This window comes from Zingiber officinale, chromosome 8B, assembly GCF_018446385.1.
Source record: "Zingiber officinale cultivar Zhangliang chromosome 8B, Zo_v1.1, whole genome shotgun sequence".
Taxonomy (NCBI): domain Eukaryota; kingdom Viridiplantae; phylum Streptophyta; class Magnoliopsida; order Zingiberales; family Zingiberaceae; genus Zingiber; species Zingiber officinale.
The window spans coordinates 56,415,645-56,487,733 of NC_056001.1; the positions used below are offsets into that span (position 1 = coordinate 56,415,645).

The window sequence follows — 72,089 nt, forward strand, 5'->3', positions numbered from 1 at the left end:
AGAATTCGCTTAAACATTTCAGTTTCTTTTTAAAGAAGTATTCTTTTAGAAGTATTGACAAGTATAAGAAAGATAAAGAAAAGAAAGAAAAGGCCAAGGCTTTAAGTAGATCCCGAAGTCAAGACTTTAGGGATTTTGGCACACAAGGTGCTAAAGAAAATGCTGAGGCAATATATATTAGAAGTATTAAAAGATAACAAGTATTTTACTTTTATCAGTGGCACTGGACTAGACTCTCAGATGTCCTTGGGATGGGCTCCCATAGTCGGTCCCTAGGTTTAGATAACCTAGTATGCAGGACTCTTAGTAGTCCTTGGGCTAGGCTCCCATAGTCGGTCCCTAGGTTTAGATAACCTAGTAAACCCTACTAGATTCGGGACCAGCTATCTCGGGTCTAATTAGGGATGCGCGCATAGCAAGTACAGTTGTCGGGCCCAAGAAGAAGTTGATTATTATTTTGAAGTATTATAAGTATAAGTTTTTGAACAAAAGAAATAAGTTTCACATAAGTATAAAATTATAAAAGAATAAGCTTAGAACAAATGAATTAAGTTTCACTTTGTTTCAGAATCAGCAAGTTTAGTTCCCTTTTATGCTAGCATGTTATTTAGATTAGCTTACTGTTACTTGCTATTAGAAGAGCATGATTAGCTTTACATGTTTAGCACTTTAGTATGTTTGTTTATTCACTAGTAGATGAGCATGAGTAGATTTCCTTTTGAGCATTCAGTTTTAGATTTTTGTATACATGCATATTCGTGTTTTTGTGAGTTAGATAGCGCTTACTAAACAAATTTTGCTTATATTCTGCACTTTCTCTTACTGCAGATACAGGAAAGGAAAAAAAAATATAGAAAGGAAGGCGACAAGGAGGTGGTCGAAGGATGTGTGATGCTAGGACTATGGAAGCCTTGGGACTAGGAAAGAAGTTTTAATTTTAGTTTCTGTATTTTAGTTATTGTAAACATTTGAATTATATTTTAAGTTCATGTCATTTGAGATTATTCTGTTTTGATTGCATGTAGGATGAGTTCAGTTTAGTAAGTAGATATTTGTGTGTTTGATAAATGTTCCAGCCGCCTGTGGCTGATGTATACTATGCTTGTATCTTGATTTATGGTCACCGGTACAAGGGAGACTCTGCCGAAATTTTTCGGTAGGGTTTCCATGTGGTTTTTAATCATACCGGTTAAGTAGAGTTAGTAGTTAAGTAAAGGTCACTCTTAGGTAGTAGTAGTAGTAAGAAGGGTGGTCGTTACAAGTAATATGGGATTGGTGCGGTAGTTCAATAATAACTCTTTAGTGGAATGAGTTATTATTGGTGAACTCGAGTTGGGTGTTCGGGGCGAACACAGGAAGCTCAAGTTCATCGGGAGACCAAAACCAATTCCTCCTCTAGATCCCTGTCGTAGCCTCTTATTTATAAAGTATTATACATATCTATACCCACCTTCTTACCCACCTTAAGGTGGCCGGCCAAGCCTAGCTTGGAGCCCAAGCTAGGGTCGGCCAAACCAACATGAGTTGGCTTCATTGGGTGACCGACCCTAGCTTGAATCCAAGCTTAGGTCGCCGGCCAAAATAAAATAAAAGGGATTTATTTTTAAAATCTTTTCTTATGTGGAAGCCATGGTTTTAAAAAAGAGTTTAAAAATATAAACCTTTCCTTTTATTTCTTTCTACAAAAGATTAAAAGAAAGATTTGATGTCTTTCCTTATTTGTAGATTGAAAGGAAGATTTTAATTTTGAGAAAAATTTCCTTTTTTGTAACCATATTCATGATTTAAAAGAGAGTTTTAAAATTATAAATCTTTACTTTTATAGTTTCTACAAAAGATTAAGAAAAGATTTGATATCTTTCTTTATTTGTAGATTGAAAGGAAGATTTTAATTTTGAGAAAACTTTCCTTTTTTGTAACCATATTCATGATTTAAAAGAGAGTTTTAAAATTATAATTCTTTCCTTTTATAGTTTCTACAAAAGATTAAGAAAAGATTTGATATCTTTCATTATTTGTAGATTGAGAGGAAGATTTTAATTTTAGAGAAAACTTTCCTTTTTGTAAATCATCCACATGTTTTAATAGAGAGATATTAATTTATAAAAGTTTCCTTTTATAACCAACCATGAAGGGAATTTTTAAAGAAAAATTTATATTTTAAAAATTTCCGGAAACAAATTAGGAAGTTTTAATTTTGTGTTTAAAACTTTCTTTGTTTGGAGGATTAAAGGTGGTTGGCCATTAGAGGTTTAATAAGGAGATTTTAATTAAATTTTCCTTCTTAAACAATGGCAAGATATATAAGGAAGTTTTTATTTATAAAACTTTCCTTATTTGCCAAGACCAAGGAATATAAAAGAGAGGGTAGAGGTGTCTCACCTTATAACATATCTTCTATTATTCTTCTCTCTTTTATTCCTTGGTGTGGCCGGCCCTATTCCTCTTCTCCTTTCTTCTTCTTGTGGCCGAACCTCATCATCTCTTGGAGTTCTTGTGGTGGCCGGATTTTGCTTGAAGATGAAGAGAAATGAGGCTTTGTTTCTAGCATCCCTTGGAGCTTGGTGGTGGTGGCCGAACCTCATCCTTTCTTGGAGTTATTGTGGTGGCCGAATCTTGCTTGGAGAAGAAGGTAGTTTGGGTGGATTCTCGTCTCGGTAGATTGTCGCTCACACGACGTCCGAGATAAGAAGAGGAATACGACAGAAGATTGTGAGGCCTATAAGCTATGAAAGGTATAAACTAGTTATTAGTTTCCGCATCATAACTACTTCATCTTTATTTAGATCTTGAAATACCAAACACAAGAAGCTAATGAATCTAGGTAATCGAATTTATGTTTTTGATTTTGTGTTTCTTTTTGTTTTTCGAATTTATGATTCGATTGTTCTTTTTGGTTAAACCTAGGGTTACTATAAGGAAATTAAATATTAAATTTCTTTAAAAGGATTTGTCTAGGCGGTGGTGGATGATCTCATACCCAAAAAGGCCTAGTACCTCACCATGCAGTCCTGGAAGTCAATTTTAGAAATTAATATTTAATTAAATTTGTAATATGGGTGGATTTGGATCAATAATGTTAAGCATCATTTGCGATCCAAGTCTAAACCACTAAGAACAGATAAGTTAAATTTGTAATCAATAATGTTAAGTTCCATTTACGATTCCTAATTTAATTTCTAAAGAACACAATAGGTTGTTAGTAAAGGTTCAAGACTTGTACAAAGTTTTTGTACAGGGGAACCGGTATGATATTCCGCATAGCAACCAACAGGATCAAGTCTGAATACTCTCCCAAAAACATGAATCTTTCAGGTTGTCTCACAACCCTCCCACTATGATGAGGCACTGTCTGTAGTTGTGTATCATTTGTGATACGTGTTGTAGTTTCTTGTGATATTTCATCTTGCACTGTTAGTACTAAAGTAGGCGTGCCCTCTCTCATTTCTTCTAGAAGAATTTCACTCATGGGTTTGTGGTTCATTACATAGTCCTCTTCTAAAAATTGAGTATTAGTGCTAATGATGACCTTCTGATCTTTAGGACTATAAAACAAGCCACCTTTCGTTCCTTTATGATAACTTATAAATAGGCGAACTTTTGTACGAGATTCTAACTTATCAGCATCTCCCTTCAGCACATGTGTTGGACTACTCCAAATCCGGACATGACTCAGACTAGCTTACGCCCATTCCACAATTCCGTGGGAGTATAGGGTACTATTTTAGAAGGTATACCAAGTTTAAAATGTACACTGCTATTTCTAAAGCATATCCCCAGAACGAATTTGGTAATACTAAATAACTCATCATCGATCTAACCATTTCCATAAGAGTCCTATTCCTTCATTCTGCCACACAATTCTGTTGGGGTGTACCAGGTGCAGACAATTGGGATTGAATCTCAATCTCTGATAAGTAATTCCTAAACTCTCCTAAGAGGTACTCACCACCACGATCAGACCGTAGTGTCTTGATACTTTTACCATGACGTTTCTTCACATCAACCTTGTACTCTTTGAACTTATCAAAGCACTCACACTTACGGTGCATCAAATAAATGTACCCATATCTCGAATAATCATCTATAAAAGTGATAAAATATTCGAAACTACCTCTCGCCTGGATAGTCATAGGTCCACACAAATCAGAATGAACCAATTCCAACACATCTTTTGCTCTATACCCCTTAGCATTAAAAGGTCTCTTGGTCATTTTCCCTTCCAAGCAAGATTCACAGGTTGGAAAGTTTTCCAACACTAATGAACCCAAGAGTCCATCGGCTATTAGCCTTTGAATCCTACTCAAGTTAATATGACCAAGTCTTAGATGCCAAAGATATGTTTGGTTCATTTTTTAAGGTTCCTTTTTCTTATTAGAATTAGAGGATGTGTTATTAATTTCCATTTGTTGCTTTGTGGGAGTTATCAGATTTAGAGTATATAAATTGCCAACTAATGTACCAGAACAGATAACTACCCTATTTTTCTTGATAACCACTTTGTCATCAAAAGAAACAGTATATCCATCCAAAAATAGTTTAGAAACTGAAATTAAATTCTTTCTAAAACTTGGTACATAAAGACAGTTTCTTAAAATCAAAGTTCTATTCCTATCAAATGATAAGTAGACATCTCCCACTGCAACAGCATCTACTTTCGTAGCATTGCCCATGTAGACGGTTATCTCTCCCTCATATAGTCATCGGGTTTCCTGGAACCCCTGTAATGTATTGCAGACATGATTAGTGGCTCCTGTATCTACACACTATGTACTGGTAGATAACACCGCTAAACATGTTTCAACTACTAGAGAATAAGATATACTTTTATTGTTCTCTTTCCTACAAGGACAGTCCGCCTTCCAATGTCCAGACTGCTTGCAAATTAAGCACTTGCCCTTCGGCTTCTTCACTCCTACTTTTAGTGCAGTACCTAGAGATTGATTCACTTTCTTTGTTGAGTCAGCTTATTTCTTCTTCTTCTTCTTGACTTTTGACTTAGAAGTAGAAACATTTTCAGTAAAGTGTTGAGAACTATGACAAAATAGTCCTTCTTCTGCTTGAAGTTCTGTCAGTAGTTCCGCCAATGAATAAATCCTTTTATTCATATTATAGTTCAAGCGGAACTGCTCAAAACTTTTGGGTAGCGTTTGGAGAATAATATTGACCTGGGTTTCCCCATCGATTTCTGCTCTAAGGATTTGTATCTCGTTCAAGTAAGCCATCATTTTGAGGATATGATCCCTTACCGGTGTCCCCTCTGACATGGTGGTTGTCATTAAGTTTCTCATAGCCTCTTGTCTAGTAGCCCGATTCTGGTGTCCGAAGAGTTCCTTGAGATTGTGCATCATGTCATAGGCAGTGGGCATGTCCTGATGCTGATGTTGCAGCACATTTGACATTGAAGCCAAAATGTAACACCGCTCATCTCATCTGCCTTGACCCATTTCCTATGATACTCAATCTCCTCTTCACTAGAATCGCTATTAGGTACATTAGGGCAGACCTCTAACAGTACAAACTTATAGCCTTCAGCGGTTAGGACAATGTCCAGGTTTCTTTTCCAATCTACGTAATTGGGACTGATAAGTTTGTTCTCTTTCAGAATAACAGCAAGTGGGTTGAAGGTCATTTGAAATCCTAAGAATCACAAAATAAGTTTTGGTCAAAACTTAAGAATTTAGAATAATATTGATTCCTCAAACAATATCATTTAAATTCACCAACACCTCAAAACATCGTGAATTTTGTATGCCACGATAGTGTGGATGTATACAAATTCAAACATTTGTAAAAGGAGATTTTACCCATTAATTTTATTCTTGTCAACCTAACTTTATGACAAATAAAATTAATAGTTGGTATTCCTTCGGTCACACAAATAATAGCAGTGACTCCGATGGAGAGGATATTATTAAATACGCCTAAGTGTATACCATTACTTAATACTTAGTCCATTAAATAGGATTGTGCCCCTTCAGATGGAGAAGATCACACGCTCCTAAATAATTTTCTATAATCATCCATAAAGGAAGTTTGATCTAGTGATCCGCAAACAAACTCATCCGATGTGGAGGAAGGCACTCAAAGCCAATGTGCAAGTTTGTTTGCATTACTTATAAACCAGTAATGGAGACCATGGAATTTATTTAAAAATCCCTCTCCCACTTAGTTATTTAAGATGAGGATTTTAACATGCACACACACACACATTACAGCAAATAAAAGCAATAAATATGGAAAAATAATTTTCCAACTATTATGACCTCTTCCATCACTTTCCTCCGTGTGCCGTCAGCCCTAGAAGTCGTCAAACCTAGCCACTAGCCCTAGGGCTCATGTTGTCGCATCCATCGAGTTTCCTTTTCTGCTGCGCCTCTGGTCCTCAAATAGCATCACGCCTCACAAGGATACGATCCGCGACAAAAATAAAATTTTACATATATCGATCCTATATTCCACAAAGGAATGTACATAAAGTCTAGATCAAACAAAATGTAAAATCTTAAAACTAGTACAGCTCCTGCTATATTTAATAAATGCAATCATGCACACACATAAAATGCCCTCGACATGTCCGAGGGTCCAATCACACATAATCATAATAGGTCATAATAGTTGGAGCCTGCAACCACAGAGTTAATCTATTTGCACATCCTACTATTTTCATGCCTAAAATATGTATGACATGTGCATAATTAAACTAAAAACCAAACACAGAGGTAAAACCTAGCTCTGATATCAATTGTTGGTTGCTACTCAGAATACCATTCTAGTTCCCCTGTATAAAAATTTGTACAAGCATAGAACTATCCTAGCTACCCATGTGCTCTACTGAAGTTAAATTTTGATTGCAAACGATGCTTAACATTATTAATCCAAATTGTCCTTCAGAAGTTAAACTTGGATTGGAAACGATACTTAACATTTTTACTCCAAGTTTGACCGATGTGTTCTTCATAAGTTAAACCATATTATAGAAATTAATTAAATATCTATTTCAAAGATCGACTTCCAGGTTAAACATAGTGAGGCACTAGGCCTTCTTTGATATGGGATCATCCATCACTTACTAGATAAAGCCTTTCAAAGAAATCAGATATTTAACTTCTTACAGTAAAATAGGTTTAACTACAGAGAACTCAATAGAAGCACAATATCGAAACATGAAATCGAAAAATAAAATCGATAACAAAATGATAACCTAAAATCGATAGCCTCTTGTGTTTGGTTTTTCAAGATCTATACAAAAGGATAAACTAGTTATGATGCAGAAATAAATAACTAGTTATACCATTTTTGTAGCTTATAGACCTCTTGATCTTCTGTTGTATTCCTCTCCTTCTCTTGGGCGTCGTGTGGTCAACAATCTACCAAGATGAAATCCACCGAAACCTTCCTTTGCTTCCTTAACTTTCGGCCACCAACAACCTCCAAGGGATGCTTCCTTTCTCTTCTTCTTCTTCTTCTCCAAACAACCGACCACCAAGATGAAAACCCTTCTTCAACTGTCGCCGGCCTCAAGGTAAGAAAACAAGAGGTGAAGAGAAAAGGATGAGGGTCGGCCACCAATGGATTGGAAGAGAGGAATAGAAGATGTTATCTCATGAGGCACCCCCTCCCTCTCTTTTATAATCCTTGGTCTTGGCAAAAAAAGGAAAGTTTTAAACATAATTAAAACTTCCTTATTTTCCTTGCCAATGACTAAAAAGGAAAGTTTTAAAACAAAAAATTAAAACTTCCTTTTAATGGTTGTCATGGTCGGCCCTACCCAAGTGCTCCAAACAAGGAAAGTTTTAAACATAAAATAACTTCCTTATTTGTTTCCGGTAAGAAATAAAAAATTTCTCTTTTAAATCCCTTGTTGGTTATAAAAGGAAAATTTTATAAATTAAAATCTCTCTTTTAAAAAACATGTGGATGGTTACAAAAAAGGAAAGTTTTATCAAAAATTAAAAACTTCTTTTAAGTATTATAGATAACTACAAATAAGGAAAGATTTCAAACCTCTCTCTTAATCCTTTGTAGAAAGCTATAAAAGAAAAGATTTTAAAATTTAAAAAATCTCTTATAAAACCATGGCTTCCACAAAAGGAAAGATTTTAAAATTTAAAATACCCTTTTAATTTTATGTGGCCGACCACCTAGCTTGAGCTCCAAGCTTGGCCGGCCACAACTTCGCTCCACTCTTTGGCTTGGCCGGCCCTAGCTTGGGCTCCAAGCTTGGCTTGGCCGGCCACATCAAGATGGGTAAGAAGCTGGGCTTTAGGTGGATATGAGGCTTTATAAATAAGAGGCTACAATAGGGACCAAGAGGAGGAATTGGTTTTAGTCTCCCAATGAGCTTGAGTTTCCCGTGTTCGCCTCGAACACCCAACTCAATTTCATCAATAATAACTCATACCACTAAAGAATTATTATTGTACTACCGCACCAATCTCATATTATAATATGAGCTCCTTCTTATCATGAGTACGTTAGTCTCCCTGTGTTTAAGATATCGAATGCCCACTAATTAAATGAGTTACTGACAACTCACTGAATTAATATTTAGCTCCAAGAGTAGTATCACTCAACCTTATTGTCATGTCGGACTAAGTCCACCTGCAGGGTTTACATGGCAATCCTTATGAGCTCCTCAAGGGGACATCACCAACCTATATTACTAGGACACAGTTTCATTCTATAATCAACAACACACCATATAAATAATATCATTTCCCAACTTATCGGGCCTATTGATTTAATGAACTAAATCTCACCCTTTGATAAATTAAAGAAATAAATATTAAGTGTACGTGCTTGTTATTATATCATGAGTAAGAGTATGCACTACCATAATAACAGAGGTCCTGTTCTTTTTTACAATTAGTATAAAACAACCTCAAATGGTCCTGCTCAATATACTCAGAGTGTACCAGTATAATTTTATAGTCAAGATAAATTAATACCAAATTACATTACAACCATTCCAATGGTTTGTCCCATTCCATCTTGGTTGTGAGCAACTATTTATAGTTTAAAAGAACTGATAACATGATCTTCTGTATGATACCACATACCATGTTATTTTCAATATAAATTAAATGAACAACTACATTTAGCATATAAATATAGGCATTTGACCAATGTGATTCTTATTTCAAAATAAATGTTTATACCAAAAGCTAGACTTTTAGTATACATTCTAACACTGGGGATAAAACCATTTTGATTTTTGAATTTTATTAGGTAACTGATCTTTATATGATATTTTATAATCATCTTCATGACAGTTGTCATTAAGTCTTTTATAGTTGAAAACCATCCTAGACTGCCCTCTTTTCTGTTCAGCTCCTTTGTTAACTATAAAGGCAGGACTTCTGTGTCTAGAATCAGATCTTTGTATAGCTTTTAATGCCAAGAGTTGAGTAATATGCATCTTACATTCCTCTCTATCCCAATTGGAGTATTTTAAGTCTTGTGCTTTAATTGTTAAGTCAGGATTGATAATATTGAGTTTGCAGTAGACTTTGTCTTTTTCCTAATATTTAAGGAGATTTTCACCAAGAATTTCTAGTTTTTCTAATCTAGAAATGAAAGCATCTAAAGTATCTTTCTTACTAAGTAGTGTATTTAAGAAGGAGGGCTTAAAACCATCTTGATAGTAAGTTTCTGGTTCTAAGTCAGGTTTTAAATCAGGTATATCTTCGGGGCTCCAAGAGCCAAGTCTATCTAGTTTTCCTATAGGGACAGTGAGACTTTAGGTTTCTTGGTTTTGTCATTAAATTGGCTTGGTTTACAGGGACAGGGTAAGGTAGAGGAAGTAGGATTGAAACTTTCAATAGGTGGAGGGGTATCACCACGCTTCTCAGCGCTAACCTCAGAGGGGTAGGCCGATAAAATGGGAGAAATAATAGGGGTAGAAATAAAGAAAGCATAATCCTTAGTAAGTAAAAGAGCACGATCAGGGGAAATAAGAAAATTAAGACCAAGGATTAAGGGAATAGATTTATGCGGCATAGGCCTAACCCAAAGTTGTGGTAAATTTAGGGGAGAACTAAAAACTCCATAATTAGTAAAGAAATGTACATGGGCATTACGAACATATTTGGTGCAGCTTAATTGTTGACCGTCAAATTATGTGCTAAGTAGAGGAGTATTAGTAATTTTGATAAGGGAAGAAGGAAGAAAAGAGAGGAGCAAAACCTCGTCAATGGTGGAGGTTGTAGCTCCACTGTCTAAAAAAGTATGTAAGGTGAGTTATTGTCCTTGAATATTTAAAGTACATTGGACCCTAATATCGAGGGTAAGTCCAGTATTACAAATACTAGGAGTTTGGATAAAAACAAATTCAAGATTAGGAAGGGAGTCTTCAAGAAGAGGACTCTTTCCTTTGTCTAAATAAGGGTCCTACAGATAAGATGAAGGACTAGGTTCTTCAAGTGGATAAGTTCCTTCCTTGAGAACAGCAAGTTCTATTTCTAAGAGATTAAGGCGGGTTTCTAAAATAGAGACCCGAGATTCTAATAAAGTATTTCTAGTGCTTTTATGAACCACTTGTGTTGGTGGAATGGTGATTTGAAAAAGAGTATTAAGGCATAAATTACAATATTATTTCTTACAGAGTTTACAAGTACCTCGTTGAATTAGTGAAGGATAATAACCACAAGATAAATAGGGAATATGATCAGAACCTTCTTTAAGTTGCCAATCATGACTAAAAGTTCGTTGATTAGATCGTAAATCAGTAAAAATTTATGGAATAAAATGATGATGCATAAGAGAGAAAAATTAAAGAATAATCTTTTTGGACTGGAGAAGGACTATCTTTTAGATCTAAGACTGAAAAGATTGAATAGATGGACAAATTACTAGAGACATCGTCTTCAATATCTATTAAGTCAAAATTAGTATTGTCGACCACTTCAGCTTCTCTAGTATAAAGTAATATCTTCTGGAAGGGCTCTGAGAGAGAAAAGATTATCCTTCTTCTTTTGGCCCTGAAGTATTTCTAAAGATTGATAATGTAATGGTTTAAGTGGTACAGAAAAAAGATCTGTATCTTGTCTTGTTGGGCGGGTTGAAGAAGTGGCTGCCATTAAGTATGTTTTGTCTTCTTGTATTTTGTTATCCAAGTGAAGTGATCGGCTTATTATAAAATTAGGGCCCAATTTTTCTCTTAGTAAGTCATAAGCTTCATTAAGTGAGTAAAACCCCTTATAAGGAGGTTTATCTTCTTCAGGAAGTAAAACTTTAACTTCATCCCAAGTTGCATAAAGTCCGGCATAAGGTCCAGAGAAAATAGCATAGCAAGAAAATTTCTTCCCAAGTGGTTTTTGAATAGTTGTAATGAAGTAATTGGAGATAACATTGATGATAGCTATCTTTTGACTTGCTATTCCTGGTGAAGTAGGAATGTTCCAAATATTATCAATTAAGCATTGTTGTATAGTATCAAGTTGGACTCTGAGAGGAAAGTCAAAAGTATCTCCTTTCCTGGAGAATTGAGGAAGTTCTTGATTGCCAAATTTCATAGTCTTTTGATAACCATAATGAAGAACTCTTTTCTGTATATCCATAGCTGCAAAATTGGATAAGTTAATAAGCGGGATAAAGTATCAGCAAGGGAATTAGAGCTTCCTTTAATATATTCCCATTGAATTTGAAGTCCTTTTTTAAGAATAGTATCAGTGAATTTTATCCAACATTTAGATCCTAAGCCTTTTCTTACTTCTTTTGTTTGTTGACTATATTTTACTATAGCCTCACAATCTGTAAAGCCCGCCCTCCCCTCCTGCTAAGTGGAGGCGGGGTTACCTTCTATTATACATAACGTACGTACAAAATAGTTTTTATGATTTTTCTTTTTAAAACAGCGGAAGTAATTGTTCATTTAAATCACAACTAATCATACCAATATGCCCAGCATAGTTATAAACTTAAAGAAACATAATTATCCATTCCTAACATAAGCGTAAGTAAAAGTGGTCATGCAAGTCATCAACATAAAATAAACATATTTCATATCATTCCTAAGTTCACATATGCAGGTCATTTATTTTCTTTAGCCAAGCCACCACCACACACATCTCTTGCCCCTCCTGCTGCTCCTTCAGTTTATCCATCATTTACCTTTATCTGTGGTACAAGGAAAGTAAGCTATGAGCACACAAGACTCAGTAAGATCCTTTCCTACTCACAAAAACCGTACATATCATATAAGAGTAATCATATCACATATCTTAACATAAATGAAACTCATATCATATCATAAATGAAAATCATATCATGGTATAAAATAACAATCATATCATAGCATAAAGTGAGCATCATATCGTGGCATAAACTTATCATATCATAGCATAAAGTAAGCATCATATCATGGCATAAATGACAATCATATCATAACGTAAAGTAAGCATCATAACATATCATGTCATATCGTAAAAGTAAACATCATGACATATCATATCATAGCATAAAGAACATCCTATCATAGCACGTGAGTAAGAATCATATCATGTCATTCCATATCATAAACATATATGCAAGATGTCCTTTAAATCATGGGTGATGTCATGTGCAAGATGCTTTTCAAAACATGCTTCATGTCATGTGCAAACTGTCTTAAAAATAATATCATATAGTACTTAAAAATAATCTCAACATGAGGGGGCCCGGCTTAATACCACATACATACATAAATGCGCGCATCCTAAGTAGACTCAAGGTAGCTAGTCTTGAACCTACTAGGAAACTAGGCCCGTAGCTCGACCTAGGGGCACGTAAGGAGCCCACCCTTTATTAGGCCCGTTTCTTAGTCCATCGACCTAGGGGCGCATAAGGAGCCCACCCTTTTGGTACAAGCCATACAAAGTAAAATATTATGTCATATACATATCATATCCTAGCATATCATGTTCATGTCATTCATAGCATATCATATACATGTCATTCATAGCATATCATGTACATGTCATTCATAGCATATCATATTCATGTCATTCATAGCATATCATGTACATGTCATTCATAGCATATCATATTCATGTCATTCATAGCATATCATGTACATGTCATTTATAACTTTTCATAACATAGAGAGTGCTCTTAGTCCCACTTGATAGGGAAGCAACTCTTAGGCCTTTCACTTAGCTTGTCTTAAAGAGTGCTCTTAGTCCCAACAATAGGGAAGCATCTCTTAGGCCTTTTCTTTTCATTTCATAAAGCATACATATTTGAGCATTTAGCACATCATAGAAGACATTTTCATGCATAATTCATAAGCATACATAAATGAGCATTTAACCTATCATGGAAAACATAAGAATGCATGGAACATAAGTTAGCATCTCCTAATTCATATCATGGCAAAGTGAAGCACATAAAGAGTCATAATTGGGTCTCAAACATCAACCTACTAAGGGTGGCCGAAACATGCAAGGGTTCTTCTAGATTGCAAGAAATCATAAAAGCATATGAACCTTAAATCAATTTCATCACATTTATCATAAGGAACATCATAAGCATGTTAAATTTAGGTTCTAAGCTTCCTAGGTCTAAACTTCATAATGTGGCCGAAACATGCAAGGCCTAGATCTAGGTTACAATTAGCATATCAACATGTGAACCCTAAACAATTTTCATAATATTTATTATAAGCAACAACATGAGCATATTGAGTTTAGGTTTCAAGCTTCCTAGGTCTACAAACTATAAGTAGCCGAATGTCATAAGGTGTGGATCTAGGTTCTCAACCAAATACAAGCATGAGAATATCATGTTAATTTCATATCATATCATAGGGAAAAACATGAGCATGTTAGAGTTGAGTTTAAGCTTGCCTAAGCCCTAAATTCTATCTTGGCCGAAAGTTTTAAATGTGGAAACCTAGTTCTAAACAACATGAAATCTTAAGTACATCAAGTTATCTTCATATCATATCATGAGGAAGATCATAAGCAAGTTAGATTTGAGTTTGAGCCTCACTAGGGTTTTTAATCCTTTCATGGCCGAAACCCTAAGGTAAGGTTCACCTAGTTCCAAACAACATACAAGCATGAAACATCAAGGAAACATTCATAACATATCATGGGAAAGATCATAAGCATGTTAGTTTGAGTTTTAAGCTTCTCTAGGGTTCTTATTCCTTTCATGGCTGAAACTCTAAGGTAAGGTTTACCTAGTTCCAAATAACATACAAGATGAAACATCAAAGAAACATTCATAACATATCATGAGAAAGATCATAAGCATGTTAGTTTGAGTTTAAGGTTCTCTAGGGTTTTTTAATCTCTTCATGGCCGAAACCCTAAGGTGGGGTTCACCTAGTTCCAAGCAACATACAAGCATGAAACAACAAGGAAATATTCGTATCATGTCATAAGAAAGATCATAAGTATGTTAGTTTTGAGTTTGAGCTTTCCTAGGGTTTTTAATCTCTTCATGGCCGAACCCTAAGGTGAGGATTCACCTAGTTCCAAGCAACATACAAGCATGAAATATCAAGGAAATATTCATATCATATCATGAGAAAAAAACCTAAGCATGTTGGTTTTGGGTTTAAGCTTTCATAGGTCTTACAACTCATCATGGCCGAAAGTTTCAAGGGAAACCCTAGGTTTTTAAGCCATCTAAACTTGAAGAAAAACTACATAACTACTTGTACCACAGGTGAGGGAATGCTTACCTCCTCTTGCTTGGTCTTTTTCTTAGGAAATATACCCTTGTGAAGAAGAAGAAGAGAGCTCCTCCTTCTAGTATTTCCTTCGCTTCTCTTGCTTGTAAGAAGTAGGTCTTGAGGCTTTCTTCTTGAGGTTTAGTTTTCTTAGGGAGAAAACTTAGTTGAATCTCGAAAACTTGGGAGAGGGATGGCTCAAGGTCTCGGCAATGGTGAGGAAAGGGAGGAGGAAAATGAAACTCTTTTTTTTCTATTTTCTTTCTTATGCCAAGTGGGAGGAAGAAGCAAAGATGAATTTTGCCTTCCCTTTCTCATTAACTCCTTCCTAATTATCCTTAATGAGTCAAAGTGTCCCCATTCATCCCCTTAATTCCTCTCATCTCATTCCCTCATGCATCTCCACGAAAATGGAAGAGAAGGAAGAAGGAAAAGACAACTTGTCTTTTGCTAGCTTTCTTCTTAATCATGAGGAGGAAGAAAGCTACTTGAGATTTTCTTACTTCCTTACTCTTACTTTTTATCTAAAATTTCCATTCTCTATTCAACAATAATTTATGATGGCCTAGTGGTCAATCCATAATCCTTAAAGCTTACTATTAGATTAAAAAGGTTCAAGGTTCAATCCTTGACCAATTCCTTTTCTTTTATATATTTTTGGTTCTATCTTATCTTTTTATTCTAAAAGAGAATCTTCACATACTTAGCTTAAGAAATTCGTGGGTGTTGCACAATTGTTATTTCAGGCTTATTATAGATAAATAAAAAGAAAGTTTCTAAACAATAAATGACTACAAGTAACTCATAATCTAAAGAAGTGAGTATGCCTTCTTCTTTATATTTTCCTAATGTATATCTGCATAATTGTTCTGAAGATTTGGAGACATACTTAGATTTTATTTACTAAATAAGGCTCCTCCCCAGCCTGTTTCACAACCGTCTGTTTCTATTACCAAATAATCGAAATCTAAGGGTAAAGTTAAATGAGGTAATTGTTGCACCACTACTTTGATTTGTTTGGTCAAGTCTATATCTTGTTGATTAAAATATCGTTGTCCTGTTTCTGAAGTTTTGTTATACAAAGGTTCACTTATTTTGCCAATATATTTTAAATAAGGCCTTGCATAATTAAGTAAGGCTAAAAAGGATCTAAGTGTTTTGATATCTTCCATTTTATCAGGAAAGTCTAAAATTTTGCTCGTGATATGAGCTTGAAGTGTTATCTTTCCTTGACCTATAAGACTGCCTAAGAAATCAATGTATGGTACTGCCAATTTCATTTTTCTTCTGTATACAATTAATCCATGTTGTTCAAATAAGTTAAAAATCATATGTAAATGTGCATAATGTTCGTCCTTTATTTTAGAAAAAACTAGAACATCATCAATATATACACATAAAAAGTCTATAACTGATTTAAATATGTCATCCATTTTTCTTTGAAAGACCTGAGGGGCTACTTTTAGCCCAAAAGGTATAACTAGCCATTCAAAATGGCCTTTAGGGCAAGAAAAAGTTGTCCAAGGAATAGAGTCCGGATGCATTTTAACTTGCCAAAACCCTGATTTCATATCAAATTTAGAATATCATTTTAATTTTTGAATTTTATTAAGTAATTGATCTTTATCTGGTATTTTATAATCATCTTCATGACAGTTGTCATTAAGTCTTTTATAGTTGAAAACCATCCTAGACTGTCCTCTTTTCTGTTCAACTCCTTTGTTAACTATAAAGGCAGGACTTCTGTGTCTAGAATCAAATCTTTGTATAGCTTTTAATGCCAAGTGTTGAGTAATATGCATCTTGCATTCCTCTCTATCCCAATTGGAGTATTTTAATTCTTGTGCTTTAATTGTTAAGTCGGGATTGATAATATTGAGTTTGCAGTAGACTTTGTCTTTTTCCCAATATTTAAGAGGATTTTCACCAAGAGTTTCTAGTTTTTCTAATCTAGAAATGACAGCATCTAAAATATCTTTCTTACTAAGTAGTGTATTTAAGAAGGAGGGCTTAAAACCATCTTGATAGTAAGTTTCTGGTTCTTAAGTCAGGTTTTAAATCAGGTATTTCTTCGGGGCTCCAATAGCAAAGTCTATCTAGTTTTCCTGTAGGGACAGTGTGACTTTAGGTTTCTTAGTTTTGTCATTAAATTAGCTAGGTTTATAGGGACAGGGTAAGGTAGAGGAAGTAGGATTGCAACTTTCAACGGGAGGAGGGGTTAACTAGAGCCAAATTAGGAGGAAAAGTCTTATTAGTTGTACATGATACTCGCTTTTCAGATATTGAAAAAGCCATCATAGGTTTGATAGAAGTTGATATGAATGCTAATGTAGGCATTACATATTTATGTCCAAACTTTACTATGATAATTAGAGATTTTGTTAAACATATACAAATACATATCCAAGCCAAAGGCTATGGTCAATTTCAAGGAGATAATTTTCAACTTGACATAATTTTCTTAGGAAAAGCAATGAATTATTTTATTTTATAATTTAAGTAATGGTTTAGGTTGAGAACTTAATTTCTTAGATATATTTCATGTATTTTTATGATTACATATACTTTTTATATTTCAGTTTGCAATATTAACCAAGAATCAATATTATAATCAATCTTACTATGATAAAATAAAAGTGAATGAAATAAATTCATCTACTATTATATGAGTATTTAAGGGTAATATACATTGTAATATAAATTTGTAGATCATATTTAGACGTATGTGGGTCCCACTATCGACCGATCGGGGGTCGTTTGGCCTGGACATCATCAACTTGGTTGTATTGAATGCAGCAATCGGCTTGTTCTTCACTCGACCTTAGTGTTATCGGAGGTGCGCATTATGCCTGATCGGACCTAAGGTCCAATCGGCAATGGCAGTGGTCGGAGAACTTAGTATTTGGATCTTAACCTCGGCTGCAAGTGCTAAGGATGTCCGCTTGGATGGTCCCGTTGGCCTTTTATGTCTAACCGGTTCTCAAGGCCCTCTCTACCATCCACAGTCCCTGGTCTTATGGTCTACCCGACCCTGTGACTTTGACTTCAATGTTAGCCGATCTTTACTGCTTTGACCCACTTTTAGGGGGTCTATCTTCATCACCGTATCACTAACTAATTGGATCAATGATTCTTAAATAATCGATTGAATAAATAAATATCTTATCATAACTTTTAAAATGTGTTTGGTTCAAGTTATCATATATAATCTTAATTGGCTAAGTGATCATTATGTAATCACATAATCAAAATTATGGGGAATAAAATATAACCTAATTTATTTGGTTCAACCTAAATAATATAATAAAAATTTATATATTTAAAATTTTTAATATATAATTTAGTTTAATATTTTATTATTTTACCCTCCATTATAGAATCGTAACTTTAGGTGTTTTGTTTTTTAAACTTAATATTTTTTTAACATTTGTTTTTTTAACTTTACATTAATTTTTTGAACTATACATTTTTTAAAATTTTTGTAAGTATATTTTTTACTTACATAATAAAAAATACAACTTTATTTTTTAAATAAAATATCATATATTTTTAATTTTATTTCATTTTTATAATTTGAAATAAATTACTTATGCAATTGGTTAATCAGCATTGATGTTATCACCCAGATATTCACAGTTAGTATCGATTACTTCGAGAGATAGTTAATAAAGCTAAAAAGGATTATCATTTTTTTAATTGACTAAGTTGAAATGTTTATAGTATTAATTTCTGATAATAAATTTAGTTTCATTTATTTGGTTTTCTTAGATTATATTAATTTTTTATAAATGTAAGAATGCGTGTAAAATGATTAAATAAAACCAACCACGTAATATCAAAAAAAATTATTATTATTATTAATAAAATTAGGATTAAAATAAACAAACTAATTTATTTTAATAATTAGGCAGGGGTCGCGCGAACGCGTACCCCCACTACAACAAATTATAACGTCCACTCTCCCAAATTGGGGATATGGTAGACCAATACCCCTCCAAAGTGCAATGGAGGTCATTGGGCTAGGTCATAGGCCATCTTGATCACCCATAGACCCGTCCAGGTAAGTATAGAGCAAAGGCTCATGTCCATATGTTTTAATAGTAGTTTTCACATTTTGCTTCTTGTTATTTTAACAATATGAGACTAATTATAATCTAAAACTTCATTATGTTAGGATTAGAGAAGCAACTTAGTTGTTTCAAAAAGATCTCCAATGCAAATATGAAAGTTAAAATATTTCTACTTTGTTAAGATTAAGAATAAGTCGCAAAATAAAAAAACATCAAGAATAAACATAAAATATTTTATCATTTATCAAAATCCTAATTTTAATCTAAGAAAAATCATTATACCTAAGGGGGTCTATCTTCATCACCGTATCACTAACTAATTGGATCAATGATTCTTAAATAATTGATTGAATAAATGAATATCTTATCATAACTTTTAAAGTGTGTTTGGTTCAAGTTATCATGTATAATCTTAATTGGTTAAGTAATCATTATGTAATCACATAATCTTTAGGTGTTTTATTTTTTAAACTTAATTTTTTTTTAACATTTGTTTTTTAACTTTATGTTAATTTTTTTAACTATACGTTTTTTTAAAATTTTTAAGCATATTTTTTACTTAACTAATTAAAAATACAACTTTATTTGTTAAATAAAATATCACATATTTTTATTTTTATTTCATTTTTATAATTTGAAATAAATTACTTATGCAATTGGTTAATCAGCATTGATGTTATAATAAAATATCACATATTTTTAATTTTATTTAATTTTTATTTTTTATTCAAACCCTACTATAATGTATTTGTAACTCAATTTACTGGTGGTGAGATTGTTAATAAAGCTAAATAGGATTATCATTTTTTTAATTGACCAATTTGAAATGTTTATACTATTAATTTTTGACAATAAATTTAGTTTCATTTATTTAGTTTTCTTAGATTATAATAATTTTTTTAAAATATAAGAATGTGTGTAAAATGATTAAATAAAACCAATCATGTGATATATAAAAAATAATAATAATAATTATTATTATTATTAAAATAAGGATTAAAATAAACAAAATAATTTATTTTAAGAATCAGGCAGGGGTCGCGCGAACACGTACCCCCACTACAACAAATTATGGCGTCCACTCTCCCAACTTGGGGAGATGGTAGACCAATACCCCTCCAAAGTGCAATGGAGGTTATTGGGCTAGGTCATAGGCCATCTTGATCACCCAAAGACCCCGTCCAGGTAAGTATGGAGCAAAGGCTCATGTCCATATGCTTTAATAGCAATTTTCACATTTTGCTTCTTGTTATTTTAACAATATGGGACTAATTATAATTTAAAACTTCATTATGTTAGGATTAGAGAAGAACTTACTTGTTTCAAACAGATTTCCGATACAAATATGAAAGTTACAATATTTCTACTTTGTTAAGATTAAGAATAAGTAGCATAATAAAAAAAACATAAATAATAAACATAAAATATTTTATCATTTATCAAAATCTTAATGTTAATCTTAGAAAAATCATTATACCTAAGGGGGTCTATCTTCATCACCGTATCACTAACTGGATCAATGATTCTTAAATAATTGAATGAATAAATGAATATCTTATCATAACTTTTAAAATGTATTTGCTTCAAGTTATCATATATAATCTTAATTGGTTAAATGAACATTATGTAATCACATAATCAAAATTATGGGGAATAAAATTTAACCTAATTTATTTAGTTCAACCTAAATAATGTAATAAAAATTTATTTATTTGAAAATTTTAATATATAATTTAATATAAAATCAACAGTAACTTTAGGTGTTTTGCCTAATAAAAAATACAACTTTATTTTTTAGATAAAATATCACATATTTTTAATTTTAGATGTTATCACCCAGATTACCGGTTACTTCTGACAATAAATTTAGTTTCATTTATTTGGTTTTCTTAGATTATATTAATTTTTTAAAAATCTTAGATTATATTAATTTTTTAAAAATATAAGAATATGTGTAAAATGATTAAATAAAACCAATCATGTGATATATAAAAAATAATTATTATTATTATTAATAAAATTAGAATTAAAATAAACAAAATAATTTATTTTAAGAATTAGGCAAGGGTCGCGCGTACACGTACCCCCACTACAACAAATTATGACGTCCACTCTCCCAACTTGGGGAGATGGTAGACCAATACCCCTCCAAAGTGAAATGGAGGTCATTGGGCTAGGTCATAGGCCATCTTGATCACCCATAGACCCCGTCCAGGTAAGTATGGAGCAAAGGCTCATGTCCATATGCTTTAATAGCAGTTTTCACATTTTGCTTCTTGTTATTTTAACAATATGGGACTAATTATAATCTAAAACTTCATTATGTTAGGATTAGAGAAGAAACTTAGTTGTTTCAAAAAGATTTCCAATGCAAATATGAAAATTAAAATATTTCTACTTTGTTAAGATTAAGAATAAGTGGAAAATAAAAAAACATAAATAATAAACATAAAATATTTTATCATGTACCAAAATCCTAATTTTAATCTTAGGAAAATGGTTATACCTAAGGGGGTCTATCTTCATCACCGTGTTACTACCTAATTGGATCAATGATTCTTAAATAATAATAAATGAATATCTTATCATAACTTTTAAAGTGTGTTTCGTTCAAGTTATCATACATAATCTTAATTGGTTAAGTGATCATTATGTAATCACATAATCAAAATTATGGGGAATAAAATATAACCTAATTTATTTGGTTCAACCTAAATAATGTAATAAAAATTTATTTATTTGAAAATTATAATATATAATTTAGTTTAATATTTTATTATATTACCCTCCATTATAAAATCAACAGTAACTTTAGGTGTTTTGTTTTTTAAACTTAAATTTTTTTTAACATTTGTTTTTATACTTTATGTTAGTTTTTTTAACTATACGTTTTTTTAATTTTTTTTAAGAATATTTTTTACTTACCTAATAAAAAATGCAATTTTTTTTTAAATAAAATATCACATATTTTTAATTTTATTTCATTTTTATAATTTGAAATAAATTATTTATGCAATTGGTTAATCTGCATTGATGTTATTTATATCTCAATTTACTCTGGTGGTCGGTGGAAATTTTCTATGAGATATATCGAGATAGTTAATAAAACTAAATAGGAATATCATTCTTTGACAATAAATTTAGTTTCATTTATTTGGTTTTCTTAGATTATATTTATTTTTTAAAAATATTAGAATGTGTGTAAAATGATTAAATAAAACCAATCATGTGATATATAAAAAATAATTATTATTATTAATAAAATTAGGATTAAAATAGACAAAATAATTTATTTTAAGAATCGCACGAACGCGTACCCCCACTACAACAAATTATGATGTCCACTCTCCCAACTTTATTTTTTAAATAAAATATCACATATGTTTAATTTTATTTCATTTTTATAATTTGAAATAAATTACTTATGCAATTGGTTAATCAGCATTGATGTTATTTTATCTCAATTTAGTGGTCGATGGAAAATTTCTATGAGATATATCGAGATAGTTAATAAAACTAAATAGGATTATCATTTTTTGACAATAAATTTAGTTTCATTTATTTGGTTTTCTTAGATTATATTAATTTTTTAAAAATATTAGAATGTGTGTAAAATGATTAAATAAAATCAATCATGTGATATATAAAAAATAATTATTATTATTAATAAAATTAGGATTAAAATAGACAAAATAATTTATTTTAAGAATTAGGCAGGGGTCGCGCGAACGCGTACCCCCATTACAACAAATTATGATGTCCACTCTCCCAACTTGGGGATATGGTAGACCAATACCCCTCCAAAGTGCAATGGAGGTCATTGGGCTAAGTCATAGACCATCTTGATCACCCATAGATCCCGTCCAGGTAAGTATGGACCAAAGGATTATGTCCATATGCTTTAATAACATTTTTCACATTTTACTTCTTGTTATTTTAACAAAATGGGACTAATTATAATCTAAAACATTATTTCAAAAAGATTTCCAATACAAACATGAATGTTAAAATATTTCTACTTTGTTAAGATTAAGAATAAGTGAAAAATAAAAAAACATAAATAATAAACATAAAATATTTTATCATGTATCAAAATCCTAATGTTAATCTTAGAAAAATCATTATAAGCGGTTATTCTGTCGAAGACGAAGAAAATCCTGCCGAAAAGCCATCTGATATACTCGGGGAAAATACTGACTCTCGAATGCCTCCCTAAATCTCGTCCAGGTAATATGCTGCTCGCCAATAATCGAGCGATGTGTGTCCCACGAGATCTCTGTCTCATCTCGTAAGTGGTAAGCAGTCAGCTCAGCCTTCTCCCACTCGGAGCAGACATGTAAAAGAATATCCGCTCCATAGACTCTATCCAAGATTGAGTCACGCTCGGATCAGTCTCCCCGCAAAATAGCGTAAATCGATCTTTTCACCGACTTCGCTAAGGCTGGGATCCGTGCCAATGCCGCAACCATATCCGTAGATATCGCTACGGAACTGGACAGAACCCCTGGAGCTAATCCTATGGGTGGTACTACTGGATAAGTCGGAGGAGGTACTACTGGTGCTGCCGCATAAACCAGAGTGGGTACTGCTGGTGGAACCACAGGGTAGACATAAGTACTAAAAGTACGATGGGCAGTACCGGGTAAGAAGTAACCGGTACTATCGGTGTGGGTGCCTAGTATATAGTAACCGACACAGGTATCTGTAGTAATACCGAGTACACAGTAACAGGCATGGCTAGATAGGGTGCCGAGTATACCGCGAGTACTACTGATGGGGGAGGTGCCTGATATGCCGACGGTGGTACCACTGGTGGTACAGTCGAGGTAGGTACCTCTGAAGTCGAAACTATCGGGATCTTATAATCCGACGTGCCTATAATATCCTGACGAGTCTATCCCTAACGGACAGGTTCGACCCTAGCAGATCTCTCTGAAGACTCTGTCTCCGGAGCATCTATCGGCCTCTTACGTGGATGACCACGTCTCGGTACCGGAACACGTGTATGTGCCATATCTGTAAACAAAATGTTATCCAGATATCACTACAGGTATAAAAACTATGAAATTACCTGTTTTACCTATTTGCCGTCCGGAGATGTCCTGTCACTGCTTAGCCCCAAATAGAACTAATAAAATCTCGTCAAAATACCTCGGAATTCCGAAACGATAAAATCGACGGAAATCCGTACAATCCGAAAATATCCAGATAAGCTCGTAAACTCCAGAACACGAGAAACAAGTATCAGAAATCCGCTCTGATACCAAATAAATTGTCACGCCCCAGGTAGTCCCTGTCCGAAGAAATTTCGGCAGCATCTCCCCTGTACGGGTGACAATATGAATCCAGAATACATATATCTATACCTCGGCCACACACGACCGGAACAATACAATACAAATAAGAAACAAACCACGCAGTTTATATCAACATTCCACACAGTTCAACATATAATCAATCCACGCAGTTTAATAAGGAAAGACGATATAGAATCTCGAAGATATATGTAAACATCCTACTCCACTACAACGAGGAAAGACAAAATCCACGAAGTAATGAAAATATATCCGCAGCGGAAAACCAAAAGTAGTAAACCCAAGTGTTCGATATAAAGTCCACAACACAAACCCACAATACAAGTATATAAGATGCAAAAGCAAAATGTAATCCGGCAAAGAAAATCCTCGCGATAATGGGGCTAGCGACTGGAATATCTCCCGACGGCCTCAACCTGAAAAATAGTAACAACGGGGTGAGTCCAAAGAACTCAGCAAGTAATCCAATAGATATGTACAGCAACATATAACCACCAGTAACATCCTATGGTACAGTACACTAAACCATAGAGCCTACAGTACAATCTCCTAACAGTACAACCTACGGTATGGTCTTCTAACAGTATAACAGATATGCATAGCTGAAATAAACTGTAATAACCAGCAATAGGCATAAAGTACAGTCTATAGCAAGAATAATAAGAAAATGCATAACTGAAATAAAGTGTACTCACCTGCGAGGCTTGTGCAACTGACTGTGAACATACACAGATAAAAATAGTCAGAGCAAAAGCATATAATGTCACGCCCCGAGAGTAAGGTTGTCAGATGAAAATCGGACAGCACCTCCCCTGTAGCAGTGACAAATAGAACCGGTATACAACACCATAGATAATACATATACAAATATATATCACAACCACGCAGATAATATACAGCCCACACGGCTGGACAATCAAACACAGCGGAAAACAAGAATAACAAAGATAAAATAACAAAAACTCACCGCGGGCCGGCCCGGCTTGACTCATCGGCAAAACAACCAAATACAAATAACAAGTCCACAGCTCAATTATTACAATGCTAAATTCAAAGGTTTAACTCACAATAAAATGAAAACCAAAACCGTAAAACCATCCTCAGAAGTGACATGGGACCGGCAGTCGGGATCCTCCTCCAAGCGTACTAGCATCGCTATCAGCTACCTGGTTAAATTACCAATGCGGGTGGTGAGTATAAAACTCAGCGGGTAATAGGATAGACAGTGCATGAGTATCATAAAGAACAGGAATACAAAAGGATACAGTCTCGGAAAGATAAATAGCAGATACTACAGGGTAAACAAAGTATATATATATATCCATACCTGAAACCATATCCTAGGCTAACAGTGTAAGGTCTGAGATAAAGTAAACTGCTACAGTACTGCTGATAACTACTAGAATCACATATAAAGTATACTGCAATAGTAATCAGTGTCCAAGCATATATAACAGGTATGTGATAACAGAACTGCATAAGTAAGCATAAACAGCATAAGCAGGTATATCAAAAAGTAGCGTATGCACGGATGGTCACTCCCGCCCACCCCTCAAGTCCATGACCCCAGTATGGACGAGAGGCCGGGACAATGACAAACTGTACACACTCCAGCTACCACTACTCTCGAGTGGCCGAGGGGACAGTTGCATAGTAGCTGAATAGCTACGTCTGCGACGGGGGTCCCTGCTGCCCGCGACTCCAGCAGACACTACCCATGAGTGAGCGAGTGGGGGGCACGACAGGACATGCGGCACGCTCCAAGCTACCACTACCCATGAGTGGCCGAGCGTGCGGCCCAGGCCAACGACCGTCTCAACCACAAGGGAGCCAAAGTCGTCAGCTATGCATGCAATGACATGATGCGAATAATGCAACAGTCATCATATATATATAACAGGAAATCAGGTATGCTACATGAATCCGCATGCTCAATACTAAGCATAAATAAACAGTAATCAAACAGGTAAGCATAAACAGGTAAGCATAGCATCTAGTATCTGCTAGGTATCAGGAATAACAACGGGAGACTGTATAGATAAGAAAGTGATCATCTCGAAGATTGAGTGGATAAAGTATCAAGCACAAGAAATAAAATGAGTGGAATCAAGATAAATACTACATATATGAAACTAACTCATGCACTTAAACCGATATCTAAAGGAGCAAGTTAAGAAGTACCCGCCTCAAATGTAGGCTGAATCCAACGTCAACCTCGTCACAATACCCACCTCGATCAAAGTCCTGTGTCAACGTACAAAATTTAACTAAATACATAGGAAACAGAATAACTAAACTAGTGTACAAAGCATGCGAATTTAATCCGAGTTCACGTCCTTATCCAAACGAAACTGCACTAATTTGCACAACCTACACCAAAACCCTAGTTTATGTCTTCAGATCAAACAATTCCCAACCGAAACTATGTCAACTAGAATTCCCAAATCATGCATTACGTCTCTTACACACCAATGCACCCACACTTATTCAATTAAACTAAGTATCCAAAATCTAACACTTACCTTACAGTAATCTCCCCCACTGATAGCCACTGCCGGGAGGTGCTACTGCCGGAAGGTGCTACTGCCGGAGATGGAAATTGCTGGCACAAGCGCACCAGTACTGCCGGCTGCCAATATACCACAGACCAAGGCTCCTATAGTGCTACATACACCACAAGCAACTCAAATCAATACATAATCACCATTGGAGCACAACCCCTGTACCACAGATCCATGTTCGAGGCTGACCATGCCTTACCTAACAATTCACGGAGACAAACCAGCTGCTGGAATTGTGATCAAGCCCTTCCCAGCAAGCCACTGCCCAAAACCAACCCACAAAATCCGTTCACCCTCTCATCTGGCAACAAATCGCAGCTTCTATAGCTAATAGAAAAACCCTAATCAAACAAACCTCACCTCAAATACCTTGATGCCGGGAACCTCTGCCGTTGACAAAGAGAACTCCGACGAACTCAGCTCAGTTCTAGAGCTCTGGAAAGCGAGACCTCCGTCTGGAGTGTACCCTCTCCACCAAAAACGACCCGGAACTCGTCGATCCAATCTCCAGCGACACCGAAGCCCAAACCTCCTCACCCAACCGAGAATCCCTTGTGTGAAACCGCGATCTGGAGAGGGGAGGAGGAGTTGTAGACAAAGGGGAAAGAGGCTCCGGCGATCGACCGGGGACGTGCGTCGGCGCTGATCCTGTCGACGGATAGGGTGAGCTCGAGGGGAAATCGGCAGTCTTCGGGCAGAGTGGACACGAAGGAGAATGAGGCGGCGTTTCTTTTTAGGGCACTGTAGCTTCTCACTTATATAGGTAGGGTTTAATTACTCTACCTAATTAACTCCCTAATAAGCCTCTCAAATGGTGATTTCCATTATCCCTTTAAACACTGTCATAAATCCTCCAAATAAATCCAAAAAAATGTCCAAAAATTCTCAGTAATCATTATAGGTTATTTTATTTTGTCGTATCTCACATATAACCTGTATGCATGTCAATCATATGCAATCACCAAAATGCATCAATCACAAATAATGCAATCTGTGCATATGATGCAAATGACATGGTCACCCCTACTGCCATGCACAGCCGTCTCACACGCGATGGCGAGACCGAGTGGGTAGGGCTATGACAACCGTGCACTCTGCCGTCACTACCCCTGATGAGTGACCGAGTAGACGGGATGCTGTCGGAGTACACCTATCCTCCTGCCTCAAACATAGTGAGGGAGCGCAATGCTCTCATCTCCAAGTACACAATGACGGGGAGGGATCCCGGCTGCAACCCCGCTGTATCGTGCTACCCATGAGCACCCCGGCGGTGCACCACCGAGCAACCTGCCATACACACCCTGAGTGCTGTGCCACTACCCATGCAGTGGTCACGCTGTGTGCAGACCCTCATGTAGCCGGCCGACGAGCTCAACAATAATGGAGTCGTCAATCGTCCAGCATGCAATCATGCAATATGGTGCGTGCGGCTACAGTATGTCATACCTGAACATATCCTCCTCCATATGCGTAGGTGCCAAAAAGGTAAACGCATATATAACAGAAATATAAGCAACATAAATCCAACAACATATAACAAGTACCTACAGCAACTAATCCAGTGGAAAGTAACACTAAATGTACCTATCCATCTCCATAAACATATATACACATGGCAAAAGATAAAAGCATCCAATTCTAAAGTAAAGCAACTAACAGAAGAAGTATATGATAGGTATCAACTAAGCTAAGATCAGGGAAGAGATAATCTACCATCTACCACTAGTAATTATATATAAACTACACATATCATAAGACATTATCAAAAAGATAAGTCAAAGGGTACCCGCCTCAAATAGAAGGTACAATCCCAAATCCGAAGTCAACGTCGAGACGCCTGTCTCGAATCAGAATCCTGCGTCAATCAACATATATATATTTTATTTAGCTAAATCCAAATGAAATAGCTAAATAAAATTCCCAAAACTAAATTAGGGCACTTACCAATTTAAATCTAATGGTCGATTAGGGTTAGTTACATAATCCCTAATCACCAATTAGATTAGAAATCCAACGGTTGATTAGGGTTAATTACCCTAACCCTAACCATTTCATTAGATTTCTTCTACACAATTAAATCTATACACAATTAAATCTACACACAATCAAAAGCCCTAATTCAAATCTACACATCATGTATTAACTAATCATGGATTAATCCAATGCATTCCTAATCCAATACATGAATCAAATTCATCTAGAACAAGATCATCAAACTAATATCCAATTTCAATACCTCATGTACTCAAAATCCCTAATTCAACATGATCTACAACCAAAAATCAATCACCCTACTCCTTACCTCAAATCCAAGGTGATCACCAATAGATCACAACCAAAGATGTTGCTGTCGGTTAGGGAAAGTTGCTGGATACCACCTCAATGATCATAATTCCAACATCACAACATCAGAACTTCACCCTTCTTCTCCAATCTCGTGTCCTAAATATGCAACAAGAAGAGAAGGTATAAAATCGGATCAAGAGGAAAAGGAATTGAGTGATCCGACACTTCTCTTAATCTAAGCAAGAAAGATTACCTAGAACAGAGCCCTAATCTAGCGAAATCCATGAATCAACAACGATCCGGCAATGAATCAAGAGGGAAGAAGGGTTTCGGTTGCTTACCCTCGAACCCTAATTGCTCTTCGACACCGGCGATCGGATGGCCCGGCTCAATCCAATGGCGTCGATCGGGGAGTCGCAGACCGTGCTAGGGCACAGATCGGAGAAAATCCAGAGAAGAGGAATCGAAGCTAGCTTACCCTCGGAGCCCTAATTGCCTCTTCATGCCGGCGATCATCTCCCTTGGTGTCGGCGTCGGGGAAGAGGAGTCGGAAACTACGGAAGAGGAGATCAAGATGATCCGTGCCTCCTGGTTCGGTCTCCGGCAAGCTCCGGCGATGTACTCCTCAGGCGACGACAACGATTGCTGAAGGTTCGCCAGCTTCGGTTCATCCGAGAGAGCAGCGAGAGGAGAAGAGGGAAAGGAACTCGGGATCGGCGATTTGGGGGAAGAAAAGAAATAAAGGAAATGAATTTATAAATAAAACATTTCCTCACCTAAACGGGTATCCCAAACAGGCTTAATCCATACCCGCCGATTGATCCCCTCAAAACCCTCCGTACGAACTCCGAAAAATTCCTAGAAAATTTCTAAAATTCCGAAAAAATTCTGTAAGGTTATTTCTCAATTAACCCTATTAATTAAATTTTCCGAGATCTCACATAGTTAATAAAGGTAAATAGAATTATCATTTTTTTTAATTGACTAATTTGAAATGTTTATACTATTAATTTATGACAATAAATTTAGTTTCATTTATATGGTTTTCTTAGATTATATTAATTTTTTTAAAATATAAGAATGTGTGTAAAATGATTAAATAAAACCAATCATGTGATATATAAAAAATAATTATTATTATTATTAATAAAATTAGGATTAAAATAAACAAAATAATTTATTTTAAGAATCAGGCAGGGGTCGCGCGAACGCGTACCCCCACTACAACAAATTATGACGTCCACTCTCCCAACTTGGGGAGATGGTAGACCAATACCCCTCCAAAGTGCAATGGAGGTCATTGGGCTAGGTCATAGGCCATCTTGATCACCCAAAGACCCCGTCCAGGTAAGTATGGAGCAAAGGCTCATGTCCATATGCTTTAATAGCAGTTTTCACATTTTGCTTCTTGTTATTTTAACAATATGGGACTAATTATAATCTAAAACTTTGTTAGGATTAGAGAAGCAACTTACATGTTTCAAACAGATTTCCGATGCAAATATGAAAGTTACAATATTTCTACTTTGTTAAGATTAAAAATAATTAGCATAATAAAAAACATAAATAATAAACATAAAATATTTTATCATTTATCAAAATCTTAATGTTAATCTTAGAAAAATCATTATACCTAAGGGTGTCTATCTTCATCACCGTATGACTAACTAATTGGATCAATGATTCTTAAATAATTGAATGAATAAATGAATATCTTATCATAACTTTTAAAATGTGTTTGGTTCAAGTTATCATATATAATCTTAATTGGTTAAATGAACAATATGTAATCACATAATCAAAATTATGGGGAATAAAATTTAACCTAATTTATTTAGTTCAACCTAAATAATGTAATAAAAATTTATTTATTTGAAAATTTTAATATATAATTTAGTTTAATATTTTATTATATTACCCTCCATTATAAAATGTAACTTTAGGTGTTTTGTTTTTTAAACTTAATTTTTTTTAACATTTGTTTTTAACTTTATGATAATTTTTTTAACTACATTTTTTTTTAAAAAAAATATGTATATTTTTTAATTACCTAATCAAAAAATACAACTTTATTTTTTAGATAAAATATCACATATTTTTAATTTTACTTCATTTTACTTATTTGGTTAATCAACATTGATGTTATCATCCAGATTACCGATTACTTCTGACAATAAATTTAGTTTCATTTTTTTGGTTTTCTTAGATTATATTAATTTTTTAAAAATATAAGAATATGTGTAAAATGATTAAATAAAACCAATCATGTGATATATAAAAAATAATTATTATTATTATTAATAAAATTAGAATTAAAATAAACAAAATAATTTATTTTAAGAATTAGGCAGGGGTCGCGCGAACGCGTACCCCCACTACAACAAATTATGACGTCCACTCTCCCAACTTGGGGAGATGGTAGACCAATACCCCTCCAAAGTGCAATGGAGGTCATTAGGCTAGGTCATAGGCCATCTTGATCACCCATAGACCCCGTCCAGGTAAGTATGGAGCAAAGGCTCATGTCCATATGCTTTAATAGCAGTTTTCACATTTTGCTTCTTGTTATTTTAACAATATGGGACTAATTATAATCTAAAACTTCATTATGTTAGGATTAGAGAAGCAACTTAGTAGTTTCAAAAAGATTTCCAATGCAAATATGAAAATTAAAATATTTCTACTTTGTTAAGATTAAGAATAAGTGGAAAAATAAAAAAACATAAATAATAAACATAAAATATTTTATCATGTACCAAAATCCTAATTTTAATCTTAGGAAAATCGTTATATCTAAGGGGGTCTATCTTCATCACCATGTCACTACCTAATTGGATCAATGATTCTTAAATAATAATAAATGAATATCTTATCATAACTTTTAAAGTGTGCATGTTTCGTTCAAGTTATCATACATAATCTTAATTGGTTAAGTGATCATTATGTAATCACATAATCAAAATTATGGGGAATAAAATATAACCTAATTTATTTGGTTCAACCTAAATAATGTAATAAAAATTTATTTATTTGAAAATTATAATATATAATTTAGTTTAATATTTTATTATATTTCCCTCCATTATAAAATCAACAGTAACTTTAGGTGTTTTGTTTTTTAAACTTAAATTTTTTTAACATTTGTTTTTATACTTTATGTTAGTTTTTTTAACTATACGTTTTTTTAATTTTTTTTAAGAATATTTTTTACTTACCTAATAAAAAATGCACTTTATTTTTTAAATAAAATATCACATATTTTTAATTTTATTTCATTTTTATAATTTGAAATAAATTATTTATGCAATTGGTTAATCAGCATTGATGTTATTTGTATCTCAATTTACTCTGGTGGTTGGTGGAAAATTTCTATGAGATATATCGAGATAGTTAATAAAACTAAATAGGATTATCATTCTTTGACAATAAATTTAGTTTCATTTATTTGGTTTTCTTAGATTATATTAATTTTTTAAAAATATTAGAATGTGTGTAAAATGATTAAATAAAACCAATCATGTGATATATAAAAAATAATTATTATTATTAATAAAATTAGGATTAAAATAGACAAAATAATTTATTTTAAGAATCGCGCGAACGCGTACCCCACTACAACAAATTATGATGTCCACTCTCCCAACTTTATTTTTTAAATAAAATATCACATATTTTTAATTTTATTTCATTTTTATAATTTGAAATAAATTACTTATGCAATTGGTTAATCAGCATTGATGTTATTTGTATCTCAATTTAGTGGTCGGTGGAAAATTTCTATGAGATATATCGAGATAGTTAATAAAACTAAATAGGATTATAATTTTTTGACAATAAATTTAGTTTCATTTATTTGGTTTTCTTAGATTATATTAATTTTTTAAAAATATTAGAATGTGTGTAAAATGATTAAATAAAATCAATCATGTGATATATAAAAAATAATTATTATTATTAATAAAATTATGATTAAAATAGACAAAATAATTTATTTTAAGAATTAGGCAGGGTCGCGCGAACGCGTACCCCCACTACAACAAATTATGATGTCCACTCTCCCAACTTGTGGATATGGTAGACCAATACCCCTCCAAAGTGCAATGGAGGTCATTGGGCTAAGTCATAGACCATCTTGATCACCCATAGATCCCGTCCAGGTAAGTATGGACCAAAGGATTATGTCCATATGCTTTAATAACAGTTTTCACATTTTACTTCTTATTATTTTAACAAAATGGGACTAATTATAATCTAAAACCTTGTTTCAAAAAGATTTCCAATGCAAACATGAAAGTTAAAATATTTCTACTTTGTTAAGATTAAGAATAAGTGAAAAATAAAAAAACATAAATAATAAACATAAAATATTTTATCATGTATCAAAATCCTAATGTTAATCTTAGAAAAATCATTAAACCTAAGGGGGTCTATCTTCATCACCGCGTTACTAACTACTTGGATCAATGATTATTAAATAATTGATTGAATAAATGAATATCTTATCATAACTTTTAAAGTGTGTTTCGTTCAAGTTATCATATATAATCTTAATTGGTTAAGTGATCATTATGTAATCACATAATTAAAATTATGGGGAATAAAATATAATCTAATTTATTTGGTTCAACCTAAATAATGTAATAAAAATTTATTTATTTGAAAATTTTAATATATAATTTAGTTTAATATTTTATTATATTACCCTCCATTATAAAATCAACAAGAACTTTAGGTGTTTTGTTTTTAAAACTTTTTTTTTTAACATTTGTTTTTTAACTTTATATTAATTTTTTTAACTATACATTTTTTTTAAAAAAATTTAAGTATATTTTTTACTTATCTAATAAAAAATACAACTTTATTTGTTAAATAAAATATCACATATTTTTAATTTTATTTCATTTTTATAATTTGAAATAAATTACTTATGCAATAACTATAATGTATTTGTATCTCAATATACTCTGGTGGTATAGTGGTCGGTGGAAAATTTCTATGAGATTGTACCGATTATTTCGAGAGATAGTTAATAAAGCTAAATAGGATTATCATTTTTTTAATTGACTAATTTGAAATGTTTATACTATTAATTTCTAACAATAAATTTAGTTTCATTTATTTGGTTTTCTTAGATTATATTAATTTTTTAAAAATATAAGAATGTGTGTAAAATGATTAAATAAAATCAATCATGTGATATATAAAAATAATAATAATAATAATAATTATTAAAATTAGGATTAAAATAAACAAACTAATTTATTTTAAGAATCAGACAGGGGTCGCGCGAACGCGTACCCCCACTATAACAAATTATGACGTCCACTCTCCCAACTTGGGGAGATGGTAGACCAATACCCCTCCAAAGTACAATGGAGGTCATTGGGCTAGGTCATAGGTCATCTTGATCACCCATAGACCTCGTCCAGGTAAGTATGGAGTAAAGCCTCATGTCCATATGCTTTAATAGCAGTTTTCACATTTTGCTTCTTGTTATTTTAACAATATGGGACTAATTATAATCTAAAACTTCATTATGTTAGGATTAGAGAAGTAACTTAGTTGTTTCAAAAAGATTTCAAATGCAAATATGAAAGTGAAAATATTTCTACTTTGTTAAGATTAAGAATAAGTGAAAAATAAAAAAACATAAATAATAAACATTAAATATTTTATCATGTATCAAAATCCTAATGTTAAACTTAGAAAAATCATTATACCTAAGGGGGTCTATCTTCATCACCGCGTCACTAACTAATTGAATCAATGATTATTAAATAATCGATTGAATAATTGAATATCTTATCATAACTTTTAAAGTGTGTTTCGTTCAAGTTATCATATATAATCTTAATTTGTTAAGTGATCATTATATAATCACATAATCAAAATTATGGGGAATACAATATAACCTAATTTATTTGGTTCAACCTAAATAATGTAATAAAAATTTATTTATTTGAAAATTTTAGGGGTGTCAAAAATGATCCGACCTGACGACCCAACCCGAGTCGACCCGAAAAAAATCAGGTTCGGGTTGGGCATTTTTGAGTTCAGGTCGGGTTCGGGTTGGAGGGTTGGAAAGTAAAAAAATTTCGGGTTGGGTCGGGTCGGGTCGGGTTCTGGTTGACCCGGGTTCACTTAAATATAGGGTTTTGTGAGTTTTTTTTTGGGTTAAATCAAATTTTATTTTAAAAATTTAGATGTTTTTATGTATATTAATATCATGTTTGTATGATAATGATGGAGTATTGAGATAAAAGTAAAGAATTATAGGAAAAATAGCCCCAAAAAATCGTTTTGAATCGGATTTTCGGGTTATATGGGTCGGGTTCGGGTTCGGGTTGAAGTGTTTTGGGTTGAACTCGGGTTCAGGTTGGGTTTAAAAAAAAAAAACTCAACCGAACCCGACCCGACCCGACCCACCCGAATTAACACCCCTAGAAAATTTTAATATATAATTTAGTTTAATATTTTATTATATTACCCTCCATTATAAAATCGACAGTAACTTTAGGTGTTTTGTTTTTTAATTTTTTTTTTAACTTTATGTTAATTTTTTTAACTATACGTTTTTTAAAATTTTTTTAAGTATATTTTTTACTTATCTAATAAAAAATACAACTTTATTTGTTAAATAAAATATCACATATTTTTAATTTTATTTCATTTTTATAATTTGAAATAAATTACTTATGCAATTGGTTAATCATCATTGATGTTATCACCCAAATATTCAGGTTCGAACCCTAACTATTGTATTTGTATCTCAATTTACTCTGGTGGTCATTGGAAAATTTCTATGAGACTGTACCGATTACTTCGAGAGATAGTTAATAAAGTTAAATAGGATTATCATTTTTTTAATTGACTAATTTGAAATGTTTATACTATTAATTTCTGATAATAAATTTAGTTTCATTTATTTGGTTTTCTTAGATTATATTAATTTTTTAAAAATATAAGAATGTGTGTAAAATAATTAAATAAAATCAATCACGTGATATATAAAAAATAATTATTATTATTAATAAAATTAGGATTAAAATAAACAAAATAATTTATTTTAAGAATTAGGAAGGGGTCGCGCGAACGCATACCCCACTATAACAAATTATGACGTCCACTCTCCCAACTTGAGGAGATGGTAGACCAATACCCCTCCAAAGTGCAATGGAGATCATTGGGCTAGGTCATAGGCCTTCTTGATCACCCATAGACCCCGTCCAGGTAAGTATGGAGCAAAGGCTCATGTCCATATGCTTTAATAGCAGTTTTCACATTTTTCTTCTTGTTATTTTAACAATATGAGACTAATTATAATCTAAAACTTCATTATGTTAGGATTAGAGAAGCAACTGTTTCAAAAAGATTTCCAATACAAATATGAAAGTTAAAATATTTCTACTTTGTTAAGATTAAGAATAAATCGTAAAATAAAAAAAACATAAATAATAAACATTAAATATTTTATCTGTATCAAAATCCTAATGTTAATCTTAGAAAAATCATTATACCTTTTTTCATTATAGAACTTTTTTGAGAGAGAAAAAGCTTTCGTAACAAATATTCATGGAGCTTGAAGTTAAGCACCTCAAGCTCAAAAATGAAAAAAATAAAAATAATAAATTAAATATAAATTTTGTGACGGAATGAGGAACCTAAACACTTTTTTAGGAGAATTATTATTGTTTTAAGCTTTCCTTACTCTCTGTTTTATTTTTAATAGTCCTCTAAATGGATTTCATCAAGGTCTTCGAGGACCTCTCTTTTGCTAACGTGTTTAACTTCTTAACTTTGATCTACCTACTTAACTTGACAAACCTCATCAAATCAAACTCCAACAATTGAAGTATTATTTCACCACCATATATAGTCATGGGATAGGCTAGTGGGACAGGCCGTTAGATAGTAGATTCCACTTTTTACTATAATTATTTCACTAATATTATTAACCTAATTAATTGATTGGATAAAGATTATAAAGTCAAGTCTCTCAATCATGCAGATGGCCTTCAAAAGTTCAATGAAGATCATTGAGTTAAATTGTAGGCCTTCTTAATCACCCTTAGACCTGTCCAAATATGGAGCAAAGTTTATTAGTAACTTTCACACTTTCCTTCTTATTATGTCAATGTGGGACTAACTGAAATCTAGAACTTTATCATTGACGAAAAAGTTTATGATTTTATGAACCTAACTAATTGGATCAATGATTATTAAATAATCTATTGAATAAACAAACATCTTAAAATGACTTTTAGAGAGATGTAAAAGTACAGACATATGTATGAGATTACTTGTGCAATTAGTTAATCAACACTTAAAATCATCTTTACATTGGTCATTATTGATTAATTTGAGATATTGATATTATTCATGAACCCATGGTATAATTGCACCAACCCATCACCCATGAGCGAGTGTATAGGTTTTATTAAGCAAATTAACTAATTAATTTTTGACAATAAATATAGTTTCATTTATTTGGTTCTCTTAGATTGTATTATTTTTTTTTAAAAAAAGAATGTATATAAAATGAATAAATAAAACCAATCAAGTAATATTTAAAAATAATAATAATAATAATAATTATTATTATTATTAAAATTTGGATTAGGATTAAAATAAATAAAACAATTTATTTTAAGAATTAGGCGGGAACCGCATGAACGCGTACTCCCACTACCAAAAATTATGACGTCCACTCTCCCAACTTGAGGAGATGGTAGACCAACACCCCTCCAAAGTGCAATGAAGGTCATTGACCTAGGTCATAGGCCTTCTTGATCGCCCATAATGTAACGCTCACCCTTACTCATACCCTTAAGCTATAGGACAAACGTTACTCTTTCCTCGTACATCTTAAATTTCTAGCCTTCTTACCTGTTACATGCTGCTTAGTCCATAGATCTATTCTAACCTGTTACAACTGGTAGGACATGGCTTGCAGCCACGTAGGGCCGAAGGGAGTCTAAAGCTTCTAGTGAGCCTGGGTCGTGTGGCCCTGACAGGCATTGTACTCCCAACTGACACAGGGCACGGCCGTGTGAGGGTCACACGGTCGTGACCCTTGGTAGAGGGTGGAAGGGGCACGACCGTGTGAACCCACACGACCGTGTCACTTCAGCCGAGAGAAGGAGAGGCACGACCGTGTGGAATCACACGGCCGTGTAGCATTGGCCGAGAGGAGGAGGTGCCCAGCCGTGTGATTCCACACGGCCGTGTCACCTCGACCGAGAGGAAGAAAGGCACGACCCTGTGTTTTCACACGGCCGTGTCACCTTTGGTCGAGTGGAGGAAGGGCACGGCCATGTGCTTCCACACGGTCGTGTCACCTTGGTCGAGAGGAGACAGCGCAAGGCCGTGCGAACCCGCACGGCCGTGCCACGGGCCATGCGAAGGATCCCCTTTTTCCGTCGGAAAAGCTTGTTCTCCTCTTTTCCACTTTCACTTGCCATTCAAAATTCTACCAAGCCGTCAAATTCATTCTACACTCGTAGTTCCAGTATCTTAGGTAAAGCGGAGAGAAGAAACAAAACCAAAGTTCTACATGGTCCCCAAAATAACAAATGCTCTGATCTCTTTCCATTGTTCCGCCACACACACACACACCCCCAAGCACTGCTCCTGCTGCCTCCTCCTACTCGAGCTTTCCTTTACCTTTATCTGTAGTATAAGAAAATGCAATCTATAAGCGGATGCTTAGTAAGTATCATATACTTACAAAATGATACATTAAAAGAAAACATACTTTTTAAACTGCTTGAAGAAAATGCAACATGTAAACATGCTTTTGTCAGTAGTTCACACTAAAACCGTACTTCGAAAATATGCACATGACATGTATTTTTAAACCAGTTTGTCATGCAAACCATCAACACGAAAACCATGCTAGTAACGAAATAAAATAGTCATCTTGGCATATTATTGAGTTTATCACTACTGCACTACATAACTCAATTCTAAACTTAGGAAACTTCCACTAAGACAAACCATGAAGTTTAAAACTTTATATTACATAATAGTGAAAATAATAATCACTTGCTTGGGTCTGGCATTGTACCATTTTGTGCACATCCTTAATAAGATCCGAGGTAGCTAATCCCGAACTCATTAAGGTACTACTAGGTGGTCTAGGAGCCTAGGGGCGATCTAGGAGCCTAGGGGCGATCTAGGAGCCCAACCATGGACCTTGTGTCCAGTACATGCCTTTCTAAAGTAAAATACTTCCTTTTAACTATTAATTTCTGATACTTGCACTTGCTTGGCATTTAACCAACACCTTATGTGCGCTTAATTCCCCCGTACTTATAGGGAAGCACTTTAGACACTTGATTATACTTCTTAGTCCCAAAACTTAATGGGAAGCAAACCAAGATGATCTAAACATGCTCTAAATCTCAAAACTTTAGAGGGCATCTTACATATCCTAGCATCTATCTCCTTTAACATGCAACACGCTTAAAACATATTATAACAAGTATTAACGAAGCTACTCATACTGCAGATGAGAGATACTTACCTCCTTTCGCTAGATCTTACGATTATAAGGTGCAAAGAAGACCCCAAAATCCTCCCTCGTATGCCTTAATCTCCGAGTCACCCTCCTTTTGTGTACTACCTATTAGAGTGTATACTAAAAGTCTAGCTTTTGTATAAACATTTAAGAATCACATTGGTCAAATGTCTACATTTATGTGAAGTGTAGTTGTCCATTGAATTTATATTGTAGATAACATGGTGTGAGGAGACACACAGAAGTTCATGTTATCAGTTCCTTATAAATTATAAACAATTGTTCACAACCAAGATAGAATGAGACAAACCATTGGAGTGGTTGTAGTGTAATTAGGTATTAGTTTATCTTGACTAATAAATTACACTAGTACACTATGAGTGTATTGAGCAGGATCATTTGAGGTAGTATCTTTTTATACTGACTATATAAAAGAAGAATACCTCTGTTATTATGGAAGTGTGTACTCTTAATCATGATATAATAACAAGCACGTATACTTAATATTTATTTCTTTGATTTATCAAAGGGTGTGATTTAGCTCATTAAATCAATAGGTCCGATAAGTTAGGAAATGATATTATTTATATGGTGTGTTGTTGATTATAGAATGAAACTGTGTCCAAGTAATCTAGGTTGATGAGGTCCCCTTGAGGAGCTCATAAGGATTGTCACGTAAACCCTGCAGGTGGACCTAGTCCGTCATGACAATGAAGTTGAGTGGTACTACTCTTGGAGCTAGATTTTAATTAAGTGAGTTGTCAGTAACTCATTTAATTAATGGACATTCGATATCTTAAACACAGGGAGACTAACACACTCATGATAAGAAGGAGCCCATATAGTAATATGAGATTGATGCAGTAGTGCAATAATAACTCTTTAGTGGAATGAGATATTATTGATGAACTTGAGTTGGGTGTTCGGGGCGAACACGGGAAGCTCAAGCTCATCGGGGAGACCAAAATCAATTCCTCCTCTCGGTCCCTATTGCAACCTCTTATTTATAAAGCCTTATATCCACCAAACCCAACTTCTGTTAGAGTGTATACTAAAAGTCTAGCTTTTGTAAACATTTATTTGTTGAAATAAAAGAATCACATTGGTCAATATCTGCATTTATTTGTTAAATGTAATTGTTCAATTAATTTATATAGTAGACAACATGGAGTGTGGTGTCACACTCAGAAGATCATGTTGTCAGTTCTCTATAAATTATAAACAAGCTGCTCACGACTAAAATGGAAATGAACAAACCATCAGAATAGTCGTAGTGTAATTAAGTATTAGTTTATCTTGACTAATAAATTACACTAATACACTTTAAGTATATTGAGTATGACCATTTAGGTAAGTTCTTTTTGTACTGACTTAGTAAAAGAACTAGACCTTAGTTATTATGGAAGTGTGGGCTCTTAATCCTAATATAATAACAAACACATATATTTAATATTTATTTCTTTGACTTATCAATGGGTGAGGTTTAGCTCGATGAATCAATATGCTCGATAAGTTGGGAAATGATATTACTTATAGTGTGTGTTGTTGATTATAAAAGGAATCTGTGTCCTAATTATCTAGGTTGAGAATGTCCCCAAGAGGAGCTCATAAGTATTGCCATGTTAAACCCTGCAGGTGGACCTAGTCCGACATGACAATAAAGTTGAGTGGTACTACTCTTGGAGCTAAATATTAATTAAGTGAGTTGTCAGTAACTTACTTAATTAGTGGACATTCGTAATCTTAAACACAGGGAGACTAACACACTCATGATAAGAAGGAGCCCATAATGTAATTTGGGATTGGTGCGGTAGTGCGGTAATAACTCTCTAGTGGAATGAGTTATTATCGATGAACTTGAGTTGTGTGTTCGGGGCGAGCACGGGATACTCAAGCTCATCGGAAGGCCAAAACCAATTTCTTCTCTAGGTCCCTGTCGTAGCCTCATTATAGCCTCAAGTCCATCCAAATGTAAGGCTCTTCTTGGTGTCCAAGAAGGGGGTCGGACCATTGCTTGGTGACCAAGCAATGGCCGGCCACATCCTCTTGTAGGGGCCGACCCTATAGCTTGGTGACCAAGCTTGTAGGGGCCGGCCATAATAATTCAAAAAGGGAGGGTTGTTTTGAATTTTTAAAATCTTCTCTTTGTAGAAAACTATAAGTTTTAAAAGAGAGATTTTAATTTTAAAACTTTCCTTATTTGAATTAGGCCACATGTTTAAATAGAGAGTTTAAAAGATTTTAAAACTTTCCTTTTTTAACCATCCTTATGGTTTAAGAAAAAAAAGGAAAAGAAGTTTTAAAATTTAAATTTTCTATCACCATGTTAAAAAAGAAAATTTTATAAGAGAGTTTTTAAATTTAAAACATGGTTTTAATTTTTAGAAACTTTCTTTTTTTAACTCCTACTTTAGGAAAGAGAGCTTGTAAAATTTTGTAAGAGTTTTTTCTCTTGTAAAATTTTATAAAAAAATTATTATTCCTTTCACATGGTGGCAGGCCACCTTGCTTGGTGCCCAAGCAAGGGGCCAGCCAAGTTTAATCCTAAACCAAATAGGATTGATCTCAACCATTGATTGATGATTGATTTAATCAAGAGGAAAGAAAAGGAAAAATAAAAAGGAAAAAGGAAAAAACTCTTGGATGATTTTATTTTTTGTAAAAGTTTTTTCCTTATTTGCCTTGGGCAAGTAATATAAAAGAAGGGGTGAAGGGGCTTCATGATCCATAACTCTTATTCTTTTGCTTGGGTGATCTCTTGGTGTGGCCGGCCCTCTCCCTTCTTCCTCTCCCTTTGCTCTCTTCTCCTTGGTGGTTGTGGTGGCCGGATTTTAGAAGAAGAAGGAGGAAGCTTTTGGGTGGTGTTCATCTTGGAGGATCGTCGCCCACACGACATCCAAGGCGAGGTAAGGAATACGGCAGAAGATCTCGAGGTCATTAGCATACAAAGAGAAGGTATAATTAGCAATTGTTTTCCGCATCATGCTAGTTTTTCTCTTTGTAAGAATTCTAAATACAAGAGGCAATTAAATCTAGTTTTTCAAAATAGTTTTTCGAGTTTGTGTTTTTTTCTTTTTCGAACTTGTGATTCGATTGTTCCTTTTGGTTAACTTAGAGTTATTTAAGGAAATAAATATTAGCTTTCCTTAAAAGGCTTTGCCTAGGCGGTGGTGGTTGCTCCCATATCCAAGAAGGCCATGTGCCTCGCCATGCAGCCCTGGAAGCCAATTTTGGAAATTAATATTTATGGAATTAATAATCTAGGTAGATTTGAATCAATAGTGTTAATTTCTGCTTACGATTCAAATCTATACCATTAAGAACAGATAAGTTAAATTTGGAATCAATGATGTTAAGTTCCGTGTGTGATTCCTAATTTAACTTCTAAAGAACACAATAGGTTATTTAAGGATAGGTTCGACACTTGTACAAAAATTTTGTACAGTGGAACCGGTACGTTTTCCTAGGATTAACCAACAATTGGTATCAGAGCTAGGGTTTGCCTCTGTGTATTTTTAGAATTCAAATAGGTTATGCACATGTCATACATAATTTAGGCAGTAAAATAGTAGGATGTGCTAACTCTTTGGTTGCAAGCTCCAACTATTATGGCTTATTAATATTGTGTGTGATTGGACCCTTGGACATGTCAAAGGCATTATTTGAGTGCATGATTGTATGTATAAAATACAGCAGGAGTTGTATTATTTTTAGAATTTTATTTTTCGATCTAGATTACATGTACATTCCCTCGAGGAATATAGGATCGATATATGTAAAATTCTTTTCTTGTCGTGAATCGGATTCTTGCGAGGCATGGTACATTTGGAGCACCAGAGGCGCAGTGAAATAAGAAGCAAGATGGATGCGACAACTCGACCCGATGGCGGTGGCTAAAGATGGCAGCAGCTAGGGTTGGAGCATACCGAAGACAGTGATGGAAAATGCCATAATAGTTGGAAAATTAATTTCCAAATTTATTGCTTTTATTTACTGTGATGTTTATATGCATGTGATGTATGCTAGCATAGGATAAAATCCTCAATTTTAAATAACTAAGTGGGAGAGAGATTTTAATAAATCCCATGGTCTCCATTACTGGTTTGTAAGTGATGCAATAAGCCTTCGTGTTGGCTCTGAGTGCCTCCCTCCACAACGGATGGGTTTGTTGCGGATCACTAGATCAAACTTCCTTTTATGGATGGTTATAGGAAATTATTTAGGAGCGTGTGATCTTCTCCAACTGAAGGGGCACAATCCTATTTAATGGACTTAGTATCAAGTAATGGTATACACTTAGATGCATTCAATAGTATTCTCCCCAACGGAGTCACTGCTATTGTATTGTGTGACCAAAGTAAAACCAACTATTAATTTTATTTATCATAAAGTTAGGATGACAAGATAATAAAATTAATGGGTCACACCCTTCTCTTACAAATGTTGAATTTGTATACGTTCACACTAACGTGGCGTGCAATATTCACGGTGATTTGAGGTGTTGGTTAATTTAAAATAGTATTGTTTGAGGAATCAATATTATTCTAAATTTAGAGTCTTGACCAAAGTTTATTTTTGTGATTCTTAGGATGACTTTCAACCCACTAGCCATTATACTGAAAGAAAACAAACTTACTGGTCTCAACTATATTGATTGGAAAAGATACCTGGACATTGTTCTTACTGCTGAAAGCTATAAGTTTGTACTGACTGAGGCTTGCCCTGATGCACCTGACGGTGACTCTACCCCAGAGGAGATTGAGTATCATAAGAAATGGGTAAAAGCTGATGAGATGGCGCGGTGTTACATTTTGGCATCTATGTCAAATGTATTGTAACATCAGCATCAAGATTTACCAACAGCTTATGATATAATGAACAATCTCAAAGAACTCTTTGGGCACCAGAGTCGGACTACTAGGCAAGAGGCAATGAGGAAGCTAATGACAGCCACCATGTCTGAGGGGACACCCGTAAGGGATCATATCCTCAAAATGATGGCTTATCTGAATGAAATACAAGTCCTTGGAGGAGAAATCGATGGGGAAACCCAGGTCGATATAATTCTCCAAATGCTACCCAGGAGTTTTGAGCAGTTCCGCCTTAACTATAACATGAACAAAAGAGAGTATATGTTAGCGGAACTTCTGACAGAACTACAAGCAGCAGAAGAAATATTTCATCACAGTTCTCAGATTCACTATGCTGAAAATGGTTCTACTTCTAAGTCGAAAGGTAAGAAGAAGAAGAAACAGGTCTTTTTAGCAAAGAAGGTGAATAAACCTCAGAGTACAGGACAGAAAGCTGGAATGAAGAAGCCGAAGGGCAAGTGCTTCATCTGCAAGCAGTCTGGACATTGGAAAGCAGACTGTCCTCGTAGGAACCAGAACAATAAAGGTATATCTCATAATCTAGTAGTTGAAACATGTTTAACGGTGTTATCTACCAGCACCTGGTGTGTAGATACGGGAGCCACTGATCATGTCTGCAATTCTTTGCAGGGGTTCCAGGAAACCCGGCGACTATTTGATGGAGAGATAACTGTCTACATGGGCAATGCTACTAAAGTGGCAGCTGTTGCAGTGCGAGACGTCTACTTATCTTTTGATAGAAATAGAAATTTGATTTTAAGAAATTGTCTTTATGTACCCAGTTTTAGAAAGAATTTAATTTCAGTTTCTAAACTGTATTTGGATGAATATTCAGTCTCTTTTAGTAACAATGTCGTTATAAAGAGAAATAAGGTGATTATCTGTTCTGGTGCATTAGTTGACAATTTATACACTTTAAATCCAATTTCTGCCACAAAGCAAAATATGAAAATTAATAACACATCTTCTAACTCTAATAAGAGAAAAGAACCTTCAGAAATGAACCAAACATATCTTTGGCATCTAAGGCTTGGACATATTAACCTAAGTAGGATTCAAAGGCTTGTAGCCGATGGATTCTTGGGTTCATTAGAGTTGGAAAACTTTCCAACATGCGAATCCTGCTTGGAAGGTAAAATGACCAAGAGACCTTTTAAGGCCAAGGGGTATAGAGCCAAAGATGCATTAGAACTAGTTCATTCTGATTTGTGTGGTCCTATGTCTATCCAGGCAAGAGGTGGTTATGAATATTTCGTCTCCTTTATAGACTATTATTCAAGATACGGATACATTAACCTGATGCGCCGCAAGTCTGAATGCTTTGACAAGTTCAAAGAATATAGGGCTGATGTGGAGAAACGTCTTAGTAAAAGTATCAAGACACTACGGTCTAACCGTGGTGGCGAATACCTTTTCGGAGAGTTTAGGAATTACTTATCAGAAGTCGGGATTCAATCCCAATTGACTGCACCTGGTACACCCCAGCAGAATGGTGTGGCAGAACGAAGGAATAGGACTCTTATGGAAATGGTTAGATCGATGATAAGTTATTCAGAATTATCAAATTCATTTTGGGGATATGCTTTAGAAACAACGGTGTACATTCTGAATATGGTACCTTCTAAAACAGTTCCTTCTACTCCCATGGAATTATGGAATGGGCGTAAGCCTAGTCTGAATCATATCCGGATATGGGGTAGTCCAGCACATGTGCTGAAGGGAGATACTGACAAGTTAGAATCACGTACAGAAGTTTATCTGTTTGTGGGATATCCTAAGGGAACGAAAGGGGGTTTGTTTTATAATCCTAAAAATCAGAAGATCATTGTTAGCACCAATGCTCGATTTTTAGAAGAAGATTATGTAATGAACCATAAGCCCATGAGTGAAATAGTTCTAGAAGCAATTAGAGAGGACACGTCTACTTTAGTACTAACAGTATAAGATGAAGTATCACAAGAAACTGCAACACGTGTCACACATGATACACAGCCAGAGACAGTGCCTCGTCGTAGTGGGAGGGTTGTGAGGCAGCTTGAGAGATTCATGTTTTTGGGTGAGTCTTCGGACTTGATTCCAGGTAAACATGAACCAGATCCCCAAACATATGACGAAGCACTCCAAGATTTAGATGCAGTATCTTGGCAAAAGGCAATGAATTCCGAAATAGAATCTATGTATTCTAATAAGGTCTGGGAGCTTGTAGAACCACCTAATGATTTAAAAGGCATTGGATGCAAGTGGATCTACAAAAGGAAAAGAGGGATAGATGGGAAGGTAGATACCTTCAAAGCAAGGCTTGTTGCGAAAGGGTATACTCAGAAAGAGGGAATCGATTATGAGGAGACTTTTTCACCGGTAGCCATGCTTAAGTCTATCCGGATACTCTTATCCATTGCCGCTCATATGGACTATGAGATTTGGTAAATGGATGTCAAGACAGCTTTCCTTAACGGAAGTCTTGAAGAAAACATCCATATGAAGCAACCAGAAGGGTTCATTGAAAAGGGCAAAGAGCATCTAGTGTGTAAGCTCAATCGGTCCATTAATGGACTAAAGCAAGCTTCAAGATCTTGGAACATCCGGTTTAACGAAGTAATCCAATCATATGGATTTATTCAGTGTCCGGATGAGTCTTGTGTATACAAGAAGTGTAACGGAAACGTGGTGATATTTCTTGTACTATACGTAGATGATATTTTGTTAATTGGCAACAATGTCAAGGTATTATCAGACGTAAGGGTATGATTGTCCAAACAATTTGATATGAAGGACTTAGGAGAATGTGCACACATTCTTGGGATCAAAGTTATAAGGGATCGCAAGAAAAGAATGTTGTGCCTATCCCAAGCTTTATATATAGATATAATTCTTGCTCGTTTTAGCATGCAAAACTCCAAGAAAGGTTTCTTACCTTTTAGGCATGGAGTATCCTTATCTAAAGAGATGTCCCCAAAGACATCAAAGGAGATTGAGGACATGAAGACAGTTCCCTATGCTTCGGCTGTAGGAAGCCTTATGTATGCAATGCTGTGTACAAGACCTGATATCTGTTTTGCCGTGGGCATGGTTAGCAGATATCAGAGTAACCCTGGACAAGGACATTGGACTGCTGTGAAGCATATTTTAAAGTACCTGAGAAGGACTAGAGATTATATGCTAGTCTACCAAGCAAACGATTTGCTCCCTGTGGGTTACACGGATTCGGATTTCCAATCAGATAGGGATAATAGTAAGTCTACGTCAGGCTATGTGTTTACTCTAGGAGGTGGAGCCATTGCATGGAGGAGTGTTAAACAGAAATGTGTCTCAGACCCAACCATGGAAGTAGAGTATGTGGCAGCCTCTGAGGTAGCCAAAGAAGCTGTATGGCTCAAGAACTTTCTATTGGACTTAGATGTGATTCCTGGTTTGCCCAAGATCATCACAATTTATTGTGATAATAGCGGTGCAGTTGCAAACTCGAAGGAACCACGAGCTCATAAGGCAAGTAAACATATAGAGCGCAAGTACCACATAATACGAGACATCATCAAGCGAGGAGAAGTTGTCGTCGCCAAAATTGCATCAGAAGATAACCTAGCAGATCCTTTCACAAAGGCCCTTCCGGCGAAAGCTTTTGATCAGCATGTGGAGGGGATGGGAATCAAATGTAAGGCAACATATATGGCAACTTAGTCTTTTAGTATAAGTGGGAGATTGTTAGAGTGTATACTAAAAGTCTAGCTTTTGTAAACATTTATTTGTTGAAATAAAAGAATCACATTGGTCAATATCTGCATTTATTTGTTAAATGTAATTGTTCAATTAATTTATATAGTAGACAACATGGAGTGTGGTGTCACATTCAGAAGATCATGTTGTCAGTTCTCTATAAATTATAAACAAGTTGCTCACGAATAAAATGGAAAGGAACAAACCATCAGAATAGTCGTAGTGTAATTAAGTATTAGTTTATATTGACTAATAAATTACACTGATACACTTTAAGTGTATTGAGTATGACCATTTAGGTAAGTTCTTTTTGTACTGACTTAGTAAAAGAACTAGACCTTAGTTATTATGGAAGTGTGGGCTCTTAATCCTAATATAATAACAAGCACATATATTTAATATTTGTTTCTTTGACTTATCAATGGGTGAGGTTTAGCTCGATGAATCAATATGCCCGATAAGTTGGGAAATGATATTACTTATAGTGTGTGTTGTTGATTATAAAAGGAATCTGTGTCCTAGTTATCTAGGTTGAGAATGTCCCCAAGAGGAGCTCATAAGTATTGTCATGTTAAACCCTACAGGTGGACCTAGTCCGACATGACAATAAAATTGAGTGGTACTACTCTTGGAGCTAGATATTAATTAAGTGAGTTGTCAGTAACTTACTTAATTAGTGGACATTCGTAATCTTAAACACAGGGAGACTAACACACTCATGATAAGAAGGAGCCCATAATGTAATTTGGGATTGGTGCGGTAGTGCGGTAATAACTCTCTAGTGGAATGAGTTATTATCGATGAACTTGAGTTGTGTGTTCGGGGCGAGCACGGGATACTCAAGCTCATCGGAAAGCCAAAACCAATTTCTCCTCTAGGTCCCTGTCGTAGCCTCATTATAGCCTCAAGTCCATCCAAATGTAAGGCTCTTCTTGGTGTCCAAGAAGGGGGTCGGACCATTGCTTGGTGACCAAGCAATGGCCGACCACATCCTCTTGTAGGGGCAGGCCCTATAGCTTGGTGACCAAGCTTGTAGGGGCCGACCATAATAATTCAAAAAGGGAGGATTGTTTTGAATTTTTAAAATCTTCTCTTTGTAGAAAATTATAAGTTTTAAAAGAGAGATTTTAATTTTAAAACTTTCCTTATTTGAATTAGGCCACATGTTTGAATAGAGAGTTTAAAAGATTTTAAAACTTTCCTTTTTTAACCATCCTTATGGTTTAAGAAAAAATGGAAAAGAAGTTTTAAAATTTAAATTTTCTATCACCATGTTAAAAAAGGAAATTTTATAAGAGAGTTTTTAAATTTAAAACATGGTTTTAATTTTTAGAAACTTTCTTTTTTTAACTCCTACTTTAGGAAAGAAAGCTTGTAAAATTTTGTAAGAGTTTTTTCTCTTGTAAAATTTTATAAAAAAATTATTATTCCTTTCACATGGTGGCCGGCCACCTTGCTTGGTGCCCAAGCAAGGGGCCGGCCAAGTTTAATCCTAAACCAAATAGGATTGATCTCAACCATTGATTGATGATTGATTCAATCAAGAGCAAAGAAAAGGAAAAATAAAAAGGGAAAAGGAAAAAAACTCTTGGATGATTTTATTTTTTGTAAAAGTTTTTTCCTTATTTGCCTTGGGCAAGTAATATAAAAGAAAGGGTGAGGGGGCTTCATGATCCATAACTCTTATTCTTTTGCTTGGGTGATCTCTTGGTGTGGCCGGCCCTCTCCCTTCTTCCTCTCCCTTTGCTCTCTTCTCCTTGGTGGTGGTGGTGGCCGGATTTTAGAAGAAGAAGGAGGAAGCTTTTGGGTGGTGTTCATCTTGGAGGATCGTCGCCCACACGACGTCCAAGGCGAGGCGAGGAATACGGCAGAAGATCTTGAGGTCATTAGCATACAAAGAGAAGGTATAATTAGCAATTGTTTTCCGCATCATGATATTTTTTCTCTTTGTAAGAATTCTAAATACAAGAGGCAATTAAATCTAGTTTTTCGAAATAGTTTTTCGAGTTTGTGTTTTCTTCTTTTTCGAACTTGTGATTCGATTGTTCCTTTTGGTTAACCTAGAGTTATTTAAGGAAATAAATATTAGCTTTCCTTAAAAGGCTTTGCCTAGGCGGTGGTGGTTGCTCCCATATCCAAAAAGGCCATATGCCTCGCTATGCAGTCTTGGAAGCCAATTTTGGAAATTAATATTTATGGAATTAATAATCTAGGTAGATTTGAATCAATAGTGTTAAGTTCCGCTTACGATTCAAATCTAAACCATTAAGAACAGATAAGTTAAATTTGGAATCAATGATGTTAAGTTCCGTTTGCGATTCCTAATTTAAGTTCTAAAGAACACAATAGGTTATTTAAGGAAAGGTTCGACACTTGTACAAAAATTTTGTACAGTGGAACCGGTACGTTTTCCTAGGATTAACTAACAACTTCTTACCCACCTTAAGGTGGCCGGCCAAGCCTAGCTTGGAGCCCAAGCTAGGGCCGGCCAAACCAAGGTTAGATGGGTTCAAGTTGTGGCCGGCCCTAGCTTGGAGCCCAAGCAAGGGTGGCCGGCCACATTCACATTGAAAGAGAGTTTTAAAATTATAAATCTTTCATTTTATAGCTTTCTACAAATGATTAAGAGAAAGGTTTGATATCTTTCCTTATTTGTAGTTAAAAAGAATATTTTAATTTTTTGATAAATTTTAAATCTTTCCTTATGTGGAAGCCATGGTTTTAAAAGAGAGTTTTAAAATTATAAATCTTTCCTTTTATAGCTTTCTATAAAGGATTAAAAAAAAGGTTTGATATCTTTCCTTATTTGTAGTTTAAAGGAAGATTTTAATTTTTGATAAAACTTTCCTTTTTGTAATCATCCACATATTTTAAAAGAGAGATTTTAATTTATAAAACTTTCCTTTTATAACCAACCATGAAGGGATTTAAAGAAAGAAATTTTTTACCGAAAATAATTATGGAAGTTTTAATTTTTTTGTTTAAAACTTTCCTTGTTTTGAGAACAAGGTAGGGGTCGGCCATTAAAGGTTTATAAGGAAGTTTTAATTAAATTTTCCTTCTTAGACATTGGCAAAGAATATAAAGAAGTTTTAATTATGATTAAAACTTTCCTTATTTGCCAAGACCAAGGAATATAAAAGAGAGGATAGAGGTGCCTCACCTTACAACAACACATCTATTATTCCTCTCCCCTCTTCCTTGGTGGTGGCCGACCCTCTTCTTCCCCTATTCTTCTTCCTTGGTGGCCGGCGGCATCTCATCTCTAGGAGTTGTTGGTGGCCGGATCTTGTTAGAGGAAGAAGGAGAGATAGGAGGCATTGTTTCTTAGCATCCCTTGGAGCTTGGTTGGTGGCCGAAGTTCTTCATCTCTAGGAGATTGTTGGTGGCTGAAACTTGGAAGGAAGAAGAAGGTTTTGGTGGAGTCTTGTCTTGGTAGATCGTCGCCCACACGACGTCCGAGATATGAAGAGAAATACAATAGAAGATCGTGAGGTTTATAAGCTACAAAAGGTATAATTAGTTATTTAATTCCGCATCATAACTAGTTCATCTTTTGTATAGATCTTGAAAAACCAAACACAAGAGGTTATCGGTTTTTTAGTTATCATTTTTGTAATCGATTTTTCGTTTCGATTTCATGTTTCGATATTGTACTTCTATTGAGGTCTTCGTAGTTAAACCTAGGTTACTTAAGAAGTTTAAATATCCGATTTCTTTGAAAGGCTTTGTCTAGGCAGTGGTGGATTCTCCTATACCCAAGAAGGTCATGTGCCTCACCACGTTTGACCTGGAAGCCGATCCTTAAAATGGATATTTGATCAACTTCTATAATATGGTTTAACTTAAGAAGAACACATCGGTTAAATTTGGAGTAAGAATGTTAAGCATCGTTCCCAATCCAAATTTAACTTCTGAAGGACAACTTGGATTAATAATGTTAAGTTTTGTTTGCAATCCAAGTTGAACTTCAGTAGAGCACAAGGGTAGCTAGGAAAGTTCTATGCTTGTACAAAATTTTTGTACAAGGGAACTAGAGCGGTCTCCAGGTATAGCAACCAACACTACCCCCTTGGGAGAAACCCTCCCCTTAGATTCCCTCCTTGGGAAAGCTTTAAGACTTGGAGCCCTAGGTTTCCTTGGCCGAAACTTGAAAGGAGGGAGAAGAGGATTCGGCTAGAGAGGAAAAAAAAAGAGGCGGAAACTTAGGTTTTGATCTCATCCAACTCCTTTTATACTAAGTGGAAGTTGGAGCATCTCTTCGCACATAATCCACATATAAGGAATTGTTTCATATTGCTCATGTGATGCTTTACCACCACCTAATGGCTACTTAAACAAATCTTAAGCAAGAGGTCTCGTATTCAAATCCTAGCAAGGGTCATTTATGAATATATTTTTATTTCTTTTCTCTTCTTCTATTTCTTTTTGCGCTTTGTAAAAATAAAGAAAATTTACGGGTGTTACAATTCTCCATACCTTATAAAAAGTTCATCCTCAAACTTAGAACAAGTGTGGATACTTCCGTCTCATATCATCCTCGCGTTCCCAAGTTACCTCTTCATACTATTGACCTTGCCACAACACTTTCACTAATGGTATCTCTTTGTTCCTCAGCTTCTTAACTTCTCGATCTATTATCTGAATAGGTCGACTTTCATAACTGAGGTTCTCTTGAACTTGTACCATCTGTGGCTCAATCACTTGATTCGTATCGGGAACATGCTTCTTCAACATTGAGACATGGAATACATTATGAATGGCTGACATTTCCTGGGGTAGTTCCAGCTCATACGCTACCTTGCCAACCCTTTTGGTGATCCGGTATGGCCCCACATAACGTGGGCTCAACTTCCCCTTCTTCCCAAACCTCATTACTCCTTTTATAGGAGCTACTTTGAGGAACACTAAATCCCCCACATCAAATTCTAGTGGTCTACGGCGCACATCTACATAGCTCTTCTGCTGGCTCTGAGCAATTTCTATCCTCTGGTGAATGTTCTGAATAGCTTTGGTGGTGTCCTTGATAAGATCCGTCTGGAGTCCCATTTCTCTCTTTTCACCGCCTTCATACCAGCATATAGGAGATCTATATCTCCTCCCGTATAGGGCCTCATAGGGTGTCATTCCGATAGTAGCTTGATAGTTGTTATTATATGCAAATTCTGCTAAGCATAGGTATCAGCACTAGCTCCCTTTGAAATCTAAGGCACAAACCCGTAGCATATCCTCCGGGACTTTATTACTCATTCTGTTTACCCATATGTTTGAGGATGAAATGTTGTGCTAAACCGCAGCTTAGTGCCAAGAGCTCTCTGAACACATTCCCAGAAGTGTGAAGTGAAGCGACCATCTCTATCAGAAATTATGGTTTTGGGGACGCCATGCAATCTAATAACCTCTTTAACATATAGTTGCGCTAGCTGTTCTATGGAGTAGGATGTTCTGATAACTAGAAAATGAGCAGACTTGGTCAATCTGTCCACTATTACCCAGATAGCATCGTGACCATTCGTGGTTCTAGGTAGTCCTACTATGAAGTCCATAGATATATCCTCTCACTTCTATTCTGAAATCTGGATAGGCTGCATAACTCCGCGGTCTCTGATGTTCTACTTTAACCCGTTGGCATGTCAGGCAGGTACTGATATATCTTGCAATATCTCTTTTCATTCCAGACCACCAGAAGCGTTCCTTTAAATCTTGATACATCTTGGTGGAACCAGGATGCATTGCATAGGGTGCTCCATGGGCTTCGTCTAGAATTCTCTTTCATAGTTCTTCTTGATTAGGGACACAAAGGCGATGACCATAATATAGTATCCCACCGTCTGATACTCGGAACTCTCCATTTTCTCCTTCTTGTATTCCCTGCTTGATCTTCTGAATATTAGAATCTTCATCTTGCCCTTTCTGTATCTCATCAAGCAGGGTTGACACTAATGTCAAAGTGGAGAGTTGCCCTATAATGATTTCATGCCAAAATTTTTTTAATTCTTTCTGGAGGGGAGTGGACATGGCAGATAAGGACAATAGAGCGGCACAAGCTTTCTTACTTAGTGCATCCGCCACTTTGTTAGCCTTCCCTGGATGATAGAGGATTTCACAATCATAGTCTTTCACCAGTTCAAGTCATCTCCTCTGTCTCATGTTCAGGTCTTTTTGAGTGAAGAAATACTTCAGACTCTAGTGATCTGTGTAAATCTTGCACTGAGCTCCATATAAGTAATGCCTCCAAATCTTGAGGGTGAAGACTACCGCTGCTAACTCAAGGTCATGAGTAGGATAGTTCTTCTCATAATCCTTGAGTTGTCTCAAGGCATAAGCGATGACCTTGCCATTCTGCATCAGTACAGCCCCGAGTCCCAATTTGGAAGCATCATTGTAAATATCGAAGCTTTCGTTATTCTCTGGGAGAGTCAAGATTGGAGTACTGGTCAGTCTCATTTTTAATTCAGTGAAACTCTTCTCACAATCCTCTGCCCATTCAAACTTTCGGTTCTTTCTGGTAAGTACTGTCAATGGTGAGACGATCCTTGAGAGCATAATGGAGCTACTGGACTGGTCGGAGGTAGAAAAGATAAAGTGTGCCTCCTTTTGCCTCATTGGAAATGCAAGAATGTGGTGGAAGCGGGTCAAGGCAAAAAGGATAGTGAATCAAATGACCTGGTCTAACTTTGAGACTGAGTTCTTTGAAGAATTCTTTCATATGCGAGTCACGAACAAACACTACGATGAGTTCACGGAATTCCATCAGGGAAGCTTATCAGTCAATGAAGCCGTGAAGAAATTCAATAGGCTGGCTCGTCTATGCCCCGAACTGGTCAGCACAGAACGAGAGAGGGTAAGGCTAATGCTCAAGATGTTGAGGCCAGAGATAGCTCTGAATGTGGCTGGCGGAATAAATAGACCGCAGACTGCAGAAGAGCTGGTTAGTAGCACCCTGATCACGGAGCATTACCTGAAAAGCATCAAGCAGCAAAAGCCAGTACAGTTTGAGAACAAAGGTCAAGGGAGTTCTGACACTCAAAAAACTCAAGGCCAAGGTTCAACCTGGAAGGGGAGCTCCAAGAGAAAGCAGTGGAGTAATAAGAAGAGAGGATCCGTAAGCAAGCAGCCTAAGTATGCCACGTGTTCCACGTGCGGAAAGATGCATCTTGGAATCTGTCGCAAGGGCACTAGTGGCTTTTATATATGCGGGCAAGAGGGGCATATAGCCAAGTATTGCCCGACTAAGTGTTGGTTGCTACTCGGAAAACCTAGAGGTTCCACTGTACAAAAATTTTGTACAAAGGTCTGAACCTTTTCCTAGCTACCATGTGTTCTTTTAAATTAAATTTTGGATCGCCTGCGGAACTTAACACGTTTGATCCAAAACTTAATTTATTTATTCTTTCAGGTTTAGACTTGGATCTCCTGCGGAACTTAACACGTTCGATCCAAATCACCTAAGTTATTAATTCCATTAAATATTAATTTCCATAATTGGTTCCCAGTACTGACGTGGCGAGGCACATGGCCTTCTTGGATATGGGAGCAACCACCACCGACTAGACAAAACCTTTTAAGGAAAGCTAATATTTAATTTCCTAAAATAACTTTAGGTTAACCGAAAAGAACAATAAAATCACAAGGAAAAGAAAAAACAAAAGAACACAACATCAAAAAACATATTCGAAATACTAGAATCATAAGCCTCTTGTATTTGGTATTTATTTCCAAAAATAACTAGTATGATGCGGAAAGGAAAAATTACTAGTTATACCTTTTAGAAAGACCTCTTGATCTTCTACCGTATTCCTCTTCTAACCTCGGACGTTGTGTGGGCAATGATCTTCCGAGATGAGAAATCACCAACACACCTTCTTCTCCTCCTTGCTAGATTCGGCCAAAACAAGAGCTTCACCAAGGATGAAGAAAACCACCAACCAAGCTCCAAGGGATGCAAGCTTTCTCTCCTTCTTCTTCTTCTTCCCCAAGTAGTATCCGGCCACCACAAGAGCTTCAAGGGAGATGAAGAATTCGGCCACCACAAAGAGGAAGAGAGAAAGAGAGGATGGCCGGCCACAACACCAAGGAAAAGAGGGAGAGAACAATAGAAGTTGTAACCCATGAAGGCACCCCTACCCCTTCTTTTATATTCCTTGGCTTTGGCAAATAAGGAAATTTATTTATAATAAAATTTCCTTAACTTTCCTTGACAACAATTAATTAAGAAAAATTAAATAAAATTTCTTAATCAACTAATCATGGCCGGCCACCTCAAATAGACAAATTAGGAAAGTTTCAATCAACAATAAAAACTTCCTTATTTGTCTTTGGAATTTTTTTTAAAAAAATAAAATTTCCCTTTAAATCCCTTCATGGTTGATAAAAAGAAATTTATATAATTTTAATTTTCAACATGTGAATAATTTTCAAAGAGAAAAAATAAAATATCTTTCCAATCTACAAATAAGGAAAGAGATCTAATCTCTTTCTTTTAATCTTTTGTAGATCCTTTAAAGAGAGATATTTTAATTTTAATTCTCTGTAATAAATTATATCTTCCACATAATAAAAATTAAAAATTAAAATTCTTTTTTATTTAATGGGGGCCGACCACCTAAGCTTGGGTTCAAGCTAGGGCCGACCACCCATGAACCAAGGCTTGGCCGGCCCTAGCTTGAACCACAAGCTAGCTTGGCCTATCATGGGTATAGAAGGTGGGTATAGGTGGGTATAGTACTCTATAAATAAGAGACTACGATAGGGACCGAGAGGAGGAATTGGTTTTGGTCTCCCGATAAAATTAAGCATCCCGTGTTCGCCCCGAACACACAACTTAATTTTATCAATAATAATTTATTCCACTAGAGAACTATTATTGAACTACCGCACCAATCCCAAATTACATTTTTGGGCTCATTCTTATTATGAGTGTGTTAGTCTCCCTGTGTTTAAGATGTCGAATGTCCACTAATTAAGTGAGTTACTGACAACTCATTTAATCAATATCTTAATCCAAGAATAGTACCACTCAACCTTATCGTCATATCGGACTAAGTCCACCTGCAGGGTTTAACATGACAATCTTTATGAGCTCATCTTGGGGACATTATCAACCTAGATTACTAGGACACAGTTTCCTTCTATAATCAACAACACACACTATAAGTGATATCATTTCCCAACTTATCGGGTTTATTGATTCATCGAACTAAATCTCACCCATTGATAAATTAAAGAAATAAATATCAAATATATGTGCTTGTTATTATATTAGGATTAAGAGCACACACTTCCATAATAACTTAGGTATTTATTCCTTTATAAAGTCAGTATAAAAGAAACAACCTCAAATGGTTTTACTCAATACACTCTAAGTGTACTAGTGTAATTATATAGTCAAGATAAACTAATTTCTAATTACACTATGACCTTCCAATGGTTTGTTCCTTTCCATTTTGGTCATGAGCTACTGTTTATAATTTATAAGGTATTGATAACATCATCTTCTGTATGCGACACCACATATTATGTTATCCACAATATAAATTAATTGAACAGCTACAACTAAATGTAGATAATTTAATCAAATGTGATTCTTTATTCAAAATAAATGTTTACAAAAGCTTAGGCTTTTAGTATACACTCCAACAATCTCCCACTTATACTAACGACTAAGATGCCATATCTTCTGCCATACATCTGATTCTCATTCCCTCCACATGCTGATCGAAAGCTTTAGTTGGAAGGGCCTTAGTGAAAGGATCTGCCAGGTTATCCGCTGATGCAATCTTGGCGATGACAACTTCTCCTTGCTTCACGATATCTCGTATCAGGTGGTACTTGCGCTCTATATGTTTACTTGCCTTATGGGCTCGTGGTTCCTTCGAGTTTGCAACTGCACCACTATTATCACAATAAATTGTGATGATTTTGGGCAAACCAGGAATCACATCTAAGTCCATTAGAAAGTTCCTGAGCCATACTAATTCTTTAGCTGCCTCAGAGGCTGCTACATACCCCGCTTCCATGGTTAAGTCCGAAACACATTTCTGCTTAACACTCTTCCATGAAATGGCTCCACCTCCTAAAGTAAACACATAGCCTGATGTAGACTTACTGTTGTCCCTATCTGATTGGAAATCTGAATCCGTGTAACCCACAGGGAGCAAATCGTGTAACGCCCGAAAATTCTCAAAATAATTATTAGAAATATCCTAGTATTTTTCTGGAATTTTAGGATATTTTTATGGAATTTTTAGATTAGCGGAAGTAGCAAAAATAAATAGAGAACGAAAATAGCCTACGCGGGAATTGAACCCGAGACCTATTGGGTCCTACGACTTATAGTGAACTCCAGTAACCAAGTAAACCCAGCAGGGCCGTGCTGAAAGAAAAGGGAGGCAATTAAATTTATATTAGAGTTGGGCGAAATTACCCACTTAATATAAATAGGGAATTAATAAGCGAAGAGTTATTTTGAACGTAACTTTTCCTCACCCTCACCCTAGCCACGCCGCCCCTTCTCCTCTTTCTTCTCTCGGCGCCAACCACAAGCACCCCTAGGGTTCCGTCCCTAGGGGCCATAGGAGTACTTTCCGGCGACGACTCCGACACGAGGACACTCCCCTCCGCGAGAGGAACGCATAGACGCGAGTAGATCGTCGAAGAGATCTCTCCTCCGGAAAGCCTAGCGATTAGATTTGTAAGAAAATCCGAACAGGAGGTAAGAAACCCCTCACCTGCAGTATAAGTAGCTGTCGTATGAATTTTATGCTTCATTTTAGTAGTAGGTAGATTTTCGTCACAAAGGATGTGAATTAGCGCATACCAAGTGTTCGATTAAATTATTAGTACAGTTAAAATGTGACTTAAGCATTTTACTAGCTTAGCTAAATGCAATAGAAGCCTTTTTACAGCTTATATAGTCTTGCTACAGCTTTCATGGACTAGACGTCCAATGGGTGGGCTCCCACAGTCGCCTCTAGGTTTAGATAACCTAGTTCTGGGTTTAGACAACCTAGTAAAAGCAAGACAAGTATTATTAGCTTATGTTCAGTATTTTACCTTCTCAGTGGCACTGTACTGGATTAGATATCCATTGGGTTGTGCTTCCATAGTCGTCCCTAAGTTCAGCTAACCTAGTAACCCTACTAAATTCGGGACTTGCAAACCCGGGTCTAGTTAGGGATGCGCGCACAGCAAAGTATAGTTGTCGGGCCCAAACAGTAGCATGATTATGTATTTTCACTTACTATGTAATTAGTTTTCAGAACCTCACAAAATAGCTATGTGAAAGTAGTATAACTCTAGCAATAGTTTAGCATCAGCTTAGTTCAGTCCATGCTCTGTTTAGTTTTCTTATGGAGGCATGTGATAGTCTTATGATCAGTTTTGATTTCCATATCTTATGAACCTGTATGCCATGTTTTAGTATTCATGTGTAGTGATTTCAGTATGCCATGTTTCTCAAGTTCAGCATATGATTTTAATAGCATTCTTTCAAAAGCATATTGCATCGAATGCATGTTTTAGTGAGGTAGATGGTTTCTTACTAACCTCTTAAGCTTACAGATACTATTTTTCCTTATACTGCAGATAAAGGTAAAGGGAAGATGGACTAGTGGAGGCTGGAGGTCAATGCAACAATGAAGATGTGTGTGAGCTGGAGTTTGAAATGAAGATCTTAGGAATTTAGCAAGTTTAACTATTAGAACTTTGTTACTTTTAGTTTCTGTAGTTCAGTTTGCTTAAATGTCATGAATTAGTGGATTATGCACCATGCCATGTTAAAAATGCTAGATAATTGATGTTAGGAGGCATCTCTATTAGTTTAGAATTGATATAAGAGATTTTGGCACGAAACAGTGCTGAAATCAGACTTCTGTACGAAATCAGAAGCCCCCAATCGATCGGCCGATCGATTGGAGGCTTCTCAATCGATCAGCCGATCGATTGAGAAGTTCGTACCATGAACAGTAAGCTCCTGGATCAATCAGCCGATCGATCCAGATGCTTTCTGTCACGAACAGAAAGCCTTGGGATCGATCATCGGATCGATTGGTCAATCTGGATCGATCAACCAATCGATCTAGAATATTGCCCCGAGCACAGTAGCGTGTTGAATCGATCACTGGATCGATCCAACCTGAGTTCCGCATACAGTAGCCACCTGGATCGATCAATGGATCGATCAAGCCATTCCAATCGATCCGTGGATCGATTGGGAGTCCTGATTTCAGTAAGAAATTTTTAGTTAAGTTCCTTGACCATTGGGGGATGTAATATATGTCATGAATGGTTTAGATCACACCCCTTAGCACATATAGAATCAAGAAATGATAATAGTTAGCAAAATTTTAATTAGTACAGCTTCCGCACCTAGACTTAGTGATGGTCATGGAATAGTTAGCACAGCATAATGTGACGATCCGGCCTCACAGCTTAGTTAGTAGAAGGCGGGTCATTACTGTTGGATCCCATGGTAGTTTTGATGTGATCAACTAAGTTGGTTAGGTCCTGCGTTGTATTTGATCCCTGTGTCTGAGTGTGCAGGAGCTTAGGAGCACAGGAAGTCGAGCGGAAGACGCAGCTAGCGAGAAGGACGGCACGGGAAGGGAGCCGACGGGCTCGGTGCGTCCGAAGGACGAGAGAGCTGCGGAAGAGTACTCCGGTGGGCGTGAAGAGCGTGCACGGCGTTCGAGGGACGTTAAGCCGGAAGGTGAAGGCCGGGAATTGGGTTCGGTGAGCCCTATTCGGTTGGCATAATCACCCAAAAGAAGCGAAGGAAGTCAAGAAACTGGAAGCTTGGAGGCGCCCTTGAAGGCGCCTTCAAGCCTCTTGAAGGCGCCTTCAAGCCTATTGAAGGCACCTTCAACAGGTCAGTTTTGACCGTTTGCGTGCGGATAAAGTTTTATCAGCTGACCGAGCTGGAGGCGCCTTGAACCTTGTTGGAGGCGCCTTGGACCCTCGGGATAGACTTTCCAGGAGCTATAAAAAGGCCCCTGGAGCTAGGAATTCAATAACAACTCAAGCAATCAATCTGTAGTGTTTCCTAGCAATAGTTCTGAGCTTTTGAAAGTGTAAAAGGCTTCTCCGCCTTCAGCAAAGGAGAGTTTCTTTTAGTACGCTTCTATTGCCCTGGATTAGCAACCTCCTTGGTTGTAACCAGGTTAATTCTTCTGTGTCTTTCTTTTACTGTTTTATTATTTTGTTAACTATTGCACTAACTGAGTTGAAAGTACGAGGAGGGTATAGTTACTTTTTGTTTTCAGCAATTCACCCCCCTCTTGCCGGTCTCCGCTGCACCAACAAGTGGTATCAGAGCATGATCGCACTTGAAGACTAACACGATCAACTAGCGGTCAAGCAGTCCATCCGATCGGAGACTTTGCCACATGGATGCGCAAAATGGAGGTATTTTTTAAAACGGATTTTGATATTCTTATTACAATGAAATATGGTTTTTCAGCACCGAAAGACAAAGAAGAAAACGCATGGAGCAAAAAGGAGCAAGCCGATTTCGTCGCCAACGGAAAGGCAGAATTCCACCTGCTCAATGTGCTGCCACCACAAGAAGTAAATCAGATCGGAAGCTACGACTCAGCAAAAGATCTCTGGGAAAAATTCCTGGAGCTACACGAAGGTACTTCCGAAGCGAAGCGCGACATCCTCCGGAACCAGTTAACGAACCTCCGGTTGAACCAAGGCGAGAAGGTAGCGCAACTCCAAGCGAGAATCAAGGAGCTGATAATGCAACTAACGAACCTTGGAGAAGAGGTAACCAACCGGGATTCCATCCGATACGCGCTCAATGCCTTCCCGAGAACGCCAGAGTGGGCCTCCTTAGTAGATGCGTATTACATCTCTAAGGACCTCGAGGTAAGTACTTTAGAATAATTATTTTCCACTTTCGAACTTCACGAGTCTCGAGTTTCAGAACCCAACGGAGCAGAGAAGACAAGTCAGAATATTGCCTTAAAGGCAAAGATGAACAGTTCTGACTCCGAAGCCTCGATCGGCGAATCTGAAGCTGCATTAAGGCAGCTTAATAAGTTTTCGATGCTAATAAATTTAAACCGCAGAGGCATCATCGAAAGAAGAGGACGGTTCGCTGCTATAACTGCAACGAAGAGGGGCACATCAAAGATGACTGCCCAAAGCTAAAGAGAAAGGAGAAAGAAAGGGAAAAGCCAAAATACAAGAAGCCAGAACCCTTCAAACACAAGAACCTAAAGGCAACGTGGGATGATTCGTCATCCTCCGAATCGGAAGTCGAAGAATTCTCGGGACTAGCACTGATGGCCAACCATCAGCAAGAAGAAAGGTCCAGCTCAGAGATGAGCATCGACGAAGGGGGAGGAATGTCAGAGGAAAGCAGCAGTGAAGGGGGAGCGTCACCAGACCAGGTAAGTAAGGTACGCAATCTAACCCCAACTCAATCTTTTAAATTTATCAAGTCTCTTTCTAAAGAGTTAGATCAATTAGAAAAAGAGAATGTTGAACTAAAGTTGAACCTAGCAAGAGCATGCCCGTTAGAAATGTATGATCATCTAAAATCAAAAAATGAAAATTTGAAATTATAAATTGAAAAACTGAAATATGCTGCATGCTTAAATCAATTTCCAAATTCAAAATTAAGAATTTATGGTAAATTAAATTGGTATATAAGGAAGCATCAAGGTCAACTTAGAAAAATACCAAGAAACTATGTACCCCCTAGATTTTTGAATAATCCTGTAGGAAGGAACCTCTATTGGGTTCCAAAATCTGTGCTTAATTAATTTTTCAAAAATTAAAAAGCTTACAGTGAGAAAATTAAACATTGAAATTCTCTATGGAAGCTTTGTTTAAGGAAGTGGTTATTGCTCCAATAACCAAGAAGGCCTAGTGCCTCGCCACAACCTGGAAGCTAAAATATTGAAAAAAAAATGTTTAATTAACTTTCTGAAAAAGCATTAAACTAGAATTAAATAATGCTTTAAAAGTTTTTTAAAATTCTAAAAAGTCATATTGTGAAAATTTAAAAATTTAAATTTGACTTAGAAATTTTTTTTAACTTAGAATTTTTTTTAAATTCAAAAATTTGACTTAAAAATTTTTTTTGGAAAAATTCATTTTGACTTAGAAATTTTTTTAAATAATTCATATCGAGGTAGAAAATTTTTTCTGAAAATTCAAATATTTGACTTAGAAATTTTTTTTTAGAAAAATTTATTTTTAACTTAGCAATTTTTTTCAAAAATTCATTTTTAACTTAGAAAATTTTCAAAAATAACTTCAATCTTACTTGAATATTCTTAAGACCCCATTTTTTGCTGTGATCAAAGGGGGAGAGAAAAGTACAAGTTTAGGGGGAGTTTTTTTTTAAAAAAAAACAAAAAAGTGTTGCAATTTTACTAATTGCAAAAATTATTCTTAACTTGTTAGTTTAGTAATTTTTCTTTAAAATTACTGTTTTTTTTGTCTATTTTTAACCCTAACTTGAACTTGGGTTGATGCACATCAAAAATGGGAAGATTGTTGGACCCCATGGTAGTTTTGATGTGATCAACCAAGTTGGTTAGGTCTTACGTTGTATTTGATCCCTGTGTCTGAGTGTGCAGGAGCTTAGGAGCACAGGAAGTCGAGCGGAAGACGCAGCTAGCGAGAAGGACGGCACGGGAAGGGAGCCGACGGGCTCGGTGCGTCCGAAGGACTAGAGGGCTGCGGAAGAGTACTCCGGTGGGCGTGAAGAGCGTGCGCGGCGTTCGAGGGACGTTAAGCCGGGACGGAAGGCTGCCCTATTCCGGTTGGCCGCAATCACCCAAAAGAACGGAGCGAAGGAAGCTGAAGAAACTAAGCTGGAAGCTTGGAGGCGCCCTTGAAGGCGCCCTGGAAGGCGCCCTTGAAGGCACCTTTAAGCCTGTTGAAGGCGCCTTCAACAGATCAGTTTTGACCGTTTACGTGCGGATAAAGTTTTATCCGCTGACCGAGCTGGAGGTGCCTTGAACCTTGTTGGAGGCGCCTTGGACCCTCGGGATAGACTTTCCAGGAGCTATAAAAAGGCCCCTGGAGCTAGGAATTCGATAACAACTCAAGCAATCAATCTGTAGTGTTTCCTAGCAATAGTTCTGAGCTTTTGAAAGTGTAAAAGGCTTCTCCGCCTTCAGCAAAGGAGAGTTTCTTTTAGTGCGCTTCTATTGCCCTGGATTAACAACCTCCTTGGTTGTAACCAGGTTAATTCTTCTGTGTCTTTCTTTTACTATTTTATTATTTTGTTAACTATTGCACTAACTGAGTTGAAAGTACGAGGAGGGTATAGTTACTTTTTATTTTCAGCAATTCACCCCCCTCTTGCCGGTCTCCGCTGCACCAACAGTTACAAATCGTCTGCTTGGTAAACTAGCATATAATCTCTAGTCCTTCTCAGGTACTTTAATATATGCTTTACCGCAGTCCAATGCCCTTGTCCAGGGTTACTCTGATATCTGCTAACCATGCCCACGGCAAAACAGATATCAGGTCTCGTACATAGCATTGCATACATTAAGCTTCCTACAGCCGAGGCATAAGGAACTGCTTTCATGTCCTCTATCTCCTTTGATGTCTTCGGAGACATCTCTTTAGATAGAGCTACTCCATGCCTAAAAGGTAAGAAACCTTTCTTGGAATCCTGCATGCTAAAACGAGCAAGGATAGTATCTATATATGAAGTTTGTGACAGACACAACATTCTTTTCTTACGATCCCTTATAACTTTGATCCCAAGAATGTGTGCACAATCTCCTAAGTCCTTCATATCAAATTGTTTGGACAACCATACCCTTACGTCTGATAATACCTTGACATTGTTGCCAATTAACAAAATATCATCTACGTATAGTACAAGAAATATCACCACGTTTCCGTTACACTTCTTGTATACACAAGACTCATCCGGACACTGAATAAATCCATATGACTGAATTACTTCATTAAATCGGATGTTCCAAGACCTTGAAACTTGCTTCAGTCCATAAATGGACTGATTGAGCTTGCACACTAGATGCTCTTTGCCTTTTTCAATGTATCCTTCTGGTTGCTTCATATGGATGTTCTCTTCAAGACTTCCATTAAGGAAAGCTGTCTTGACATCCATTTGCCAAATCTCATAATCCATATGAGCAGTAATGGATAAGAGTATCCGGATAGACTTAAGCATGGCTACCGGTGAAAAGGTCTCCTCATAATCGATTCCCTCTTTCTAAGTGTACCCTTTCACAACAAGCCTAGCTTTGAAGGTTTCTACCTTCCCGTCTATCCCTCTTTTCCTTTTGTAGATCCACTTGCATCCAACAGCTTTTACACCATCAGGTGGTTCTACGAGCTCCCAGACCTTATTAGAGTACATAGACTCTATTTCAGAATTCATTGCCTTTTGCCAAGATGCTACATCTATATCTTGGAGTGCTTCGTCATATGTTCGGGGATCAGGTTCATGTTTACCCGAGATCAAGTCCGAAGACTCTCCCAAAAACATGAATCTTTCAGGCTGCCTTACAACCCTCCCACTACGACGGGGCACAGTCTGTGGTTGTGTATCATGTGTGACACGTGTTGCAGTCTCTTATGGTACTTCATCTTGTACTGTTGGTACTGAAGTAGACATGTCCTCTCTAAGTTCTTCTAAAATAACTTTGCTACTGGACTTGTGATCCATTATATAGTCTTCTTCTAAAAACTGGGCATTGGTGCTAACAATGACCTTCTGGTCTTTAGGACTATAAAATAAACCACCTTTCGTTCCTTTGGGATACCCCACAAACACGCGAACTTCTGTACGAGATTATAACTTATCAACATCTGGTTTCAGCACATGTGTTGGACTACCCCAAATCCAAATATGTCTTAGACTGGGCTTTCGCCCATTCCACAATTCTGTGGGAGTAGAAGAAACTGATTTAGAAGGTACTAAGTTCAGAATGTACACTGCTGTTTCCAGAGCATATCCCCAAAACGAATTTGGTAATTCTGAGTAACTCATCATTGATCTAACCATTTCCATAAGAGTCATATTCCTTCGTTCTGCCACACCATTCATTTGTGCGAGCGATTGGATGAATCGGTTCTCGATAAATAATTCCTAAACTCTCCTAAGAGGTATTCGCCACCACGATCAGACCGTAGTGTCTTGATACTTTTACCTAGTCGTTTCTCCACATCAGCCTTGTATTCTTTGAACTTATCAAAGCACTCGGACTTGCGGCGCATTAGGTAAATGTATCCGTATCTTGAATAATCATCTATGAAAGAGACAAAATATTCAAAACCACCTCTTACTTGGACAGACATAGGACCACACAAATCAGAATGAACCAATTCTAACACTTCTTTGGCTCTATACCCCTTGGCCTTGAAAGGCCTTTTGGTCATTTTACCTTCCAAGCAAGATTCACAAGTTGGAAAATTTTCCAACTCTAATGAACTCAAAAGTCCATCGGCTATAAGCCTCTGAATCCTACTTAAGTTAATATGACCAAGCCTTAGATGCCAAAGATATGCTTGGTTCATTTCCGAAGGTTCTTTTCTCTTATTAGAGTTAGAAAATGAGTTATAAATTTCCATGTTTTGCTTTGTGAGAGAAATTAGATTTAAAGTATACAAATTGCCAACTAATGCACCAGAACAAATAATCACTTTATTTCTCTTAATAATTACATCATTACTAAAAGAAACTGAATATCCATCTAAAAACAGTTTAGAAACTGAAATTAAATTCTTTCTAAAACTGGGTACATAAAGACAATTTCTTAAAACCAAATTTCTATTTCTATTAAAAGATAAGTAGACGTCTCCCACTGCAACAGCCGCCACCTTAGTAGCATTGCCCATGTAGACAGTAATCTCTCCTTCAGATAGTCGTTGAGTATCCTGGAACCCCTACAAGGAATTGCAGACATGATCAGTGGCTCCCGTATCTACACACCAGGTGCTGGTAGATAACACCGCTAAACATGTTTCAACAACTAGAGCATGAGATATACCTTTGTTATTCAGATTCCTACAAGGACAGTCCACCTTCCAATGCCCTAACTGCTTGCAGATGAAGCACTTGCCCTTCAGCTTCTTCACTCCAGCTTTAGGTCCTGTACTCTGAGATTTATTCACTTTCTTTGCTGAACCAACTTGTTTCTTCTTCTTCTTTCCTTTCGGTTTAGAAGTAGAACCGTTTTCAGAATAGTGAATATGAGAATTGTGACGAAACAAACCTTCTGCTGCCTGAAGTTCTGTCAGTAGTTCCGCCAATGAATATACCCTTTTGTTCATATTGTAATTCAGGCGGAATTGCTCAAAACTTCTAGGTAGTGTTTGGAGGATCATATCGATCTGGGTTTCCCCATCAATTTCTCCTCCAAGGATCTGTATTTCGTTCAGATAAGTCATCATCTTTAGGATATGATCCCTCACAGGAGTACCCTCTTGCATGGTGGCTGTCATTATCTTTCTCATGGCTTCTTGCCTAGAAGCCCGATCCTGATGACTAAAGAGTTCCTTGAGATTGTTCATAATATCATAGGTTGTTGGTAAATCTTGATGCTGATGTTGCAATACATTTGACATTGAAGCCAAAATGTAACAACGCGTCATCTCATCTGCTTTTACCCATTTCCTATGATATTCAATCTCCTCTTGGGTAGATTCACCAGTGAGTGCATCAGGACAAGGCTCAGTCAATACAAATTTATAACTTTCAGCAGTAAGAACAATGTCTAGGTTCCTTTTCCAATCTATGTAGTTAGGACCAGTAAGTCTATTCTGTTGTAGTATGATGGACAGTGGGTTGAAAGTCATCCTAAGAATCACAAATAACTTTTGGTCAGAACTCTAAATTTAGAATAATATTGATTCCTCAAACAATACTATTTTAAATTAACCAACACCTCAAAACACCGCGAATATTGTATGCCACGATAGTGTGGACGTATACAAATTCAGCATTAGTAAAAGGAGGGTTTTAACCCATTAATTTTATTATCTTGTCAACCTAACTTTTTGACAAATAAAATTAATAGTTGGTATCCTTTGGTCACACAAATAATAGCAGTGACTCCGATGGGGAGGATACTATTAGATGTGCCTAAGTGTATACCATTACTTGACACTAAGTCCATTAATAAGATTGTGCCCCTTCCGATGGAGAAGATCACACGCTCTTAATTAATTTCCTATAGTCATCCTAAATGGAAGTTTGTTCTAGTGATCCACAAACAAGCTCATCCGATATGGAGGAAGGCACTCAGAGCCAACGCGCAAGCTTGTTTGCATCACTTACAAACCAGTAATGGAGACCGTGAAATTTATTTAAAATTCCTCTCCCACTTAATTATTTATGAATGAGGAATTTTAACTATGCTAGCCTACTAGACATGTATACTAACATGCACACACAGCATAATATAAAAGCAATAAATGAAAAACTATTTTTCAACTATTATGGCTTTTATCTATTGTTGTCCTCCGAGTGTTGTCATCCCAAGCTGCTGCCATATTTGGCCACCGCCACCGGGTCTAGCTGTCGCATCCATCTTGCTCCTTGTTCTGCTGCGCCTCTGGTCCTCAAAAGGTTCCACGCCTTGCAAGATTCGATCCGCGACATAAATAGAATTTTACATTTTTTGATCCTATATTCCTCGAAGGAATGTACATGTTGTTGGGATCTTAGATGGCTAGAGGGGGGTGAATAGCCTCTTAAAAAAAACTTAGACAGAGATTTCTACACAAAAACTAGTTAGCACAGCGGAAGTGGAAAACTAAAACGAAGGAAGAAAAACACATACACAGCAGACACAAAGATATACGAGGTTCGGGGATAACTTGCCCCTACTCCTCGGCGTGTCCGTAAGGTGGACGACTCCTTGATCTTCGGTAGATCGCACCCCGGATAACTTTCGGCTAAAGATGTCTCCTTCTCGGTGGAGCAACCTCTCAACAGAGTCTCAAGAAAGATCTAAATTAAAGCACGAGACTTACAGAAACTCGGTGGCAAAGGAGAATAGGAGTGCTTACAACCACGCGAGAATTAGTAGCAGAAAACAGAGATCGCAGTTCACCCGAGAGCTCAAGAACTTGCACAACACACACACTTTTTCAAGCTTTCTTTCGTGTTCATTCTTGTTCCCCTCTCATTTTTCTGCATCTCAAAAGCGATCTCTGCCACAAATCTGGTCCAAGCTGCATCAAATCAGTCTCAAGCCCAAATCGGTGCTGCATAATCTCTTTCCTCCTTCTCTGATTCTCTGAACTCACACCAATGATATCACAGTCAACACTGGCGTCTTGAGCTCGAACCAATCCCGAGTCAAGCGGATCGCGGATCACGAGGTATCCGTTGATGCAGAAATGCATCATGCATGAAACCAACGGAAAGACCATTTGTCGCATTCCTCTTACGAACTTAATTTGAAATTAGGCTTGGAATGATACCGTTAACCTGCAAACTCAAAAGCTAACAGACAGAGGATTACATCACATAAATGAGCGAGATATATCAAAAGCAATGAAGGAATCGTTGATACAGCGAACAAATCGAGTGTGGATCGGTCACGGACCGATCCTGCCCGATCGGCACGATCGATGCAGACTCATTCGATCGGTCGTAGTGACGATCAGATTGAGTGTGGATCGGTCCGCAGACCGATCCACCTCTTCTTTCTTCGGTCTCTTCTCTGATCGGTCTCCCGGCCGATCGATTACCTCGATGTGCTCGGTGTTTCGATCGATCTGCGGACCAGATTTCACCGATGTGCTCCGGTGTCATCGATCGGTCATCGGGCCGATCCGTGGAACTGTTTCCTTTGGATCGGTCCCGATCCACGATTCTTGTATGCGGATCGGTCTGACCGATCAATGTGCCATGAAAGTCCTCTTTCGACTTAATCCGGAGAGCGAGCTATCGAGCCCTCTCCGACTTCATCCGGTCCGAGCGAGCTCACAGGCCCTCTCGACCTGGTCAGGAGAACGAGCTACGAGCCCTCTCCGACTTTGTCGGTCGGAGAGCTACAGAGGCCCTCTCGGCCTGGTCAGGAGAGCGAGCTACAGGCCCTCTCCGACTTGTCCGGTCGAGCAGAGCTGGCCCTCTCGACCATTCGTGCCAAGTCACCATACTTGGACTTTTCGTGCCAAGCTCCTTGGACTTTTCACCGGATGTCTTGACCCATCTGGATTTCCTGCCTGGCTTCACTCACGGGACTTTCCTCCCAACTGATCAACCTCGATCGGTAGTCATTCTGAGTTTAAACACTATCGATACAAACTTAAATCGGTGTCAACATCAAAACAACGGCCGGTGGTGTATCAATAATCTTCCCTTTTGTTGTTTGACAACACGATTTAAGTTTAGATCAGTGTTCAAATTTTCATAATTTTAGGGGAATCAAGATCCTCCCCCTAAGACGGATACAACACTATGTGAGGGTCTTCACATTTGCATTCATCTAAACTTAGTTATCTTCTCCCCCTTTGTCAAACACCGAAAAGGTGCGAATAAGGTAAGATAACTTAAAGAACTCCCCCTTAGCCCTTACTGTCTGGTTCTTAAAGCACTAAGAATTCCCTCTAAGTGTATTATAAGACAGTAATAAGGAAATAAAAGACAAACAAGACATGCAAGTGAACAGCGTACTAAGAACGGATAGAAAATGAAATATAATAAAGATCAAGCAAATATAAAACTGAGTACCATAAATACATGAGTAGCATCAGAAGTGCAAACATCCAGGTCAGTCATAAAGACTAACAAAAAACATCCAAAATACAGACAGTCAACAAACAAACTGTATCAATCAACATCCTCACACTGAGGAACATCACCATCATCGGCAGGAGGGGTGAAATCCTGAGGCGACACGCTGGAGGATGGATAGCCTGGGTAAGACTGCGGAGGCGGGTAGCGTGCCATCCATCCGAGTAGCAACTGCTGTGTCACCACCTGATGACTGCGCATATCATCGAAACGCTGGTCAATATGCCCGCGCAGGTCATCATAGCGCTGGTCTATCCGAATACGCAAGCCATCCAGCTCAGCAGATATCATCTCATCATGCCGATCAAAACGGCTCTCCAGCTCGGTGATCTGCCAGCGCAGATCAGGATCGTCCTCTCCATCATCAGCAGCAGCAGGAGGAGCAGGAGCAACCTGTCGTGGAGGTCCCGTGGTAACTCACCCAGCTCTCCCATCCTTCCACCGAACACCCCATTTTTCCAATGATGCGGACTTGGAAAATGCCCGTTTCCCAAGTCGGCAATCCTGCCTGACCATTTTGACTACCCTACCCTTAGACACATCAACCTGAAGGGTCTCGAGCCAATCAGTAATTATATGCCCATAAGGCATATAAACAGTGGAGCCACTGGGCCGAGAATATGAAATGATCGAAGAGTAGATGCTGGACATAATGTCAAAGTCGAGACGCCGACGTAACCCATAAAGCATCAAACAATGATAGGGTCGGATCTCAGCAAGAGGTTTGGATGTAATTGGAAGAATACAGTTTGTGACTATCTTAAAAAGAATATAGTCAGGGGCAGATAGTCGTAGGGCAGCAAGAGTGGGAAAGTCAACATCCAACTCATCTAGGTCATCTGGTCTAGGATGACCGAAGAAGTACTCATAGATGGAGTCAGGTGAGACATCAAGTGGAGGACGTAATGATTCTGGTAAATCAGGATAAATTGAGAAAAGATCCCCCGTACACATCCGGCAGCCTAGATACCCAAAAAATTCTCTGATGGAGAAATCGATAGATCTTTTAGCGACTCGAGTTTTATAAACACCATCACTGTTCCGATGAAGATTATTATAGAACTCGGAAACTAGGTCAAGGTTGATGTCCCTCTCTAAGTAGACTACCGAGTCAAGTTTAAAATAGGCTAGGGTTTCGGACACAGAAGGACAAAATTCATCCATATACTTGCGATCCACAGATCGACATGGAAGCAGCTTGAATGTCCTCTGTTGAAATGCTTGCTCAAAATGGCGGTTTGGGAATCTACTAGAACCAGCTGGTTGGGGTCGAGAGGGAGCAGGAGACTTGGTTTTCTCAGCTGGGGACTTAGAAGAACTCTCACCGGCTGCTTTCTTCCTAAA

At 36.4% G+C, this 72,089-nt stretch overlaps 10 non-coding genes across 10 annotated transcripts; all 10 read right to left on the minus strand.

Annotated features, from left to right (window-relative positions):
- Positions 1–18,566: 18,566 nt before the first annotated feature.
- Positions 18,567–18,727, minus strand: LOC122018123. Its single transcript, XR_006121592.1, has one exon. It is a non-coding gene; the product is annotated as a U1 spliceosomal RNA (small nuclear RNA).
- A 1,033-nt stretch (positions 18,728–19,760) lies between these two features.
- On the minus strand, positions 19,761–19,922 carry LOC122018118. The gene has a single exon (XR_006121587.1). It is a non-coding gene; the product is annotated as a U1 spliceosomal RNA (small nuclear RNA).
- Positions 19,923–20,791: 869 nt separating this feature from the next.
- LOC122018120 lies at positions 20,792–20,952 on the minus strand. The gene has a single exon (XR_006121589.1). It is a non-coding gene; the product is annotated as a U1 spliceosomal RNA (small nuclear RNA).
- Positions 20,953–22,442: 1,490 nt separating this feature from the next.
- LOC122018128 lies at positions 22,443–22,604 on the minus strand. Its single transcript, XR_006121597.1, has one exon. It is a non-coding gene; the product is annotated as a U1 spliceosomal RNA (small nuclear RNA).
- Positions 22,605–30,084: 7,480 nt separating this feature from the next.
- On the minus strand, positions 30,085–30,246 carry LOC122018106. Its single transcript, XR_006121577.1, has one exon. It is a non-coding gene; the product is annotated as a U1 spliceosomal RNA (small nuclear RNA).
- A 992-nt stretch (positions 30,247–31,238) lies between these two features.
- Positions 31,239–31,400, minus strand: LOC122018105. Its single transcript, XR_006121576.1, has one exon. It is a non-coding gene; the product is annotated as a U1 spliceosomal RNA (small nuclear RNA).
- Positions 31,401–32,894: 1,494 nt separating this feature from the next.
- Positions 32,895–33,056, minus strand: LOC122018129. The gene has a single exon (XR_006121598.1). It is a non-coding gene; the product is annotated as a U1 spliceosomal RNA (small nuclear RNA).
- A 1,110-nt stretch (positions 33,057–34,166) lies between these two features.
- On the minus strand, positions 34,167–34,328 carry LOC122018107. Its single transcript, XR_006121578.1, has one exon. It is a non-coding gene; the product is annotated as a U1 spliceosomal RNA (small nuclear RNA).
- A 1,640-nt stretch (positions 34,329–35,968) lies between these two features.
- Positions 35,969–36,129, minus strand: LOC122018112. The gene has a single exon (XR_006121582.1). It is a non-coding gene; the product is annotated as a U1 spliceosomal RNA (small nuclear RNA).
- Positions 36,130–37,548: 1,419 nt separating this feature from the next.
- Positions 37,549–37,713, minus strand: LOC122018136. The gene has a single exon (XR_006121602.1). It is a non-coding gene; the product is annotated as a U1 spliceosomal RNA (small nuclear RNA).
- Positions 37,714–72,089: the final 34,376 nt, after the last annotated feature.